Below are 72,089 nucleotides of genomic sequence, written 5' to 3'. Positions count from 1 at the left end.
AGCGTCACGTGCTATTCGGCGAGATTGTACAGTCAATAATCGGGGCTGATAAAATGCCTCACCGATTTAGTTAATTTTGAGCAATAATTTAAACTTCTCAACGAAAGGTTCGAGTGTTCTCAGAACCTATATTCGGAGATTTGGTTTCGTCGCGGAGCGGAATCGTTTGTCGATCTGCTCGCTGCGCGGACTCGCTATCGAGTCTCGAAGCTAAGAAGCGAACAGACATCCGCAGTCGCGGCCACGAGAGGGGTAAACACCACCTCGCGGCGCTATCCCTGCTCTTCAATGTCTATCTCTGCTTAATTTCAATATTCCTCTACCCTCTCTGTTTATGGATCTTCGACGATCGATCCCAAGTAAATATATTGGGTCGATCACGTGACTGAGAGCAACCAACACTCGCGTATGGTTTTTCTAACCTGTATCGTTCCGTGTCCGAACAACGCATCAGAGAGTCTCTGGAATGTCGCGTACACGAAAAACAATACCGTATGAGGAATTTATGGTTCTCAGTTATAATTCACGTTAACTTGAATATTTCTCTAAACGGTTTTCAAATCCGTCAATTAACGCGATATTTAAACACAGATGATTGCAAATAACAGTCCTAACACAAACCTAACCGGTGTTATCCACTAAAGTATTGATCGAATGCAGGTTTAATTGACTGCTTCAGTGTGTTACCGCATTACTACGTGATCCAAACCAGAAAACCCCAGGATCTGGCCAACAAGTATGCGAAAGATGCGACAGTATCAGCCAGATGATTGCAAATACCAGACCTAACACAAACCTAGCCGGTGTTATCCTCTAAAGTATTGATCGAATGCAGGTTTAATTGACTGTTTGAGTATGGTACCACATTACATCCTGATCCAAACCAGAAAACCCCAGGATCTGCCCAACAGGTATGCGAAAAATGCGAATGTATGAGCCAGATGAGGGCAAATTCCAGACAAAAACCAGACAAAACCGGTGTTATCCTCTAAAATATTGATCGAAACCAGGTTTAATTGACTATATCAGAGTTATCCAAACCAGAAGAAAACCCAGGATCTGGCCAAGAATTTTGTCAAATATGCGAACGTATGAGCCAGATGAGGGCAAATTGCCTATCTAAACGAGACCCAACCTGCGTTTTCCTTTAAAATTTTGATCGAGAGCTGGTTTAATTCACTGTTTCAGTTTGGTACGACGTTACTACGCGATCCAGACCAGAAGAAAACCCAGGATCTGGCCAACAAGTATGCGATTAATGCGAAAGTATGAGCCAGATGATTGCAAATACCAGACCTAACACAAACCTATCCGTTGTTATCCTCTAAAATATTGGTCCAATCCAAGTTTAATTAACAGTTTCAGTGTGGTACCATATTACTACGAGATCCAAACCGGAAAACCCCAGGATCTGGCCGACAAGTATGCGATTAATGCGAAAGTATGAGCCAGATGATTGCAAATACCAGACCTAACACAAACCTATCCGTTGTTATCCTCTGAAATATTGTCCGAATCCAGGTTGATTTGACTGTTTCAGTGTGGTACCACATTACTACGTGATCCAAACCAGAAAACCCCAGGATATGGCCAACAAGTATGCGATAAATGCGAAAGTATGAGCCAGATGAGGGCAAATCCCAGACATAACCCAGACCTAGCCAGTGTTATCCTCTAAGATATTGATCCAATACAAGTTTAATTGACAGTTTCAGTGTGGTACCACATTACTACGTGATCCAAACCAGAAGCAAACCCAGGATCTGGCCAACAAGTATGCGATTAATGCGAAAGTATGAGCCAGATGATTGCAAATACCAGACCTAACACAAACCTATCCGTTGTTATCCTCTGAAATATTGTCCGAATCCAGGTTGATTTGACTGTTTCAGTGTGGTACCACATTACTACGTGATCCAAACCAGAAAACCCCAGGATATGGCCAACAGGTATGCGAAAGATGCGAAAGTATGAGCCAGATGAGGGCAAATCCCAGACATAACCATGACCTAACCGGCGTTATCTTCTATAATATAGATCGAATCCAGGTTTAGTGGAATGCTTCAGTGTGGTACCACGTTCCTACGTGATCAAAACCAGAAAAAACCCAGGATCTGGCTAACAAGTATGCGAAAGATGCGATAGTATGAGCCTGATGAGGGCCAATCCCAGACATAACCCTAACCTAACCGGTGTTATCCTCTAAAATATACATGGAAACCAGGTTTAATTGACTGTTTCAGTGTGGTACGACATTACTACGTGATCCAAATCAGAGGAAAACCCAGGATCTGGCGAACAAGTTTGCGAATGATGCGAAAGTATGAGGCAGATGAGGGCAAATCCCAGACATAACCCAGACCTAACCGGTGTTATACTCTAAAATATTGGTCCAATCCAAGTTTAATTAACAGTTTCAGTGTGGTACCATATTACTACGTGATCCAAACCGGAAAACCCCAGGATCTGGTCGACAAGTTGCGATAAATGCGAAAGTATGTGCCAGATGGTTGCAAATACCAGACCTAACACAAACCTAACCGGTGTTATCCTTTAAAATATTGATCGAAGCCAGGTTTAATTGACTGTTTCAGTGTGGTACGACATTACTACGCGATCCAAACCAGAAGAAAACTCAGGATCTGGCCAACAAGTATGCGATAAATGCGAAAGTATGAGCCAGATGAGGGCAAATCCCTCTGGTTTCCCTCTAACATCTTCCTCCCCAGGTCGCCAATCGTGACCCTCTCCAGCCTGAGGGTGACCGCCAACTCCCTTCTCCTACTCTCCCATTTTCGGCACCCACAAATCGTGTGCTCCGCCGTATCTACCACCCCGCAGCCATACCAACATATACCACAGGCAGCCTTACCGATCCTATGCCTAAACTCATTAAAGCACCCATGACCGGTAAGTGCCTGGGTGAGGTGGTACGTAAGGGCTCCGTGTCCCCTTCCAACCCACTCACGTATGCTGGGGATCCATCCAAATGTGGTTTTTTCCCTGCATTTCTCCTGCCATTGTTGCTGCCAGGAGCGCAGGTGTATCTTCGCGTATTCTCTCCCTTTCCGCTTCAAGGTGCGGCCAATTTACATTTTGCCCCCCTCCCGGCCCCCTCCCGGCCTGTTCTGCTCTATCCAGGGCGTGCAATGCTGCTCTTTCCTTAATTTTCATCACAATTGGTGGAACCCCCGCAAGCACGTTAAGGGCGTCCAGGGACACGGTACGGTAAACCTTGACCACCCTGGCCAACCCCACCCTTTGTGCCCTTCTGAGGTTTTTTCTGTTCGCCTCGGTTTCGATGGCCACAGCCCATATGGGGGAGGCATATAGGAGAATCGACTCCAGCACCCGATAATAAAACATACTCTTCGCTTGCCCGGGCCCCCCGATATTAGGCATGATGCGAGCCAGAGCCGCCATGACTCGCACCGCCCTTGAGGCCACCAGTTCCACGTGCACGCGGAATCTGTAGCCTCTATCGAAAGTGACCCCCAGGTACTTAATCTGGGTGCTGGGTCTCACCTCCACCCCCGCGACTTGAATTTTGAGGTCCCCTATCCTTTTATTATTTAAGGAAAAAACCTCCGTCTTGGAGGGCGCCACCTCCAAGTCGTGCTCGGCGAGCCACTCCATGACGACCCTTACGGAGTGATTCGCACGCTCCTCGAGGGCTCCCACCGTACCCGCCGTAACCACCAGGGCAATGTCGTCGGCATATCCCACGATCCGACATCCCGGGGCCAGGACACACCTGAGGACGCCGTCATACGTCAGATTCCAAAGGGTGGGTCCCCAGACCGACCCCTGTGGCACCCCCATTTCGGCCTCGATGAAGTCGAGCCCTTCGTCGGTGTGGTACCACACCCTCCGGTTCTGGAAGTATCCCACCAGGATCCTAGTGAGATACGTCGGCATCCCGCGTGCAATTCCCGCCTCCAGGATGTGCCTCCACCTCAGGGAGTTGAAGGCGTTTTTTATGTCGAGGGCGACCAGGATACAAAACCTACGTTTTGCCCTCGCCTCCCTGGCCACCCCCGCCACCACTTCAAGGGCCTGGACCGTGTTTCGCCCCTTCCGGAAGCCGTACTGATCGTCCGAGAACCCGTTGGGTCCGATGGCGGCCATCAGTCTGTTTCTGAGAACCGATTCAAAGGTCTTAGCCCATACACTGAGGAGGCAGAGGGGCCGATACGCGGCCGGGGACCCAGGGTCCCGCCCCTGTTTACGTATCAGGACCAACCTCTGCTCCCTCAGCTTGGGGGGGACGTACCCTCTCAGCAGGCAGCTGTTGAAAAGGCACGCCACCCTCTCGGTCCTCTTCCGAATGATGACCGCCACCACCCTCCCCGGGACGTTGTCCATCCCCGGGGCCCGATCAACCCTGAGCCTCGAACTGGCCTCCAGTACCTCCCCGGGTTCAACCGGCCCAAAACCCTCGAGTGCCGCTTCCCACCCCGGGTCGAAGCTGCGGAGTGAAGACTCCCCCGTGGCTCTGGGGAACATGGCCTCCACGACCTCCCTCGCTTTCTCCGCGGACAGCAGGGGCGGGTCCGGACGGGGCTTGACGGTTTTCATCACCGCCCTATAGGGTTTCCCCCACACATCACCCTCGACCTGCCCACACAATGTTTTCCAAGCCGCAATCTCTTCTGAGGGCCTTCCTGGCCTCCCTGTAGCTTTCGCGAAGGGCCCCGGCCCATGTCCTATCACGCTTCAGGGCCCGCTGGTATAGCCTGTGCTTCCGATTGGCGAGTCGCCGAAGTTCTGCAATTTCCGGGGTCCACCATACTTTGGACCGCCGTGCTACGGGGGTCTGCCTGCGGGGTTCCATGCTAACCGAGCACGCCCCCTCGCAGGCATCCAGAAAGACCTCCATCTCCCCTTCGCTCCAGAAGGGCGCTTGGAGATCTACCGTGAGCCGGTCGAAGGCATCGAGGAGCCTTTCCACGTCGAGAGTGTTCACCCTCCATCCCCCTCTATTGTCGCGGGGGGGGCCATTGGTCCTCACCCCCCAGGTGTGCAGCAGGTACCTGTGGTCGGACGCCGAGTAGATGCCGAGCACCTCATTTCTGGTCACCCCACGGAAGGTCACCGGGTCGCACGCCAGGACATCAATCTTGGACGTACGGCCATTTCTCTCGAAGGTGTGTCCCCCAGAGGTCATGACCGGGATTAAGCCCATCCTGTCAAAAACCCCCTGCGGGGCCACACCCTTTCCCCTGACATCGAAGGCCCTGGACCCCCACGCGGGCGAGCTGGCGTTGAAATCTCCGCCAACAGCAGCCCTGCCCCAGCTGGCCCTTTCAAGTTCCAGCTCGTGGAGGGCGGCGTCCAGGTCCCTCGGTCTCAGTCTCGGTGTATAATAGCAGCTGCACACCATCATCCCTTCGATCCTGACGGCTGCGAAGCCGTTTCCCACGGTTTCGCTGTCGGTCAGGTGGCGCAGTCCATTTATACCCGTCACCCACACGGCCGCCGACCCCGTAGCGTCCCCGACCCAATCCGGGAGGATCCTGTACGGCTCCGAGACCAGTACAACATCCGCCCGAACCGCGTCGGCCGTCCGGTACAGCAGGTCCTGTGCCAGCCTGTACCTATTAAGGTTCACCTGTAGGACCGTGAAGGTGCCGGGTCACCCCTGACCCCTCGAAGGAAATCCCGATATACCGGACATGCCCCCGACCCCGGCGGGTGTCCGAGGCCTCCGGTCGGGACCCCCCTTCGTTTGCATAGTATGCAAAACGGTGGCGAGGTGCAAGTCCGCGCCACGTGACCCTCCTGGCCACACCTGTGGCACAGGTTAGCCCCTCCCCTCCCCAGCGGGCAGGAGGCCCTTACGTGGCCGAAGTCCAGGCAGCCGTAACACCGCTGTACCTTTGGTGCTACCCGTAGGCGACAGACGGTGAAGCCGATCCTGAGCCTCGGTCCTTTCGCAAAGTCTCCCCCCCGTGTCCATCTGAGGGGGGCATCAACAACCGCCAGCCTTCCTCCGCCAAAGGTGTTCCTGATGACCTTTATCCTGGCATCCCCTGCCCCCTGTGCCCCACAGTGGGCGGCCACCGCCGTCAGGATATCCTTCCCCTCCACGATCGGGTCGAGATCCCTAACCTCGATCTCAATCCTGGGGGTGAGTGCCCTGACCGTGTACTCCTCCCCCATTTCCCCTCTAATGGCCTCAGAGGTCGTGGCCGCACTTCCTTCCCCACTGAGTTCCAGAATAAGGTCCCCTGTACGTGTCCTCCGCACCTTCCGGACCTCATCCAGTTTTCCTCCCATTTTCCCAGCGAGTGATCGGAAGACCTCCGCGTAGGTCTTACTTGCAGCCTTTACCGTAATAGCCTCGTTTCGCGGGCCCTTGGAGGTTTTCGGGGCCTTACCCGCCCCGGATTCCTCCTTTCCCCTTCCATTGTCAATCGAGTCTCCTCCGATTTCCCTTCCTCCCGTGTCTTCCGTTTCCTTCTTCTTTCTTTCTTTTCTCTTCGACCTTCTCTGCACCTCCCAGCCATCAGTAGGCCCTTTGCGTGTGCTTCCCGCTCCACGGTCCTCCTCCTCCGTTAAGGGAAGGGGAGGGAAGGCATCTTCGTCTCCCGTATCCCCTTCCCCCCTTTTTCTTCCCCGTTCTCCCTTTTCTCTTATGAGTTTGTCCCCCGTCTCTACCATGCCCCCCATTGTCAGGAACCTTCTTCTAACCTTCCTTCCCCCGTCGGGGTTTCTTGCGTCAATGGGAGGGGTACCGCCCTTCCTTTTTGCAGTCTGGGTGGCCACGGGGCCCCCGTGTCCCGCGACAGACAGTGCCTCCCCCCCTCTTGTAGGTTCCGCGGTCTGTGTGGCCACATTTCTGCTGCCTGCATACCCCTCCGTCTGAGTGCCAACCCCCGATGTGGTCAGCCCGCCCTTTTCCCCTCTTCCTTTCCCCTCCTTGATGTAGCCAACGACCATGATTCCCAGGTTCCTTCTCGCGTTTCCGTTCCCTCTCATGTCTTTCAGTATTTCCGCGCATTTTGTGACCCTCTTCCTGCAGGAGGCATAGAAAAGTCCGGCGCTCTTGTCTGCTCCCAGAAAGTCCTCGATCCCCTTCAGTTCCTCCTCCAGCATTCCAATTTTTTCTTCCAGCTGACAGTCGACCCTCTGCATTTCGGCGAGCATGCTTTCGCGGTCAATAATCGCTCCCCCGTTCGCTTCTTTCTCGACTTTACGGGCTTCAGTTTCCCCGCCTTTGTGTGCCCCCCCCCTTACGCACTTCCTCGATAATTTCCCCCTCCTTGTTACCGACCTTGCCTCTTTTCCCCTTCTCGGCCTCCCCTTCTTCCCCCTTCGTTCCTCCTTTTAGGCACCCCCCAGTTCCCACCCCCTGGTCTTCGATGGGTTTCCTGTTCGGTGCCCTCTCTTTCCCCTCTCCGTGTAGCCCCCTTCCCGAAGTGTTCTCCTCGTCCCCGGAGTCTAAGGACACTACCTGGACCTCGTCCATCTCTGGTCCAGATCCTGGCGGCGTTCTCTTAATTCTGGGGGCCCGGGCGAATATGGTGACCTGCTCGTACCCATCGAGAGGTGCCAATATCGGGGACACGGGGCTCCTGGCCCTCTCCGGCTTACCCCCCATCTTATCGCTTCCTGTTCTGGGAACCACCCGCTCGGCACCCGGTGTCCGGAAAACTTCCATGTCCGTGTCGTCCTCCGAGTCAGTCCCAGCACAGGAACCGTGCCCCCCTACTGTATTTTTCCCCCCCTTTTTACTTTTATTTTCCATTCCCTTATCCTTTCCCCCTCCCGGTTGCAGTATCCTGTGCCCTGGCCCGGTGCCCACCAGGTGCACTGGGAAGTCGTATGATGACGACCTGTGGCGGCCTTCCCGCTCGCCAACCATCAGGCCGGGATCTGGGGGTCCGAAGTCCCCTGATCCGGTAACCGAAAGCCTTTTTTCCTTGTCCATGTCCATAGTCGTATTAATGGCCGAGAAGAAAACCAGTCGGGATGGCCGGGCCCCGACTGATTTACGAATGTGTATTTGAGTGTGTGTGTGAGTGTGTGTGTGTGTCCCCCTTCCACAGTCCCCCCTTGTGTTCCTGGATTATCTGAAACTATTGGTGTGCGTTTGTTCGTTTGTCCAGTGCATACTGCGTGTGCGTGTGTGTATTAGAGTGTATTTCTTTGGGGTGTGTGTAGAGTGCCTGGGGCTGGGGTTACTGCGTCTGCCTGTTGTGTGCGTTAGTGTGTGTTCATTGTCCTGTACTAGTCTGCCTTGTGTGTGTGTGTCCCCTTGTATGTGTGTGCCCCTCGTCGGGTTACTTTCCCTCCTTCCCCTTATCGTTGCAATACCCACAGCTTCATCTGAGACCCTATCGGGTCCCACATCGTTATGTGTGAGTTCAGTGAACCTGGGTCTTTCCCTCTTCAGTTACCTTGAGGGTCTAGGCTGCTGATGTTTCGACATGAATGAATTGGAATTGTGTTGTATTTGTATTTAAGGTAACTTGGCATGGCCGATAAGTGGCCCAGTAAGATGCAACAAAATGACCATACAGAAAATGAAATAAAATGTGGATGAATGAGGATAGATAAGGATAAAATATAATGTAGAGTGAAGAATGTGAAATAACAAGGGATAAAAGAGAAGTAGTAGAGTAGAGTGAAGAATGAGTATAGGCGTAAAGTAAGGTAAAACGTTGGATGAGTGGGGGTAAGGATTAGGATAAAATGAAAACGTGAAATAGTATGGGTGCATTAAACGTAGTATTGGGACTAGAGTGTGATCAAGTGTGGTGGTATTGAAGTGATGAGAGTGAGATAGAGGCTAAACATAAAATAAAGTAGATAAATGGAAAATGAAATAGATTGTAAATACGAAGTAGGGAAATAAACATCCTAGAATGAAAGATAACTAAAGTAAAATAAAATAGAATAAAGCAGAATAATATAGAATAGAAATAGTGCGAGGTGGAGTGTAACGAGTAACATAAAATATGATAAATTGCAATAAAATAGATAGGTAAACAGTCAGGTATTATTTCATTTCTTATATGTATGTGGGGTTTACTGTGCTTTGTCTGCAGCGCAGGCGCAGCGTCTTCGTGTGTCGTAGCTGCGCCCAGCCAGACGGTTTGGCTTTTCAACACACATTCCAAAATGGCGTCCGCTAGGTCCAGTGGCGCTGCCTATAAATAACAATTTAATCCTCGCACTATATGCAAACCGGTAAAATAACAGAGCGCTGCCATCTTGCCCCCCGCTGTCACCAGCCATTGGTCTCACCGCGCAGGTGCGATGAAGTGGCGCCCCAGAAGGGCCGAGCCGCCGCCGCGAAGCTCGCCCGCCCCTACACGCAGGCGCGGTGACGTAGCACCGCCCGTAGCGCCGGCGGCGCCCACGAGGGACTCACCGGCCCCACGCGCAGGCGCGATGACGTAGCACCCCGATAGCGCCAGAGGCTCCGCCGCGAAGCTCGCCCACCCCACGCGCAGGCCCGGCGACGCATCAACCGCCCCCAGCGCCGGCGGCGACCACGTGAAGCTCCCCGACCCCAGCGCGCAGTCGCGATGACGTAACACTAACCTGAGCGCCAGCGACGCCACCGCGAGGAACGCCAGCCCCCCGCGCACGCGCCGCGGCGCCCCGGTCGGCGCACGCACCTCGTTGATCTTGCGTCACTTCCGTCGGCCATGTGCTCGTTTAATCGGTCTGCCTTAAGGTGTAAAAATTCCCGTCATCGCGTCCCTGTCACCGCTCCAACACCTTCCAGGGGTTGCATCGCGGCCCAGAGGAACCGCGCCTCCCCCGTCGGTGTTAGTGTGGTTCCGTGATGGTGCTTTGTGTCACTGTGGATACCTCCTCGCCCTAGCCGGAAGAGGACGCAGAAGTGTCCCCCCCAGTGTTGGTGTAGGTGAAACACCCGTGCGCGAGTATTTAGTGTTCCCGAGTGAAAGCCCCCGTGTTCCTTTTCCTATAATCCAGTTGAAATCTAACTCCCAGTCGCGGCATCCCTCCTGTCGGGGGTAAGCCCGTGGGGGTCGTCCCCCCTCGAGGAGGGCTGTCAGTCTCCCGAAAATTGACTTAAAGCGGCTCAAGTCTTGTCGCTAACGCATGCGCGATGACGTCACATCGTCATCTGCGCATCCATGTGTCTTTCTCTTCGCCGCCATCTTACTTCCTCTATCCTACGGATTTCTATATTCCTCTTTGTTGTAACCCTAAGCGTTCTAGTCCCCCTTCCGGGTACTCACCGGTGCTGTCTATACTCCCCCTTTCCTCTCCGCTCGCCCTAGGCCGCCTGTCCTCGTCTCTCTTCCCGTGAATGGCTCTCCTAATCCAACTGTCACTTCCAACTGTCACTTTGACACCGCCATTTGTCACCTCACATATATTTTCCTTCGCTGCTCGCCCTTTACACGATGGAACCTCGCACTTTTTAACCCTTTATTCCTTCCCCTTGTACCTTACTCCCTGACCCCTCGTGGGACCCCTCCCCCCACTTTTTTCCCCCCCTAAAACCGCCCCCTGACTGGAGCGACGAGGACACACGACCGTTCGCTCCTACATCCACCTAACAATCCAGCAAATACCAGGCCTAACACAAACCTAACCGGTGTCATCCTCTAAAATATTGTTCGAATCCAGGTTCAATTGACTGTTTCAGTGTGGTACCACATTACTACGTGATCCAAACCAGTAAAACCCTAGGATCTGGTCAACAAGTATCCGATAAATGCGAAAGTATGAGCCAGATGATTGCAAATACCAGACATAACCCAGATCTAACCTGTGTTATCCTCCAAAATATTGTTCCAATCCAGGTTTAATTGACTGTTTCAGTGTGGTACCACATTACTACCTGATCCATACCAGAAGAAAATCCATGATCTTGCCAACAAGTATGCGATACATGAGAAAGTATGAGCCGGATGATTGCAAATACCAGTCCTAACACAAACATATCCGGTGTTATCCTCTAAAGTATTGACCGAATGCAGGTTTAATTGACTGCTTCAGTGTGGTACCGCATTACTACGTTATCCAAACCTGAAGAAAACCCAGGATCCAGCCAAGAATTATGAGAAAAGTGCGAACGTATGAGCCAGATGAGGGCAAATCGACTATCTAAACGAGACCCAACCGGTGTTATCCTTAAAAATATTGATCGGGGCCTGGTTTAATTGACTGTTTCAGTGTGGTACCACATTGCTACGTGTTCCAAGCCAGAACGAGCCCAGGATCAGGCCAACAAGTATGCGAAGAATGCGAAATTATGAGCCAGATGAGGGCAAATCCCAGACATAACCAAGACCTAACCGGTGTTATCCTTTAAAATATTGATCGAGGCCAGGTTTAATTGACAGTTTCAGTGTGGTACCACATTACTACGTGATCCAAACCAGAAAATACCAGGATCCGGCCAACAGGTATGCGAAAGATGCGATAGTATGAGCCAGATGAGAACAAATCCCAGACATAAGCCAGACCTAACCGGTGTTATCCTCTAAAATATAAATCGAAACCAGGTTTATTTGACTGTTTCAGTGTGGTACCACATTACTGCGTGATCCAAACCAGAAAACACCAGGATCTGGCCAACAGGTATGCGAAAGATGCGATAGTATGAGCCAGATGATGGCAAATCCCAGACATAACCCTGACCTAACCGGTGTTATCCTCTAAAATATAAATCGAAACCAGGTTTATTTGACTGTTTCAGTGTGGTACCACATTACTGCGTGACCTAAACGAGAAATAGCCCAGGATCTGGCCAACAGGTATGCGAAAGATGCGAAAGTATGAGCCAGATGACGGCAAATGCCAAACATAACCCTGACCTAACCGGTGTTATCCTCTAAAATATAAATCGAAACCAGGTTTATTTGACTGTTTCAGTGTGGTACCACATTACTGCGTGACCCAAACGAGAAATAGCCCAGGATCTGGCCAACAGGTATGCGAAAGATGCGAAAGTATGAGCCAGATGACGGCAAATGCCAGACATAACCCAGTCCCAACCGGTGTTATCCTCTAAAATATAGATCGAATCCAGGTTTAGTGGACTGTTTCAGTGTGGTACCACATTATTACGTGAACCAAACCAGAGGAAATCCCAGGATCTGGCGAACAAGTTTGCGATAAATGCGATAGTATGAGCCAGATGACGACAAATACCAGACATAACCCAGACCCAACCGGTGTTATCCTCTAAAATATACATCGAAACCAGGTTTAATTGACTGTTTCAGTGTGGTACGACAATACTACGTGATCCAAACCAGAGGAAAACCCAGGATATGGCGAACAAGTTTGCGAAGAATGCGAAAGAATGAGCCAGATGAGGACAAATCCCAGACATAAGCCAGCCCTAACCGGTGTTATACTTTAAAATATTGATCCAATCCAAGTTTAATTGACTGTTTCAGTGTGGTGCCACATTGCTACGTGATCCAAGCCAGAACGAGCCCAGGATCGGGCCAACAAGTATGCGAAGAATGAGAAATTATGAGCAAGATGAGGGCAAATCCCAGACATAACCAAGACCTAACCTGTGTTATCCTGTAAAATATAGATCCAATCCAGGTTTAATTGACCGTTTCAGGGTTATCCAAACCAGAAAAAGCCCAGGATCTGGCCAACAGGTATGCGATACATGAGAAAGTATGAGCCAGATGATTGCAAATACCAGTCCTAACACAAACCAAACCGGTGTTATCCTCTAAAGTATTGATCCAACCAAGGTTTAATGGACTGTTTCAGTGTGGTACCACATTACTACGTGACCCAAACTGGAAAAAGCCCAGGATCTGACCAACAAGTATGCGATAAAAGCAAAATTATGAGCCAGATGAGGGCAAATCCCAGGCATAACCCAGACCTTACCGGTGTTATCATCTAAAATATACATCGAAACCAGGTTTAAGTGACTGTTTCAGTGTGGTACGACATTACTACGTGAACCAAACCAAAGGAAAACCCAGGATCTGGCGAACAAGGTTACGAAAAAATGCGAAAGTATGAGCGAGATGGTGGCAAATTCCAGACCTAAAACAGACCTAACCGGTGTTATCCCCTAAAATATTGATCGAATACAGGCTTAATTGACTGTCTCAGTGTGGTACCATATTACTATGTGATGCAAGCCAGAAAAATCCAAGGATCTGGCCGACATGTATGCGAAAAATGCGACAGTATGAGCCAGATGATGGCAAATCCCAGACATAACCCAGACCTAACCGGAGTTATCCTCTAAAATATAGATCGAATCCAGGTTTAGTGGACTGTTTCAGTGTGGTACCACATTACGACTTGATCCAATCCAGAAAACCCCAGGATCTGACCAACAAGTATGCGATAAATGCGAAGTTATGAGCCTGATGAGGGCAAATCCCAGACATAACCAAGACCTAACCGGTGTTATCCTCTAAAATATAGATCAAATCCAGATTTAATTGACTGTTTTAGTGTGGTACGACATTACTACGTGAACCAAACCAAAGGAAAACCCAGGATCTGGCGAACAAGGTTACGAAAAAATGCGAAAGTATGAGCCAGATGATTGCAAATACCAGACCTAACACAAACCTAACCGGTGTCATCCTCTAAAATATTGTTCGAATCCAGGTTTAATTGACTGTTTCAGTGTGGTACCATATTACTACGCGCTACAAACCAGAAATAGCCCAGGATCTGGCCAACAGGTTTGCGAAAGATGCGAAAGTATGAGCGAGATGATGGCAAATTCCAGACATAACCCAGACCTAACCGGTGTTATCCTCTAAAATATAGATCGAATCCAGGTTTAGTGGACTGTTTCAGTGTGGTACCACATTACGACTTGATCCAATCCAGAAAACCCCAGGATCTGACCAACAAGTATGCGATAAATGCGAAATTATGAGCCTGATGAGGGCAAATCCCAGACATAACCAAGACCTAACCGGTGTTATCCTCTAAAATATAGATCAAATCCAGGTTTAATTGACTGTTTTAGTGTGGTACGACATTACTACGTGATCCAAACCAGAAGAAAAGTCAGGATCTGGCGAACAGGTATGCGAAAGATGCGATAGTATGAGCCAGATGTGGGCAAATTCCAGACATAACCCAGACCTAACCGGTGTTATCCTCTAAAATATTGATCCACTCCAAGTTTAATTGACTGTTTCAGTGTGGTACCACATTACAACGTGATACAAACTAGAAAAAGCCCAGGATCTGGCCGACATGTATGCGTAAAATGCGACAGTATGAGCCAGATGAGGGCAAATCCCAGACATAACCCAGACCTAACCGGTGTTATCCTCTAATATATAGATCGAATCCAGGTTTAGTGGACTGTTTCAGTGTGGTACCACATTACGACGTGATCCAATCCAGAAAACCCCAAGATCTGACCACCAAGTATGCGATAAATGCGGAATTATGAGCCTGATGAGGGCAAATCCCAGACATAACCAAGACCTAACCGGTGTTATCCTCTAAAATATAGATCAGATCCAGGTTTAATTGACTGTTTTATTGTGGTAGGACATTACTACGTGATGCAAGCCAGAAAAATCCAAGGATCTGGCCGACATGTATGCGGAAAATGCGACAGTATGAGCCAGATGAGGGCAAATCCCAGACATAACCCAGACCTAACCTGTGTTATCCTCTAAAATATTGATCCAACCAAGGTTTAATGGACTGTTTCAGTGTGGTACCACATTACTACGTGATCCACCCCAGAAGAAAAGGCAGGATCTGGCGAACAGGTATGCGAAAGATGCGATAGTATGAGCCAGATGTGGGCAAATTCCAGACATAACCCAGACCTAACCGGTGTTATCCTCTAAAATATAGATCAGATCCAGGTTTAATTGACTGTTTTAGTGTGGTACGACATCACTACGTGATCCAAACTGGAAAAAGCCCAGGATCTGACCAACATGTATGCGATAAAAGCGAAATTATGAGCCAGATGAGGGCAAATCCCAGGCATAACCCAGACCTTACCGGTGTTATCATCTAAAATATACATCGAAACCAGGTTTAATTGACTGTTTCAGTGTGGTACGACATTACTACGTGAGCCAAACCAAAGGAAAACCCAGGATCTGGCGAACAAGGTTACGAAAAAATGCGAAAGTATGAGCCAGATGATTGCAAATTCCAGACCTAACACAAACCTAACCGGTGTCATCCTCTAAAATATTGTTCGAATCCAGGTTTAATTGACTGTTTCAGTGTGGTACCATATTACTACGCCCTACAAACCAGAAATAGCCCAGGATCTGGCCAACAGGTTTGCGAAAGATGCGAAAGTATGAGCGAGATGATGGCAAATTCCAGACCTAACACAGACCTAACCGGTGTTATCCTCTAAAATATTGATCGAATACAGGCTTAATTGACTGTCTCAGTGTGGTACCATATTACTATGTGATGCAAGCCAGAAAAATCCAAGGATCTGGCCGACATGTATGCGAAAAATGCGACAGTATGAGCCAGATGAGGGCAAATCCCAGACATAACCCAGACCTAACCGGTGTTATCCTCTAAAATATAGATCGAATCCAGGTTTAGTGGACTGTTTCAGTGTGGTACCACATTACGACTTGATCCAATCCAGAAAACCCCAGGATCTGACCAACAAGTATGCGATAAATGCGAAATTATGAGCCTGATGAGGGCAAATCCCAAACATAACCAAGACCTAACCGGTGTTATCCTCTAAAATATAGATCAAATCCAGGTTTAATTGACAGTTTTAGTGTGGTACGACATTACTACGTGATCCAAACCAGAAGAAAAGGCAGGATCTGGCGAACGGGTATGCGAAAGATGCGATAGTATGAGCCAGATGTGGGCAAATTCCAGACATAACCCAGACCTAACCGGTGTTATCCTCTAAAATATTGATCCACTCCAAGATTAATTGACTGTTTCAGTGTGGTACCACATTACTACGTGATACAAACTAGAAAAAGCCCAGGATCTGGCCGACATGTATGCGTAAAATGCGACAGTATGAGCCAGATGAGGGCAAATCCCAGACATAACCCAGACCTAACCGGTGTTATCCTCTAATATATAGATCGAATCCAGGTTTAGTGGACTGTTTCAGTGTAGTACCACATTAAGACGTGATCCAATCCAGAAAACCCCAGGATCTGACCAACAAGTTTGCGATAAATGCGAAATTATGAGCCTGATTAGGGCAAATCCCAGACATAACCAAGACCTAACCGGTGTTATCCTCTAAAATATAGATCAGATCCAGGTTTAATTGACTGTTTTAGTGTGGTACGACATTACTACGTGATCCAAACCAGAAGAAAAGTCAGGATCTGGCGAGCAGGTATGCGAAAGATGCGATAGTATGAGCCAGATGAGGGCAAATTCCAGACATAATCCAGACCTAACCGGTGTTATCCTCTAAAATATTGATCCACTCCAAGTTTAATTGACTGTTTCAGTGTGGTACCACATTACTACGTGATACAAACTAGAAAAAGCCCAGGATCTGGCCAACAGGTATGCGAATGATGCGAAAGTATGAGCCAGATGAGGGCAAATCCCAGACATAACCCAGACCTAACAGGTGTTATCCTCTAAAATATAGATCGAATCCAGGTTTAGTGGACTGCTTCAGTGTGGTACCTCATTCCTACGTGATACAAACCAGAAATAACCCAGGATCTGGCTAATATGTATGCGAAAAAAGCGAATGTATGAGCCAAATGAGGGCAAATCGCCTATCTAAACGAGACCCAACCGGGGTTATCCTTAAAAATATTGATCGGGGCCTGGTTTAATTGACTGTTTCAGTGTGGTACCACATTACTACGTGATCCAAACCAGAAAATCCCAGGATCTGGTCAACAAGTATCCGATAAATGCGAAAGTATGTGCCAGATGATTGCAAATACCAGTCCTAACACAAACCTAACCGGTGTTATCCTCTAAAGTATTGATCGAATGCAGGTTTAATTGACTGCATCAGTGTGGTACCGCATTGCTACGTTATCCAAACCTGAAGAAACTCACGATCTGGTCAACAAGTATGCGAAAAATGCGAAAGTATGAGCCAGGTGAGGGCAACTCCCAGACATAAACCAGACCAAACCGGTGTTATCCTCTAAAATATAGATCGAAACCAGATTTAATTGACTATATCAGGGTTATCCAAACCAGAAGAAAACCCAGGATCTAGCCAAGAATTATGTGAAAAGTGCGAACGTATGAGCCAGATGAACGCAAATCGCCTATCTAAACGAGACCCAACCGGTGTAATCCTTAAAAATATTGATCGGGGCCTGGTTTAATTGACTGTTTCAGTGTGGTACCACATTGCTACGTGTTCCAAGCCAGAACGAGCCCAGGATCGGGCCAACAAGTATGCGATACATGAGAAAGTATGAGCCAGATGATTGCAAATACCAGTCCTAACACAAACCTAACCGGTGTCATCCTCTGGAATATATATCGAAACCAGGTTTAATTGACTGTTTCAGTGTGGTACCACATTGCTACGTGACCCAAACTGGAAAAAGCCCAGGATCTGACCAACAAGTATGCGATCAAAGCGAAATTATGAGCCAGATGAGGGCAAATCCCAGACATAACCAAGACCTAACCGGTGTTATCCTTTAGAGTATTGATTGAAACCAGGTTTAATTGACTGTTTCAGTGTGGTACCACACTACTACGTGACCCAAACCAGAAAACCCCAGGATTTGGCCAACAGGTATGCGAAAGATGCGAAAGTATGAGCCAGATTATTGCAAATACAGACCTAACACAAACTTAACCGTTGTTATCCTCTAAAATATTGTTCGAATCCAGGTTCAATTGACTGTTTCAGTGTGGTACCACATTACTACGTGATCCAAACCAGTAAAACCCTAGGATCAGGTCAACAAGTATCCGATAAATGCGAAAGTATGGGCCAGATGATTGCAAATACCAGACATAACCCAGACCTAACCTGTGTTATCCTCTAAAATATTGATCCAATCCAGGTTTAATTGACTGTTTCAGTGTGGTACCACATTACTACCTGATCCAAACCAGAAGAAAACCCAGGATCTTGCCAACAAGTATGCGATACATGAGAAAGTATGAGCCAGATGATTGCAAATACCAGTCCTAACACAAACCTAACCGGTGTTATCCTCTAAAGTATTGATCGAATGCAGGTTTAATTGACTGCTTCAGTGTGGTACCGCATTACTGCGTTATCCAAATCTGAAGAAACGATCTGGCCGACAAGTATGCGAAAAATGCGAAAGTATGAGCCAGGTGAGGGCAAATCCCAGACATAAACCAGACCAAGCCGGTGTTATCCTCTAAAGTATAGATCGAAACCAGGTTTAATTTACTATGTCAGGGTTATCCAAACCAGAAGAAAACCCAGGATCTAGCCAAGAATTATGAGAAAAGTGCGAACGTATGAGCCAGATGAGGGCAAATCGCCTATCTAAACGAGACCCAACCGGTGTTATCCTTAAAAATATTGATCGGGGCCTGGTTTAATTGACTGTTTCAGTGTGGTACCACATTGCAACGTGTTCCAAGCCAGAACGAGCCCAGGATCGGGCCAACAAGTGTGCGAAGAATGCGAAACTATGAGCCAGATGAGGGCAAATCCCAGACATAACCAAGACCTAACCGGTGATATCCTTTAAAATATGGATCGAGGCCAGGTTTAATTGACAGTTTCAGTGAGGTACCACATTACTACGTGATCCAAACCAGAAAACCCCCGGATCTGGCGAACAGGTATGCGAAAGATGCGATAGTATGAGCCAGATGATGGCAAATCCCAGACATAACCCTGACCTTACCGGTGTTATCATCTAAAATATATATCGAAACCAGGTTTAATTGACTGTTTCAGTGTGGTACCACATTACTACGTGATCCAATCCAGAAAACCCCAGGATCTGACCAACAAGTATGCGACAAATGCGACATGTGAGCCGGATCAGGGCAAATCCCAGACATAACCCAGACCTTACCGGTGTTATCATCTAAAATATATATCAAAACCAGGTTTAATTGACTGTTTCAGTGTGGTACCACATTACTACGTGACCCAAACTGGAAAAAGCCCAGGATCTGACCAACCAGTATCTGATAAATGCGAACGTATGAGCCAGATAATTGCAAATACCAGACATAACCCAGACCTAACCTGTGATATCCTCTAAAATATTGATCCAATCCAGGTTTAATTGACTGTTTCAGTGTGGTACCACATTACTACCTGATCCAAACCAGAAGAAAACCCAGGATCTGGCCAACAAGTATGCGATACATGAGAAAGTATGAGCCAGATGATTGCAAATACCAGTCCTAACACAAACCTAACCGGTATTATCCTCTAAAGTATTGATCGAATGCAGGTTTAATTGACTGCATCAGTGTGGTACCGCATTGCTACGTTATCCAAACCTGAAGAAACTCACGATCTTGTCAACAAGTATGCGAAAAATGCGAAAGTATGAGCCAGGTGAGGGCAAATCCCAGACATAAACCAGACCAAACCGGTGTTATCCTCTAAAGTATAGATCGAAACCAGGTTTAATTTACTATATCAGGGTTATCCAAACCAGAAGAAAACCCAGGATCTAGCCAAGAATTGTGAGAAAAGTGCGAACGTATGAGCCAGATGAGGGCTAATGCCAGACATAACCCGGACCCGACCGATGTTATCCTCTAAAATATACATCGAAACCAGGTTTAATTAACTGTTTCAGGGTTATCCGAACCAAAAAAGCCCAGGACCTGGCCAACAGGTATGCGAAAGATGCGATAGTATGAGCCAGATAAGGGCAAATCCCAGACATAACCCAGACCTAACCTGTGTTATCCTCTAAAATATTGATCCAACCAAGGTTTAATGGACTGTTTCAGTGTGGTACCACACTACTACGTGACCCAAACCAGAAAACCCCAGGATTTGGCCAACAGGTATGCGAAAGATGCGAAAGTATGAGCCAGATTATTGCAAATACAGACCTAACACAAACTTAACCGTTGTTATCCTCTAAAATATTGTTCGAATCCAGGTTCAATTGACTGTTTCAGTGTGATACCACATTACTACGTGATCCAAACTAGAAAAAGCCGAGGATCTGACCAACAAGTATGCGAAAAATGCGAAAATATGAGCTTGATGAGGGCAAATCCCAGACATATCCAAGACCTAACCGGTGCTATCCTCTAAAGTATTGATCGAGACCAGGTTTAGTTTACTGTTTCAGGGTTATCCGAACCAGAAAAAGCCAAGGATCTGGCCAATAGGTATGCGAAAGATGCGATAGTATGAGCCAGATGAGGGCAAATGCCAGACATAACCCATACCTAACCGGTGTTATCCTCTAAATTATAGATCGGAACCAGGTTTAATTGACAGTTTCAGTGTGGTACCACATTACTATGTGATCCAAACCAGAAAACCCCAGGATCTGTCCAACAGGTATGCGAAGGATGCGATAGTATGAGCCAGATGATGGCAAATCCCAGTCATAACCCAAACCTAACCGGTGTTATCCTCTAAAATATAAATCGAGACCAGGTTTAATTGACTGTTTCAGTGTGGTACCATATTACAGCGTGATTCAAACAAGAAATAGCCCAGGATCTGGCCAACTGGTATGCGAAAGATGCGAAAGTATGAGCCAGATGAGGGCAAATCCCAGACATAACCCAGACCTAACCGGTGTTATCCTCTAAAATATAGATCGAAACCAGGTTTAATTGACAGTTTCAGTGTGGTACCACATTACTACGTGATCCAAACCAGAAAACCCCAGGATCTGGCCGACAGGTATGCGAAAGATGCGATAGTATGTGCCAGATGCTGGCAAATCCCAGACATAACCCTGACCGAACCGGTGTTATCCTCTAAAATATAAATCGAAACCAGGTTTAATTGATTGTTTCAGTGTGGTACCACTTTACTGTGTGATCCAAACCATAAATAGCCCAGGATCTGGCCAACAGGTATGCGAAAGATTCGAAAGTATGAGCCAGATGAGGGCAAATGCCAGACATAACCCATACCAAAACGGTGTTATCCTCTAAAATATAGATCGAAACCAGGTTTAATTGACAGTTTCAGTGTGGTACCACATTACTACGTGATCCAAACCAGAAAACCCCAGGATCTGGCCAACTGGTATGCGAAAGATGCGAAAGTATGAGCCAGATGAGGGCAAATCCCAGACCTAACCCAGACCTAACCGGTGTTATCCTCTAAAATATAGATCGAATCCAGGTTTAGTGGACTGTTTCAGTGTGGTACCACATTACGACTTGATCCAATCCAGAAAACCCCAGGATCTGACCAACAAGTATGCGATAAATGCGAAATTATGAGCCTGATGAGGGCAAATCCCAAACATAACCAAGACCTAACCGGTGTTATCCTCTAAAATATAGATCAAATCCAGGTTTAATTGACAGTTTTAGTGTGGTACGACATTACTACGTGATCCAAACCAGAAGAAAAGGCAGGATCTGGCGAACAGGTATGCGAAAGATGCGATAGTATGAGCCAGATGTGGGCAAATTCCAGACATAACCCAGACCTAACCGGTGTTATCCTCTAAAATATTGATCCACTCCAAGATTAATTGACTGTTTCAGTGTGGTACCACATTACTACGTGATACAAACTAGAAAAAGCCCAGGATCTGGCCGACATGTATGCGTAAAATGCGACAGTATGAGCCAGATGAGGGCAAATCCCAGACATAACCCAAACCTAACCGGTGCTATCCTCTAATATATAGATCGAATCCAGGTTTAGTGGACTGTTTCAGTGTAGTACCACATTAAGACGTGATCCAATCCAGAAAACCCCAGGATCTGACCAACAAGTTTGCGATAAATGCGAAATTATGAGCCTGATGAGGGCAAATCCCAGACATAACCAAGACCTAACCGGTGTTATCCTCTAAAATATAGATCAGATCCAGGTTTAATTGACTGTTTTAGTGTGGTACGACATTACTACGTGATCCAAACCAGAAGAAAAGTCAGGATCTGGCGAGCAGGTATGCGAAAGATGCGATAGTATGAGCCAGATGAGGGCAAATTCCAGACATAATCCAGACCTAACCGGTGTTATCCTCTAAAATATTGATCCACTCCAAGTTTAATTGACTGTTTCAGTGTGGTACCACATTACTACGTGATACAAACTAGAAAAAGCCCAGGATCTGGCCAACAGGTATGCGAATGATGCGAAAGTATGAGCCAGATGAGGGCAAATCCCAGACATAACCCAGACCTAACAGGTGTTATCCTCTAAAATATAGATCGAATCCAGGTTTAGTGGACTGCTTCAGTGTGGTACCTCATTCCTACGTGATACAAACCAGAAATAACCCAGGATCTGGCTAATATGTATGCGAAAAAAGCGAATGTATGAGCCAAATGAGGGCAAATCGCCTATCTAAACGAGACCCAACCGGGGTTATCCTTAAAAATATTGATCGGGGCCTGGTTTAATTGACTGTTTCAGTGTGGTACCACATTACTACGTGATCCAAACCAGAAAATCCCAGGATCTGGTCAACAAGTATCCGATAAATGCGAAAGTATGTGCCAGATGATTGCAAATACCAGTCCTAACACAAACCTAACCGGTGTTATCCTCTAAAGTATTGATCGAATGCAGGTTTAATTGACTGCATCAGTGTGGTACCGCATTGCTACGTTATCCAAACCTGAAGAAACTCACGATCTGGTCAACAAGTATGCGAAAAATGCGAAAGTATGAGCCAGGTGAGGGCAACTCCCAGACATAAACCAGACCAAACTGGTGTTATCCTCTAAAATATAGATCGAAACCAGATTTAATTGACTATATCAGGGTTATCCAAACCAGAAGAAAACCCAGGATCTAGCCAAGAATTATGTGAAAAGTGCGAACGTATGAGCCAGATGAGGGCAAATCGCCTATCTAAACGAGACCCAACCGGTGTAATCCTTAAAAATATTGATCGGGGCCTGGTTTAATTGACTGTTTCAGTGTGGTACCACATTGCTACGTGTTCCAAGCATGAACGAGCCCAGGATCGGGCCAACAAGTATGCGATACATGAGAAAGTATGAGCCAGATGATTGCAAATACCAGTCCTAACACAAACCTAACCGGTGTTATCCTCTAAAGTATTGATCGAATGCAGGTTTAATTGACTGCTTCAGTGTGGTACCGCATTACTGCGTTATCCAAATCTGAAGAAACTCACGATCTGGCCGACAAGTATGCGAAAAATGCGAAAGTATGAGCCAGGTGAGGGCAAATCCCAGACATAAACCAAACCAAACCGGTGTTATCCTCTAAAGTATAGATCGAAACCAGGTTTAATTTACTATGTCAGGGTTATCCAAACCAGAAGAAAACCCAGGATCTAGCCAAGAATTATGAGAAAAGTGCGAACGTATGAGCCAGATGAGGGCAAATCGCCTATCTAAACGAGACCCAACCGGCGTTATCCTTAAAAATATTGATCGGGGCCTGGTTTAATTGACTGTTTCAGTGTGGTACCACATTGCAACGTGTTCCAAGCCAGAACGAGCCCAGGATCGGGCCAACAAGTGTGCGAAGAATGCGAAACTATGAGCCAGATGAGGGCAAATCCCAGACATAACCAAGACCTAACCGGTGATATCCTTTAAAATATGGATCGAGGCCAGGTTTAATTGACAGTTTCAGTGAGGTACCACATTACTACGTGATCCAAACCAGAAAACCCCCGGATCTGGCGAACAGGTATGCGAATGATGCGATAGTATGAGCCAGATGATGGCAAATCCCAGACATAACCATGACCTTACCGGTGTTATCATCTAAAATATATATCGAAACCAGGTTTAATTGACTGTTTCAGTGTGGTACCACATTACTACGTGATCCAATCCAGAAAACCCCAGGATCTGACCAACAAGTATGCGACAAATGCGACATGTGAGCCGGATCAGGGCAAATCCCAGACATAACCCAGACCTTACCGGTGTTATCATCTAAAATATATATCAAAACCAGGTTTAATTGACTGTTTCAGTGTGGTACCACATTACTACGTGACCCAAACTGGAAAAAGCCCAGGATCTGACCAACAAGTATGCGATAAAACCGAAATTATGAGCCAGATGAGGGCAAATCCCAGACATAACACAGACCTTACCGGTGTTATCATCTAAAATATACATCGAAACCTGGTTTAATTGACTGTTTCAGTGTGGTACGACAATACTACGTGAACCAAACCAATGGAAAACCCAGGAACTGGCGAACAAGGTTACGAAAAAATGCAAAAGTATGAGCCAGATGATTGCAAATACCAGACCTAACACAAACCTAACCGGTGTCATCCTCTAAAATATTGTTCGAATCCAGGTTTAATTGACTGTTTCAGTGTGGTACCACATTACTACGTGATCCAAACTAGAAAAAGCCCAGGATCTGGACAACAGGTATGCGAATGATGCGACAGTATGAGCCAGATGAGGGCAAATCCCAGACATAACCCAGACCTAACAGGTGGTATCCTCTAAAATATAGATCGAATCCAGGTTTAGTGGACTGCTCCAGTGTGGTACCTCATTCCTACGTGATACAAACCAGAAATAGCCCAGGATCTGGCCAACAGGTTTGCGAAAGATGCAAAAGTATGAGCGAAATGATGGCAAATTCCAGACCTAACCCAGACCTAACCGGTGTTATCCTCTAAAATATTCATCGAATCCAGGCTTGATTGACTGTCTCAGTGTGGTACCATATTACTATGTGGTGCAAGCCAGAAAAATCCAAGGATCTGGCCGACATGTATGCGAAAAATGCGACAGTATGAGCCAGATGAGGGTAAATCCCAGACATAACCCAGACCTAACCGGTGTTATCCTCTAAAATATTGATCCACTCCAAGTTTAATTGACTGTTTCAGTGTGGTACCACATTACTACGTGATACAAACTAGAAAAAGCTCAGGATCTGGCCAACAGGTATGCGAATGATGCGAAAGTATGATCCTGATGAGGGCAAATCCCAGACATAACCCAGACCTAACAGGTGTTATCCTCTAAAATATCGATCGAATCCAGGTTTAGTGGACTGCTTCAGTGTGGTACCTCATTCCTACTTGATACAAACCAGAAATAACCCAGGATCTGGCTAACAAGTATGCGAAAAAAGCGAATGTATGAGCCAGATGAGGGCAAATCGCCTATCTAAACGAGACCCACCCGGGGTTATCCTTAAAAATATTGATCGGGGCCTGGTTTAATTGACTGTTTCAGTGTGGTACCACATTACTACGTGATCCAAACCAGAAAATCCCAGGTTCTGGCCAACAGGTATGCGAAAGATGCGATAGTATGAGCCAGAAGATTGCAAATAACGGACATAACCCAGACCTAACCTGTGTTATCCTGTAAAATATAGATCCAATCCAGGTTTAATTGACCGTTTCACGGTTATCCATACCAGAAAAAGCCCAGGATCTGGCCAACAGGTATGCGATACATGAGAAAGTATGAGCCAGATGATTGCAAATACCAGTCCTAACACAAACCTAACCGGTGTTATCCTCTAAAGTATTGACCGAATGCAGGTTTAATTCACTGCTTCAGTGTGGTGCCGCATTACTACGTTATCCAAACCAGTAAAAGCCTAGGATCTGGTCAACCAGTATCCGATAAATGCGAACGTATGAGCCAGATAATTGCAAATACCAGACATAACCCAGACCTAACCTGTGATATCCTCTAAAATATTGATCCAATCCAGGTTTAATTGACTGTTTCAGTGTGGTACCACATTACTACCTGATCCAAACCAGAAGAAAACCCAGGATCTGGCCAACAAGTATGCGATACATGAGAAAGTATGAGCCAGATGATTGCAAATACCAGTCCTAACACAAACCTAACCGGTATTATCCTCTAAAGTATTGATCGAATGCAGGTTTAATTGACTGCATCAGTGTGGTACCGCATTGCTACGTTATCCAAACCTGAAGAAACTCACGATCTTGTCAACAAGTATGCGAAAAATGCGAAAGTATGAGCCAGGTGAGGGCAAATCCCAGACATAAACCAGACCAAACCGGTGTTATCCTCTAAAGTATAGATCGAAACCAGGTTTAATTTACTATATCAGGGTTATCCAAACCAGAAGAAAACCCAGGATCTAGCCAAGAATTGTGAGAAAAGTGCGAACGTATGAGCCAGATGAGGGCTAATGCCAGACATAACCCGGACCCGACCGATGTTATCCTCTAAAATATACATCGAAACCAGGTTTAATTAACTGTTTCAGGGTTATCCGAACCAAAAAAGCCCAGGACCTGGCCAACAGGTATGCGAAAGATGCGATAGTATGAGCCAGATAAGGGCAAATCCCAGACATATCCCAGACCTAACCGGTGTTATCCTCTAAAATATTGATCCAATCCAGGTTGAATTGACTGTTTCAGTGTGATACCACATTACTACGTGATCCAAACTAGAAAAAGCCGAGGATCTGACCAACAAGTATGCGAAAAATGCGAAAACATGAGCTTGATGAGGGCAAATCCCAGACATATCCAAGACCTAACCGGTGCTATCCTCTAAAGTATTGATCGAGACCAGGTTTAGTTTACTGTTTCAGGGTTATCCGAACCAGAAAAAGCCAAGGATCTGGCCAATAGGTATGCGAAAGATGCGATAGTATGAGCCAGATGAGGGCAAATGCCAGACATAACCCATACCTAACCGGTGTTATCCTCTAAATTATAGATCGAAACCAGGTTTAATTGACAGTTTCAGTGTGGTACCACATTACTATGTGATCCAAACCAGAAAACCCCAGGATCTGTCCAACAGGTATGCGAAGGATGCGATAGTATGAGCCAGATGAGGGCAAATCCCAGACATAACCAAGACCTAACCGGTGATATCCTTTAAAATATGGATCGAGGCCAGGTTTAATTGACAGTTTCAGTGAGGTACCACATTACTACGTGATCCAAACCAGAAAACCCCCGGATCTGGCGAACAGGTATGCGAAAGATGCGATAGTATGAGCCAGATGATGGCAAATCCCAGACATAACCCTGACCTTACCGGTGTTATCATCTAAAATATATATCGAAACCAGGTTTAATTGACTGTTTCAGTGTGGTACCACATTACTACGTGATCCAATCCAGAAAACCCCAGGATCTGACCAACAAGTATGCGACAAATGCGACATGTGAGCCGGATCAGGGCAAATCCCAGACATAACCCAGACCTTACCGGTGTTATCATCTAAAATATATATCAAAACCAGGTTTAATTGACTGTTTCAGTGTGGTACCACATTACTACGTGACCCAAACTGGAAAAAGCCCAGGATCTGACCAACAAGTATGCGATAAAACCGAAATTATGAGCCAGATGAGGGCAAATCCCAGACATAACACAGACCTTACCGGTGTTATCATCTAAAATATACATCGAAACCTGGTTTAATTGACTGTTTCAGTGTGGTACGACAATACTACGTGAACCAAACCAATGGAAAACCCAGGAACTGGCGAACAAGGTTACGAAAAAATGCAAAAGTATGAGCCAGATGATTGCAAATACCAGACCTAACACAAACCTAACCGGTGTCATCCTCTAAAATATTGTTCGAATCCAGGTTTAATTGACTGTTTCAGTGTGGTACCACATTACTACGTGATCCAAACTAGAAAAAGCCCAGGATCTGGACAACAGGTATGCGAATGATGCGACAGTATGAGCCAGATGAGGGCAAATCCCAGACATAACCCAGACCTAACAGGTGGTATCCTCTAAAATATAGATCGAATCCAGGTTTAGTGGACTGCTCCAGTGTGGTACCTCATTCCTACGTGATACAAACCAGAAATAGCCCAGGATCTGGCCAACAGGTTTGCGAAAGATGCAAAAGTATGAGCGAAATGATGGCAAATTCCAGACCTAACCCAGACCTAACCGGTGTTATCCTCTAAAATATTCATCGAATCCAGGCTTGATTGACTGTCTCAGTGTGGTACCATATTACTATGTGGTGCAAGCCAGAAAAATCCAAGGATCTGGCCGACATGTATGCGAAAAATGCGACAGTATGAGCCAGATGAGGGTAAATCCCAGACATAACCCAGACCTAACCGGTGTTATCCTCTAAAATATTGATCCACTCCAAGTTTAATTGACTGTTTCAGTGTGGTACCACATTACTACGTGATACAAACTAGAAAAAGCTCAGGATCTGGCCAACAGGTATGCGAATGATGCGAAAGTATGATCCTGATGAGGGCAAATCCCAGACATAACCCAGACCTAACAGGTGTTATCCTCTAAAATATCGATCGAATCCAGGTTTAGTGGACTGCTTCAGTGTGGTACCTCATTCCTACTTGATACAAACCAGAAATAACCCAGGATCTGGCTAACAAGTATGCGAAAAAAGCGAATGTATGAGCCAGATGAGGGCAAATCGCCTATCTAAACGAGACCCACCCGGGGTTATCCTTAAAAATATTGATCGGGGCCTGGTTTAATTGACTGTTTCAGTGTGGTACCACATTACTACGTGATCCAAACCAGAAAATCCCAGGTTCTGGCCAACAGGTATGCGAAAGATGCGATAGTATGAGCCAGAAGATTGCAAATAACGGACATAACCCAGACCTAACCTGTGTTATCCTGTAAAATATAGATCCAATCCAGGTTTAATTGACCGTTTCACGGTTATCCATACCAGAAAAAGCCCAGGATCTGGCCAACAGGTATGCGATACATGAGAAAGTATGAGCCAGATGATTGCAAATACCAGTCCTAACACAAACCTAACCGGTGTTATCCTCTAAAGTATTGACCGAATGCAGGTTTAATTCACTGCTTCAGTGTGGTGCCGCATTACTACGTTATCCAAACCAGTAAAAGCCTAGGATCTGGTCAACCAGTATCCGATAAATGCGAACGTATGAGCCAGATAATTGCAAATACCAGACATAACCCAGACCTAACCTGTGATATCCTCTAAAATATTGATCCAATCCAGGTTTAATTGACTGTTTCAGTGTGGTACCACATTACTACCTGATCCAAACCAGAAGAAAACCCAGGATCTGGCCAACAAGTATGCGATACATGAGAAAGTATGAGCCAGATGATTGCAAATACCAGTCCTAACACAAACCTAACCGGTATTATCCTCTAAAGTATTGATCGAATGCAGGTTTAATTGACTGCATCAGTGTGGTACCGCATTGCTACGTTATCCAAACCTGAAGAAACTCACGATCTTGTCAACAAGTATGCGAAAAATGCGAAAGTATGAGCCAGGTGAGGGCAAATCCCAGACATAAACCAGACCAAACCGGTGTTATCCTCTAAAGTATAGATCGAAACCAGGTTTAATTTACTATATCAGGGTTATCCAAACCAGAAGAAAACCCAGGATCTAGCCAAGAATTGTGAGAAAAGTGCGAACGTATGAGCCAGATGAGGGCTAATGCCAGACATAACCCGGACCCGACCGATGTTATCCTCTAAAATATACATCGAAACCAGGTTTAATTAACTGTTTCAGGGTTATCCGAACCAAAAAAGCCCAGGACCTGGCCAACAGGTATGCGAAAGATGCGATAGTATGAGCCAGATAAGGGCAAATCCCAGACATATCCCAGACCTAACCGGTGTTATCCTCTAAAATATTGATCCAATCCAGGTTGAATTGACTGTTTCAGTGTGATACCACATTACTACGTGATCCAAACTAGAAAAAGCCGAGGATCTGACCAACAAGTATGCGAAAAATGCGAAAACATGAGCTTGATGAGGGCAAATCCCAGACATATCCAAGGCCTAACCGGTGCTATCCTCTAAAGTATTGATCGAGACCAGGTTTAGTTTACTGTTTCAGGGTTATCCGAACCAGAAAAAGCCAAGGATCTGGCCAATAGGTATGCGAAAGATGCGATAGTATGAGCCAGATGAGGGCAAATGCCAGACATAACCCATACCTAACCGGTGTTATCCTCTAAATTATAGATCGAAACCAGGTTTAATTGACAGTTTCAGTGTGGTACCACATTACTATGTGATCCAAACCAGAAAACCCCAGGATCTGTCCAACAGGTATGCGAAGGATGCGATAGTATGAGCCAGATGATGGCAAATCCCAGTCATAACCCAAACCTAACCGGTGTTATCCTCTAAAATATAAATCGAGACCAGGTTTAATTGACTGTTTCAGTGTGGTACCATATTACAGCGTGATCCAAACAAGAAATAGCCCAGGATCTGGCCAACTGGTATGCGAAAGATGCGAAAGTATGAGCCAGATGAGGGCAAATCCCAGACATAACCCAGACCTAACCGGTGTTATCCTCTAAAATATAGATCGAAACCAGGTTTAATTGACAGTTTCAGTGTGGTACCACATTACTGTGTGATCCAAACCATAAATAGCCCAGGATCTGGCCAACAGGTATGCGAAAGATTCGAAAGTATGAGCCAGATGAGGGCAAATGCCAGACATAACCCATACCAAACCGGTGTTATCCTCTAAAATATAGATCGAAACCAGGTTTAATTGACAGTTTCAGTGTGGTACCACATTACTACGTGATCCAAACCAGAAAACCCCAGGATCTGGCCAACAGGTATGCGAAAGATGTGACAGTATGAGCCAGATGAGGGCAAATCCCAGACATAACCCAGACCTAACCGGTGTTATCCTCTAAAATATAGATCGAATCCAGGTTTATTGGACTGCTTCAGTGTGGTACCGCATTTGTACGTGACACAAACCAGAAAAAACCCAGGATCTGGCTAACAAATATGCGAAAGATGCGATAGTATGAGCCTGAAGAGGGCAAATCCCAGACATAACCCTGACCGAACCGGTGTTATCCTCTAAAATGTAAATCGAAGCCAGGTTTAATTGATTGTTTCAGTGTGGTACCACATCACTGCGTGATCCAAACCAGAAATAGCCCAGGATCTGGCCAACAGGTATGCGAAAGTTGCGGAAGTATGAGCCTGATGAGGGCAAATGCCAGACATAACCCGGACCCGACCGGTGTTATCCGCTAAAATATAGATCGAATCCAGGTTTAATGGACTGCTTCAGTGTGGTACCACATTTGTACGTGATCCAATCCAGAAAAAACCCAGGATCTGGCTAACAAATGTGCGAAAGATGCGATAGCATGAGCCAGATGAGGGCAAATGCCAGACATAACCCGGACCCGACCGGTGTTATCCTCTAAAATACAAATCGAAACCAGGCTTAATTGACAGTTTCAGTGTGGTACCATGTTACTATGTGATGTAAGCCAGAAAAAGCCAAGGATCTGGCCAACATGTATGCGAAAAATGCGACAGTTTGAGCCAGTTGAGGGCAAACCCAGACATAACCCAGACCTAACCGGTGTTGTCCGCTAAAATGTAGATCGAAACCAGGTTTAATTGACAGTTTCAGTGTGGTACCACATTCGTACGTGATCCAAACCAGAAAACCCCAGGATCTGGCCAACAGGTATGCGAAAGATGCGATAGTATGAGCCAGATGATGGCAAATCCCAGACATAACCCTGACCGAACCAGTGTTATCCTCTAAAATATAAATCGAAAGCAGGTTTAATTGATTGTTTCAGTGTGGTACCACATTACTGTGTGATCCAAACCAGAAATAGCCCTGGATTCGGCCAACAGGTATGCGAAAGATTCGAAAGTATGAGCCAGATGAGGGCAAATGCCAGACATAACCCTGACCGAACCGGTGTTATCCTCTAAAATATAAATCGAAACCAGGTTTAATTGATTGTTTCAGTGTGGTACCACATTACTGTGTGATCCAAACCAGAAATAGCCCAGGATCTGGCCAACAGGTATGCGAAAAATGCGAAAGTATGAGCCAGATAAGGGCAAATCCCAGACATAACCCAGACCTAACCGGTGTTATCCTTTAAAATATTAATCCAATCCAGGACTAATTGACTGTTTCAGTGTGGTACCACATGACTACGTGATCCAAATCAGAAAAAGAGCAGGATCTGGACAACAGGTATGCGAAACATGCGAAAGTATGAGCCAGATGATGGCAAATCCCAGACATAACCCTGACCTAACCGGTGTTATCCTCTAAAATATAAATCGAGACCAGGCTTAATTGACTGTTTCAGTGTGGTACCATATTACAGCGTGATCCAAACCAGAAATAGCCCAGGATCTGGCCAACTGGTATGCGAAAGATGCGAAAGTATGAGCCAGATGAGGGCAAATGCCAGACATAACCCGGACCCGACCGGTGTTATCCGCTAAAATATACATCGAATCCAGGTTTAGTGGACTGCTTCAGTGTGGTACCACATTACTGCGTGATCCAAACCAGAAATAGCCCAGGATCTGGTTAACAGGTATGCGAAAGATGCGAACGTATCAGCCAGATAGGGGCAAATCCCAGACAGAAACGAGTGTCAACAGGTGTTTTCCTCTAAAATATTGTTCGAATCGAGGTTTCATTGACTGTTTCACTGTGGTAGCACATTACTACGTCATCCAAACCAGAAAAAACCCAGGATCTGGCCAACAGGTATGCGAAAAATGCGACAGTGTGAGACAGATGAGGGCAAATCCCAGACATAACCCAGACCTAACCGGTGATGTCCGCTAAAATATAAATCGAAGCCAGGTTTAATTGATTGTTTCAGTTTGGTACCACATTACTGCGTGATCCAAACCAGAAATAGCTCAGGATCTGGCCAACAGGTATGCGAAAGTTGCGAAAGTATGAGCCAGATGAGGGCAAATGCCAGACATAACCCGGACCCGACCGGTGTTATCCTCTAAAGTATTGATCGAATGCAGGTTTACTTGACTGCATCAGTGTGGTACGACATTACTACGTGATTCAAACCAGAGGAAAACCCAGGATCTGGCGACCAAGTTTGCGATAAATGCGAAAGTATGAGCCAGATGAGGGCAAATGCCAGACATAAGCCAGACCTAACCGGTGTTATCCTATAAAATATAGATCGAAACCAAGTTTAATTGACAGTTTCAGTGTGGTACCACACTACTACGTGATCCAAACCAGAAAACCCCAGGATCTGGCCAACAGGTATGCGAAAGATGCGATAGTATGAGCCAGATGATGGCAAATCCCAGACATAACCCTGACCTAACCGGTGTTATCCTCTAAAATATAATTCCAGACCAGGTTTAATTGACTGTTTCAGTGTGGTCCCATATTGCAGCCTGATCCAAACCAGAAATAGCCCAGGATCTGGCCAACAGGTTTGCGAAAGTTGGGAAAGTATGAGCTAGATGAGAGCAAATGCCAGACGTAACCCTGACCCAACCGGTGTTATCCTCTAAAATATAGATCGAAACCAGATTTAATTTTCTGTTTCAGTGTGGTACCACATTAATACGTTATACAAACCAGAAGAAAACCCAGGATCTGGCCACAAAGTATGCGAAAAATGCGAACGTATGAGCCAGATAATGGCAAATCCCAGACCTAAACAAGACACAACCGGTGTCATCGTTTAAAATATTGATCGGGGCCTGGTTTAATTGACTGCTTCAGTGTGGTACCACACTACTACGTCATCCAAACCAGAAAAAGCCCAGGATCTGGCCAACAAGTATGCGAAAAATGCGAACGTATGAGCCAGATGAAGGCAAATCCCAGATCTAAACAAGACACAACCGATGTCATCGTTTAAAATATTGATCGGGGCCTGTTTAATTCACAGTTTCAGTGCGGCATCACATTACTACGTGATCCAAACCAGAAAAAGCCCAGTATCTGGCTAACAGGTATGCCAAAAAACCGAAAGTATAAGGCAGATGGGGACACATACCAGACCTAACTGGTGCTATCCTTTAAAATATTGATCGAAACCACGGTTAATTGACTGTTTTAGAGTGGTACCACCTTACGACGTGATCCAAACCAGAAGAAAACTCAGGATCTGGCCAACTGGTATGCGAAAGATGCGACAGCATGAGCCAGATGAGGTCAAATCCCAGACATAACCCAGACCTAACCGGTGTTATCCTCTAAAATATAGATCGAACCAGGTTCAATTGACTGTTTTAGTGTGGTACCACATTTCTACGTGGTTCAACCCAGAAGAAAACCCAGGATCTGGCCAACAGGTATGCGAAAGTTGCGAAAGTATGAGCCTGGTGAGGGCAAATTCCAGACCTAACCCAGACCTAACCGGTGTTATCCTCTAAAATATTAATCCAATCCAGGACTAATTGACTGTTTCAGTGTGGTACCACATTACTACGTGATACAAACTAGAAAAAGCCCAGGATCTGGCCAACAGGTATGCGAATGATGCGAAAGTATGAGCCAGATGAGGGCAAATCCCAGACATAACCCAGACCTAACAGGTGTTATCCTCTAAAATATAGATCGAATCCAGGTTTAGTGGACTGCTTCAGTGTGGTACCTCATTCCTACGTGATACAAACCAGAAATAACCCAGGATCTGGCTAATATGTATGCGAAAAAAGCGAATGTATGAGCCAGATGAGGGCAAATCGCCTATCTAAACGAGACCCAACCGGGGTTATCCTTAAAAATATTGATCGGGGCCTGGTTTAGTTGACTGTTTCAGTGTGGTACCACATTACTACGTGATCCAAACCAGAAAATCCCAGGATGTGGCCAACAGGAATGCGAAAGATGCGATAGTATGAGCCAGAAGATTGCAAATACCAGACATAACCCAGACCTAACCTGTGTTATCCTGTAAAATATAGATCCAATCCAGGTTTAATTGACCGTTTCAGGGTTATCCAAACCACAAAAAGCCCAGGATCTGGCCAACAGGTATGCGATACATGAGAAAGTATGAGCCAGATGATTGCAAATACCAGTCCTAACACAAACCTAACCGGTGATATACTCTAAAGTATTGATCGAATGCAGGTTTAATTCACTGCTTCAGTGTGGTGCCGCATTACTACGTTATCCAAACCTTAAGAAACTCACGATCTGGCCAACCAGTATGCGAAAAATGCGAAAGTATGAGCCAGATGGTTGCAAATCCCAGACATAACCAAGACCTAACCGATGTTATCCTTTAAAATATTGATCGAGGCCAGGTTTAATTGACTGTTTTAGTGTGGTACCACGTTACTACTTGATCCGAACCAGTAAAACCCCAGGATCTGGCCAACAGGTATGCGAAAGATGCGAAAGTATAAGACAGATTATTGCAAATACCAGACCTAACACAAACCTAACCGTTGTTAACCTCTAAAATATTGTTCGAATCCAGGTTCAATTGACTGTTTCAGTGTGGTACCACATTACTACGTGATCCAAACCAGTAAAAGCCTAGGATCTGGTCAACAAGTATCCGATAAATGCGAAAGTATGTGCCAGATGATTGCAAATACCAGTCCTAACACAAACCTAACCGGTGTTATCCTCTAAAGTATTGATCGAATGCAGGTTTAATTGACTGCATCAGTGTGGTACCGCATTGCTACGTTATCCAAACCTGAAGAAACTCACGATCTGGTCAACAAGTATGCGAAAAATGCGAAAGTATGAGCCAGGTGAGGGCAACTCCCAGACATAAACCAGACCAAACCGGTGTTATCCTCTAAAATATAGATCGAAACCAGATTTATTTGACTATATCAGGGTTATCCAAACCAGAAGAAAACCCAGGATCTAGCCAAGAATTATGTGAAAAGTGCGAACGGATGAGCCAGATGAGGGCAAATCGCCTATCTAAACGAGACCCAACCGGTGTTATCCTTAAAAATATTGATCGGGGCCTGGTTTAATTGACTGTTTCAGTGTGGTACCACATTGCTACGTGTTCCAAGCCAGAACGAGCCCAGGATCGGGCCAACAAGTATGCGATACATGAGAAATTATGAGCCAGATGATTGCAAATACCAGTCCTAACACAAACCTAACCGGTGTCATCCTCTGGAATATATATCGAAACCAGGTTTAATTGACTTTTTCAGTGTGGTACCACATTGCTACGTGACCCAAACTGGAAAAAGCCCAGGATCTGACCAACAAGTATGCGATAAATGCGAAAGTATGAGCCAGATGATTGCAAATACCAGACATAGCCCAGACCTAACCTGTGTTATCCTCTAAAATATTGATCGAATACAGGCTTAATTGACTGTCTCAGTGTGGTACCATATTACTATGTGATGCAAGCCAGAAAAATCCAAGGATCTGGCCGACATGTATGCGAAACATGCGAAAGTATGAGCCAGATGAGGGCAAATCCCAGACATAACCCAGACCTAACCGGTCGTATCCTCTAAAATATAGATCGAATCCAGGTTTATTGGACTGCTTCAATGTGGTACCACATTTGTACGTGACCCAAACCTGAAAAAACCCAGGATCTGGCTAACAAATATGCGAAAGATGCGATAGTATGAGCCTGAAGAGGGCAAATCCCAGACATAACCCTGACCGAACCGGTGTTATCCTCTAAAATGTAAATCGAAGCCAGGTTTATTTGATTGTTTCAGTGTGGTACCACATCACTGCGTGATCCAAACCAGAAATAGCCCAGGATCTGGCCAACAGGTATGCGAAAGTTGCGAAAGTATGAGCCAGATGAGGGCAAATGCCAGACATAACCCGGACCCGACCGGTGTTATCCGCTAAAATATAGATCGAATCCAGGTTTAGTGGACTGTTTCAGTGTGGTACCACATTACTACGTGACCCAAACCAGTAAAACCCTAGGATCTGGTCAACAAGTATCCGATAAATGCGAAAGTATGAGCCAGATGATTGCAAATACCAGACATAGCCCAGACCTAACCTGTGTTATCCTCTAAAATATTGATCCAATCCAGGTTTAATTGACTGTTTCAGTGTGGTACCACATTACTACCTGATCCAAACCAGAAGAAAACCCAGGATCTGGCCAACAAGTATGCGATACATGAGAAAGTATGAGCCAGATGATTGCAAATACCAGTCCTAACACAAACCTAACCGGTGTTATCCTCTAAAGTATTGATCGAATGCATGTTTAATTGACTGCATCAGTGTGGTACCGCATTGCTACGTTATCCAAACCTGAAGAAACTCACGATCTGGTCATCAAGTATGCGAAAAATGCGAAAGTATGAGCCAGGTGAGGGCAAATCCCAGATATAAACCAGACCAAAACGGAGTTATCCTCTAAAATATTGATCGAATACAGGCTTAATTGACTGTCTCAGTGTGGTTCCATATTACTATGTGATGCAAGCCAGAAAAATCCAAGGATCTGGCCGACATGTATGCGAGAAATGCGACAGTATGAGCCAGATGAGGGCAAATCCCAGACATAACCCAGACCTAACCTGTGTTATCCTCTAAAATATTGATCCAACCAAGGTTTAATGGACTGTATCAGTGTGGTACCACATTACTACGTGACCCAAACTGGAAAAAGCCCAGGATCTGACCAACATGTATGCGATAAAAGCGAAATTATGAGCCAGATGAGGGCAAATCCCAGGCATAACCCAGACCTTACCGGTGTTATCATCTAAAATATACATCGAAACCAGGTTTAATTGACTGTTTCAGTGTGGTACGACATTACTACGTGAACCAAACCAAAGGAAAACCCAGGATCTGGCGAACAAGGTTAAAAAAAAATGCGAAAGTATGAGCCAGATGATTGCAAATACCAGACCTAACACAATCCTAACCGGTGTCATCCTCTAAAATATTGTTCGAATCCAGGTTTAATTGACTGTTTCAGTGTGGTACCATATTACTACGCCCTACAAACCAGAAACAGCCCAGGATCTGGCCAACAGGTTTGCGAAAGATGCGAAAGTATGAGCGAGATGATGGCAAATTCCAGACCTAACACAGACCTAACCGGTGTTATCCTCTAAAATATTGATCGAATACAGGCTTAATTGACTGTCTCAGTGTGGTACCATATTACTATGTGATGCAAGCCAGAAAAATCCAAGGATCTGGCCGACATGTATGCGAAAAATGCGACAGTATGAGCCAGATGAGGGCAAATCCCAGACATAACCCAGACCTAACCGGTGTTATCCTCTAAAATATAGATCGAATCCAGGTTTAGTGGACTGTTTCAGTGTGGTACCACATTACGACTTGATCCAATCCAGAAAACCCCAGGATCTGACCAACAAGTATGCGATAAATGCGAAATTATGAGCCTGATGAGGGCAAATCCCAGACATAACCAAGACCTAACCGGTGTTATCCTCTAAAATATAGATCAAATCCAGGTTTAATTGACTGTTTTAGTGTGGTACGACATTACTACGTTATCCAAACCAGAAGAAAAGGCAGGATCTGGCGAACAGGTATGCGAAAGATGCGATAGTATGAGCCAGATGATTGCAAATACCAGTCCTAACACAAACCTAACCGGTATTATCCTCTAAAGTATTGATCGAATGCAGGTTTAATTGACTGCATCAGTGTGGTACCGCATTGCTACGTTATCCAAACCTGAAGAAACTCACGATCTTGTCAACAAGTATGCGAAAAATGCGAAAGTATGAGCCAGGTGAGGGCAAATCCCAGACATAAACCAGACCAAACCGGTGTTATCCTCTAAAATATAGATCGTAACCAGATTTAATTGACTATATCAGGGTTATCCAAACCAGAAGAAAACCCAGGATCTAGCCAAGAATTATGTGAAAAGTGCGAGCGTATGAGCCAGATGAGGGCAAATCGCCTATCTAAACGAGACCCAACCGGTGTTATCCTCTAAAATATAAATCGAAGCCAGGTTTAATTGATTGTTTCAGTTTGGTACCACATTACTGCGTGATCCATACCAGAAATAGCCCAGGATCTGGCCGACATGTATGCGTAAAATGCGACAGTATGAGCCAGATGAGGGCAAATCCCAGACATAACCCAGACCTAACCGGTGTTATCCTCTAATATATAGATCGAATCCAGGTTTAGTGGACTGGTTCAGTGTGGTAACACATTACGACGTGATCCAATCCAGAAAACCCCAGGATCTGACCAACAAGTTTGCGATAAATGCGAAATTATGAGCCTGATGAGGGCAAATCCCAGACATAACCAAGACCTAAACGGTGTTATCCTCTAAAATATAGATCAGATCCAGGTTTAATTGACTGTTTTAGTGTGGTACGACATTACTACGTGATCCAAACCAGAAGAAAAGTCAGGATCTGGCGAGCAGGTATGCGAAAGATGCGATAGTATGAGCCAGATGAGGGCAAATTCCAGACATAACCCAGATCTAACCGGTGTTATCCTCTAAAATATTGATCCACTCCAAGTTTAATTGACTGTTTCAGTGTGGTACCACATTACTACGTGATACAAACTAGAAAAAGCCCAGGATCTGGCCAACAGGTATGCGAATGATGCGAAAGTATGAGCCAGATGAGGGCAAATCCCAGACATAACCCAGACCTAACAGGTGTTATCCTCTAAAATATAGATCGAATCCAGGTTTAGTGGACTGCTTCAGTGTGGTACCTCATTCCTACGTGATACAAACCAGAAATAACCCAGGATCTGGCTAACAAGTATGCGAAAAAAGCGAATGTATGAGCCAGATGAGGGCAAATCGCCTATCTAAACGAGACCCAACCGGGGTTACCCTTAAAAATATTGATCGGGGCCTGGTTTAATTGACTGTTTCAGTGTGGTACCACATTACTACGTGATCCAAACCAGAAAATCCCAGGATGTGGCCAACAGGAATGCGAAAGATGCGATAGTATGTGCCAGAAGATTGCAAATACCAGACATAACCCAGACCTAACCTGTGTTATCCTGTAAAATATAGATCCAATCCAGGTTTAACTGACCGTTTCAGGGTTATCCAAACCACAAAAAGCCCAGGATCTGGCCAACAGGTATGCGATACATGAGAAAGTATGAGCCAGATGATTGCAAATACCAGTCCTAACACAAACCTAACCGGTGTTATACTCTAAAGTATTGATCGAATGCAGGTTTAATTCACTGCTTCAGTGTGGTGCCGCATTACTACGTTATCCAAACCTTAAGAAACTCACGATCTGGCCAACCAGTATGCGAAAAATGCGAAAGTATGAGCCAGATGGTTGCAAATCCCAGACATAACCAAGACCTAACCGATGTTATCCTTTAAAATATTGATCGAGGCCAGGTTTAATTGACTGTTTTAGTGTGGTACCACGTTACTACTTGATCCGAACCAGTAAAACCCCACGATCTGGCCAACAGGTATGCGAAAGATGCGAAAGTATAAGCCAGATTATTGCAAATACCAGACCTAACACAAACCTAACCGTTGATAACCTCTAAAATATTGTTCGAATCCAGGTTCAATTGACTGTTTCAGTGTGGTACCACATTACTACGTGATCCAAACAAGAAAATCCCAGGATGTGGCCAACAGGAATGCGAAAGATGCGATAGTATGTGCCAGAAGATTGCAAATACCAGACATAACCCAGACCTAACCTGTGTTATCCTCTAAAATATTGATCCAATTCAGGTTTAATTGACTGTTTCAGTGTGGTACCACATTACTACCTGATCCAAACCAGAAGAAAACCCAGGATCTAGCCAAGAATTATGAGAAAAGTGCGAACGTATGAGCCAGATGAGGGCAAATCGCCTATCTAAACGAGACCCAACCGGTGTTATCCTTAAAAATATTGATCGGGGCCTGGTTTAATTGACTGTTTCAGTGTGGTACCATATTGCAACGTGTTCCAAGCCAGAACGAGACCAGGATCGGGCCAACAAGTATGCGATACATGAAAAAGTATGAGCCAGGTGATTGCAAATACCAGTCCTAACACAAACCTAACCGGTGTTATCCTCTAAAGTATTGATCGAATGCAGGTTTAATTGACTGCTTCAGTGTGGTACCGCATTACTGCGTTATCCAAATCTGAAGAAACTCACGATCTGGCCGACAAGTATGCGAAAAATGCGAAAGTATGAGCCAGGTGAGGGCAAATCCCAGACATAAACCAGACCAAACCGGTGTTATCCTCTAAAGTATAGATCGAAACCAGGTTTAATTTACTATATCAGGGTTATCCAAACCAGAAGAAAACCCTGGATCTAGCCAAGAATTATGAGAAAAGTGCGAACGTATGAGCCAGATGAGGGCAAATCGCCTATCTAAAGGAGACCCAACCGGTGTTATCCTTAAAAATATTGATCGGGGCCTGGTTTAATTGACTGTTTCAGTGTGGTACCACATTGCAACGTGTTCCAAGCCAGAACGAGCCCAGGATCGGGCCAACAAGTGTGCGAAGAATGCGAAACTATGAGCCAGATGAGGGCAAATCCCAGACATAACCAAGACCTAACCGGTGATATCCTTTAAAATATGGATCGAGGCCAGGTTTAATTGACAGTTTCAGTGAGGTACCACATTACTACGTGATCCAAACCAGAAAACCCCCGGATCTGGCGAACAGGTATGCGAAAGATGCGATAGTATGAGCCTGATGATGGCAAATCCCAGACATAACCCTGACCTTACCGGTGTTATCATCTAAAATATATATCGAAACCAGGTTTAATTGACTGTTTCAGTGTGGTACCACATTACTACGTGATCCAATCCGGAAAACCCCAGGATCTGACCAACAAGTATGCGACAAATGCGACATGTGAGCCGGATCAGGGCAAATCCCAGACATAACCCAGACCTTACCGGTGTTATCATCTAAAATATACATCGAAACCTGGTTTAATTGACTGTTTCAGTGTGGTACGACAATACTACGTGAACCAAACCAAAGGAAAACACAGGATCTGGCGAACAAGGTTACGAAAAAATGCAAAAGTATGAGCCAGATGATTGCAAATACCAGACCTAACACAAACCTAACCGGTGTCATCCTCTAAAATATTGTTCGAATCCAGGTTTAATTGACTGTTTCAGTGTGGTACCACATTACTACGTGATCCAAACTAGAAAAAGCCCAGGATCTGGACAACAGGTATGCGAATGATGCGAAAGTATGAGCCAGATGAGGGCAAATCCCAGACATAACCCAGACCTAACAGGTGGTATCCTCTAAAATATAGATCGAAACCAGGTTTAGTGGACTGCTCCAGTGTGGTACCTCATTCCTACGTGATACAAACCAGAAATAGCCCAGGATCTGGCCAACAGGTTTGCGAAAGATGCGAAAGTATGAGCGAGATGAAGGCAAATTCCAGACCTAACCCAGACCTAACCGGTGTTATCCTCTAAAATATTCATCGAATCCAGGCTTGATTGACTGTCTCAGTGTGGTACCATATTACTATGTGGTGCAAGCCAGAAAAATCCAAGGATCTGGCCGACATGTATGCGAAAAATGCGACAGTATGAGCCAGATGAGGGTAAATCCCAGACATAAACCAGACCTAACCGGTGTTATCCTCTAAAATATTGATCCACTCCAAGTTTAATTGACTGTTTCAGTGTGGTACCACATTACTACGTGATACAAACTAGAAAAAGCCCAGGATCTGGCCAACAGGTATGCGAATGATGCGAAAGTATGAGCCTGATGAGGGCAAATCCCAGATATAACCCAGACCTAACAGGTGTTATCCTCTAAAATATAGATCGAATCCAGGTTTAGTGGACTGCTTCAGTGTGGTACCTCATTCCTACTTGATACAAACCAGAAATAACCCAGGATCTGGCTAACAAGTATGCGAAAAAAGCGAATGTATGAGCCAGATGAGGGCAAATCGCCTATCTAAACGAGACCCAACCGGGGTTATCCTTAAAAATATTGATCGGGGCCTGGTTTAATTGACTGTTTCAGTGTGGTACCACATTACTACGTGATCCAAACCAGAAAAAGCCCAGGATCTGGCCAACAGGTATGCGATACATGAGAAAGTATGAGCCAGATGATTGCAAATACCAGTCCTAACACAAACCTAACCGGTGTTACCCTCTAAAGTATTGAACGAATGCAGGTTTAATTCACTGCTTCAGTGTGGTGCCGCATTACTACGTTATCCAAGCCAGTAAAAGCCTAGGATCTGGTCAACAAGTATCCGATAAATGCGAACGTATAAGCCAGATAATTGCAAATACCAGACATAACCCAGACCTAACCTGTGTTATCCTCTAAAATATTGATCCAATCCAGGTTTAATTGACTGTTTCAGTGTGGTACCACATTACTACCTGATCCAAACCAGAAGAAAACCCAGGATCTGGCCAACAAGTATGCGATACATGAGAAAGTATGAGCCAGATGATTGCAAATACCAGTCCTAACACAAACCTAACCGGTATTATCCTCTAAAGTATTGATCGAATGCAGGTTTAATTGACTGCATCAGTGTGGTACCGCATTGCTACGTTATCCAAACCTGAAGAAACACACGATCTTGTCAACAAGTATGCGAAAAATGCGAAAGTATGAGCCAGGTGAGGGCAAATCCCAGACATAAACCAGACCAAACCGGTGTTATCCTCTAAAATATAGATCGTAACCAGATTTAATTGACTATATCAGGGTTATCCAAACCAGAAGAAAACCCAGGATCTAGCCAAGAATTATGTGAAAAGTGCGAGCGTATGAGCCAGATGAGGGCAAATCGCCTATCTAAACGAGACCCAACCGGTGTTATCCTCTAAAATATAAATCGAAGCCAGGTTTAATTGATTGTTTCAGTTTGGTACCACATTACTGCGTGATCCATACCAGAAATAGCCCAGGATCTGGCCAACAGGTATGCGAAAGATGCGAAAGTATGAGCCAGATGAGAGCAAATCCCAGACATAACCCAGACCTAACCGGTGTTATCCTCTAAAATATAGATCGAAACCAGGTTTAATTGACAGTTTCAGTGTGGTACCACATTACTACGTGATCCAAACCAGAAAACCGCAGGATCTGGCCAACAGGTATGCGAAAGATGTGACAGTATGAGCCAGATGAGGGAAAATTCCAGACATAACCCAGACCTAACCGGTGTAATCCTCTAAAATATAGATCGAATCCAGGTTTATTGGACTGCTTCAGTGTGGTACAACATTTGTACGTGACACAAACCAGAAAAAAACCAGGATCTGGCTAACAAATATGCGAAAGATGCGATAGTATGGGCCTGAAGAGGGCAAATCCCAGACATAACCCTGACCGAACCGGTGTTATCCTCTAAAATGTAAATCGAAGCCAGGTTTAATTGATTGTTTCAGTGTGGTACCACATCACTGCGTGATCCAAACCAGAAATAGCTCAGGATCTGGCCAACAGGTATGCGAAAGTTGCGGAAGTATGAGCCTGATGAGGGCAAATGCCAGACATAACCCGGACCCGACCGGTGTTATCCGCTAAAATATAGATCGAATCCAGGTTTAATGGACTGCTTCAGTGTGGTACCACATTTGTACGTGATCCAATCCAGAAAAAACCGAGGATCTGGCTAACAAATGTGCGAAAGATGCGATAGCATGAGCCAGATGAGGGCAAATGCCAGACATAACCCGGACCCGACCGGTGTTATCCTCTAAAATATAAATCGAAACCAGGCTTCATTGACAGTTTCAGTGTGGTACCATGTTACTATGTGATGTAAGCCAGAAAAAGCCAAGGATCTGGCCAACATGTATGCGAAAAATGCGACAGTGTGAGCCAGTTGAGGGCAGACCCAGACATAACCCAGACCTAACCGGTGTTGTCCGCTAAAATGTAGATCGAAACCAGGATTAATTGACAGTTTCAGTGTGGTACCACATTCCTACGTGATCCAAACCAGAAAACCCCAGGATCTGGCCAACAGGTATGCGAAGGATGCGATAGTATGAGCCAGGTGATGACAAATCCCAGACATAACCCTGACCGAACCGGTGTTATCCTCTAAAATATAAATCGAAGCCAGGTTTAATTGATTGTTTCAGTGTGGTACCACATTACTCCGTGATCCAAACCAGAAATAGCCCAGGATCTGGCCAACAGGTATGCGAAAGTTGCGAAAGTATGAGCCAGATAAGGGCAAATGCCAGACATAACCCGGACCCGACCGGTGCTATCCTCTAAAATATAGATCGAAACCAGGTTTAATTGACAGTTTCAGTGTGGTACCACATTACTACGTGATCCAAACCAGAATACCCCAGGATTTGGCCAACCGGTATGCGCAAGATGCGATAGTATGAGCCAGATGATGGCAAATCCCAGACATAACCCTGACCTAACCGGTGTTATCCTCTAAAATATAAATCCACACCAGGCTTAATTGACTGTTTCAGCGTGGTACCATATTACAGCGTGATCCAAACCAGAAATAGCCCAGGATCTGGCCAACAGGTATGCAAAAGATGCGAAAGTATGAGCCAGATAAGGGCAAATCCCAGACATAACCCAGACCTAACCGGTGTTATCCTCTAAAATATTAATCCAATCCAGGACTAATTGACTGTTTCAGTGTGGTACCACATGACTACGTGATCCAAATCAGAAAAAGAGCAGGATCTGGACCACAGGTATGCGAAACATGCGAAAGTATGAGCCAGATGATGGCAAATCCCAGACATAACCCTGACCTAACCGGTGTTATCCTCTAAAATATAAATCCAGACCAGGCTTAATTGACTGTTTCAGTGTGGTACCATATTACAGCGTGATCCGAACCAGAAATAGCCCAGGATCTGGCCAACAGGTATGCGAAAGTTGCGAAAGTATGAGCCAGATGAGGGCAAATGCCAGACATAACCCGGACCCGACCGGTGTTATCCGCTAAAATATAGATCGAATCCAGGTTTAGTGGACTGCTTCAGTGTGGTATCACATTAGTACGTGATCCAAACCATAAAAAACCCAGGATCTGGCCAACACGTATGCGAAAAATGCGACAGTGTGAGACAGATGAGGGCAAATCCCAGACATAACCCAGACCTAACCGGTGATGTCCGCTAAAATATAGATCGCAACCAGGTTTAATTGACAGTTTCAGTGTGGTACCACATTCCTACGTGATCCAAACCAGAAAACCCCAGGATCTGGCCAACACGTATGTTGAAGATGCGATAGTATGAGCCAGATGATGACAAATCCCAGACATAACCCTGACCGAACCGGTGTTATCCTCTAAAATATAAATCGAAGCCCGGTTTAATTGATTGTTTCAGTTTGGTACCACATTACTGCGTGATCCAAACCAGAAATAGCTCAGGATCTGGCCAACAGGTATGCGAAAGTTGCGAAAGTATGAGCCAGATGAGGGCAAATGCCAGACATAACCCGGACCCGACCGGTGTTATCCTCTAAAGTATTGATCGAATGCAGGTTTACTTGACTGCATCAGTGTGGTACGACATTACTACGTGATTCAAACCAGAGGAAAACCCAGGATCTGGCGACCAAGTTTGCGATAAATGCGAAAGTATGAGCCAGATGAGGGCAAATGCCAGACATAAGCCAGACCTAACCGGTGTTATCCTCTAAAATATAGATCGAAACCAAGTTTAATTGACAGTTTCAGTGTGGTACCACACTACTACGTGATCCAAACCAGAAAGCCCCAGGATCTGGCCAACAGGTATGCGAAAGATGCGATAGTATGAGCCAGATGATGGCAAATCCCAGACATAACCCTGACCTAACCGGTGTTATCCTCTAAAATATAATTCCAGACCAGGTTTAATTGACTGTTTCAGTGTGGTACCATATTGCAGCCTGATCCAAACCAGAAATAGCCCAGGATCTGGCCAACAGGTTTGCGAAAGTTGGGAAAGTATGAGCTAGATGAGAGCAAATGCCAGACATAACCCTGACCCAACCGGTGTTATCCTCTAAAATATAGATCGAAACCAGATTTAATTTTCTGTTTCAGTGTGGTACCACATTAATACGTTATACAAACCAGAAGAAAACCCAGGATCGGGCCACAAAGTATGCGAAAAATGCGAACGTATGAGCCAGATGAAGGCAAATCCCAGATCTAAACAAGACACAACCGGTGTCATTGTTTAAAATATTGATCGGGGCCTGTTTAATTCACAGTTTCAGTGCGGCATCACATTACTACGTGATCCAAACCAGAAAAAGCCCAGTATCTGGCCAACAGGTATGCCAAAAAACCGAAAGTATAAGGCAGATGGGGACACATACCAGACCTAACTGGTGCTATCCTTTAAAATATTGATCGAAACCACGTTTAATTGACTGTTTTAGAGTGGTACCACCTTACTACGTGATTCAACCCAGAAGAAAACTCAGGATCTGGCCAACTGGTATGCGAAAGATGCGACAGCATGAGCCAGATGAGGTCAAATCCCAGACATAACCCAGACCTAACCGGTGTTATCCTCTAAAATATAGATCGAACCAGGTTTAGTTGACTGTTTTAGTGTGGTACCACATTTCTACGTGATTCAACCCAGAAGAAAACCCAGGATCTGGCCAACAGGTATGCGAAAGTTGTGAAAGTATGAGCCTGATGAGGGCAAATTCCAGACCTAACCCAGACCTAACCGGTGTTATCCTCTAAAATATTAATCCAATCCAGGACTAATTGACTGTTTCAGTGTGGTACCACATGACTACGTGATCCAAATCAGAAAAAGAGCAGGATCTGGACAACAGGTATGCGAAACATGCGAAAGTATGAGCCAGATGAGGGCAAATCCCAGACATAACCCAGACCTAACCGGTCGTATCCTCTAAAATATAGATCGAATCCAGGTTTATTGGACTGCTTCAGTGTGGTACCACATTTGTACGTGACCCAAACCAGAAAAAACCCAGGATCTGGCTAACAAATATGCGAAAGTTGTGAAAGTATGAGCCTGATGAGGGCAAATTCCAGACCTAACCCAGACCTAACCGGTGTTATCCTCTAAAATATAAATCGAAACCAGGTTTAATTGATTGTTTCAGTGTGGTACCACATTACTGTGTGATCCAAACAAGAAATAGCCCAGGATCTGGCCAACAGGTATGCGAAAGATTCGAAAGTTTGAGCCAGATGAGGGCAAATGCCAGACATAACCCGGACCCGACCGTTGTTATCCTCTAAAATATAAATCGAAACCAGGCTTAATTGACTGTTTCAGTGTGGTACCATGTTACTATGTGATGTAAGCCAGAAAAAGCCAAGGATCTGGCCAACATGTATGCGAAAAATTCGACAGTGTGAGCCAGATGAGGGCAAATCCCAGACATAACCCAGACCTAACCGGTGTTATCCTCTAAAATATAAATCCAGACCAGGTTTAATTGACTGTTTCAGTGTGGTACCATATTACAGCGTGATCCAAACCAGAAATAGCCCAGGATCTGGCCAACAGGTATGCGAAAGATGCGACAGTGTGAGACAGATGAGGGCAAATCCCAGACATAACCCAGACCTAACCGGTGATGTCCGCTAAAATATAGATCGAAACCAGGTTTAATTGACAGTTTCAGTGTGGTACCACATTCCTACGTGATCCAAACCAAAAAACCCCAGGATCTGGCCAACAGGTATGCGAAAGATGCGATAGTATGAGCCAGATGATGACAAATCCCAGACATAACCCTGACCGAACCGGTGTTATCCTCTAAAATATAAATCGAAGCCAGGTTTAATTGATTGTTTCAGTTTTGTACCACATTACTGTGTGATCCAAACCAGAAATAGCCCAGGATCTGGCGACCAAGTTTGCGATAAATGCGAAAGTATGAGCCAGATGAGGGCAAATGCCAGACATAAGCCAGACCTAACCGGTGTTATCCTCTAAAATGTAGATCGAAACCAGGTTTAATTGACAGTTTCAGTGTGGTACCACATTTCTACGTGACCCAAACCAGAAAAAGTCCAGGATCTGGCCAAAAAGTAAGCGAAAGTGCGAAAGTTTGAGCCAGGGGAGGGCATATCCCCGACATAAACGAGACCCAGCAGGTGTTATCCTTTAAAATATTGATCGAGGCCAGGTTTAATTGAATGTTTCAGTGTGGTACCACATTACTACGTGATCCAAACCAGAAAAAACCCAGGATCTGGCCAACAGGTATGCGAAAGTTGCGAAAGTATGAGCCTGATGAGGGCAAATTCCAGACCTAACCCAGACCTAACCGGTGTTATCCTCTAAAATATTAATCCAATCCAGGGCTAATTGACTGTTTCAGTGTGGTACCACATGACTACGTGATCCAAATCAGAAAAAGAGCAGGATCTGACCAACAGGTATGCGAAACATGCGAAAGTATGAGCCAGATGAGGGCAAATACCAGACCTACCCCAGACCTAACCGGTATTATCCTCAAAAAAATTGTTCGAATCCAGGTTTTACTCACTGTTTCAGTGTGGTATCACATTACTGCGTGATGCAAACCAGAAAAAGCCCACGATCTGGCCAACAAGTATGCGAAGAATGCGAAAGTATGGGCAAGATGATTGGAAATACCAGATCTAACACAAACCTAACCGGTGTTATCCGCTAAAATATTGATCGAATCCAAGTTTAATTGTCTGTTTGTGTGTGATACCACATTACTACGTGATCCAAACCTGAAAAAGCCCAGGATCAGGCGAACAGGTATGCGAAGAATTCGAAAGTATGAGACAGATGAGGGTACATTTCAGACGTAACCCAGACCTAACCGGTGTTATCCTGCAAAATATTGATCGAATTCAGGTTTAATCGACTGTTTCAGTGTGGCACCACATTGCTACGTGATTCAAACCTGAAAAAGCACTGGATCTGGCCAACAAGTATGCGAAAATGCGAAAGTATGAGCCAGATGAGGGCAAATCCCAGACCTTACCCAGACCTAACCGGTGTTATCCTCTAAAATCTTGATCGGATCCAGGTTCAACTCACTGTTTCTGTGTGGTATCATATTACTACGTGATCCAAACCAGAAAAAAAACCCAGGATCTTGCCAAGAAGTATGCGAAAAATGCGAAAGTATGAGCCAGATGATGGCAAATACCAGACCTAACCTAGACCTATCCGGTGTTACACTCTAAAATGTTGATCGAGACCAGGTGGAATTGCCTGTTCACAGTGTGGTACCACATTACTACGTGATCCAAATCAGGAGAAGCCCAGGATCTGGCCAACAGGTATGCGAAAGATGCGATAGTATGAGCCAGATGATGGCAAATCCCAGACATGACCCTGACCGAACCGGTGATGTCCTCTAAAATATAAATCGAAACCAGGTTTAATTGACAGTTTCAGTGTGGTACCACATTCCTACGTGATCCAAACAAGAAAACCCCAGGATCTGGCCAACAGGTATGCGAAAGATGCGTTAGTATGAGCCAGATGATGACAAATCCCAGACATAAGCCTGACAGAACCGGTGTTGTCCGCTAAAATATAGATCGAAAACAGGTTTAATTGACAGTTTCAGTGTGGTACCACATTCCTACGTGATCCAAACCAGAAAACCCCAGGATCTGGCCAACAGGTATGCGAAAGATGCGATAGTATGAGCCAGATGATGGCAAATCCCAGACATAACCCTGACCGAACCGGTGTTATCCTCTAAAATATAAATCGAAACCAGGTTTAATTGATTGTTTCAGTGTGGTACCACATTACTGTGTGATCCAAACCAGAAATAGCCCAGGATCTGGTCAACAGGTATGCTTAAGATTCGAAGGTATGAGCCAGATGAGGGCAAATGCCAGACATAACCCGGACCCGACCGTTGTTATCCTCTAAAATATAAATCGAAACCAGGCTTAATTGACTGTTTCAGTGTGGTACCATGTTACTATGTGATGTAAGCCAGAAAAAGCCAAGGATCTGGCCAACATGTATGCGAAAAATGCGACAGTGTGAGCCAGATGAGGGCAAATGCCAGACATAACCCGGACCCGACCGGTGTTATCCTCTAAAGTATTGATCGAATGCAGGTTTAATTGACTGCATCAGTGTGGTACGACATTACTACGTGATTCAAACCAGAAATAGCCCAGGATCTGGCCAACAGATATGCGAAAGATGCGATAGTATGAGCCAGATGAGGGCAAATGCCAGACATAACCCGGACCCGACTGTTGTTATCCTCTAAAATATAAATCGAAACCAGGCTTAATTGACTGTTTCAGTGTGGTACCATGTTACTATGTGATGTCAGCCAGAAAAAGCCAAGGATCTGGCTAACAGGTATGCGAAAGATGCGATAGTATGAGCCAGATGAGGGCAAATCCCAGACATAACCCTGACCGAACCGGTGTTATCCTCTAAAATATAAATCGAAACCAGGTTTAATTGATTGTTTCAGTGTGGTACCACATTACTGTGTGATCCAAACCAGAAATAGCCCAGGATCTGGCCAACAGGTATGCGAAAGATGCGATAGTATGAGCCAGATGATGACAAATCCCAGACATAACCCTGACCGAACCGGTGTTGTCCTCTAAAATGTAAATCGAAGCCAGGTTTAATTGATTGTTTCAGTGTGGTACCACATCACTGCGTGATCCAAACCAGAAATAGCCCAGGATCTGGCCAACAGGTATGCGAAAGATGCGATAGTATGAGCCTGGTGATGACAAATCCCAGACATAACCCTGACCGAACCGGTGTTATCCTCTAAAATGTAAATCGAAGCCAGGTTTAATTGATTGTTTCAGTGTGGTACCACATTACTCCGTGATCCAAACCAGAAATAGCCCAGGATCTGGCCAACAGGTATGCGAAAGTTGCGAAAGTATGAGCCAGATGAGGGCAAATGCCAGACATAACCCGGACCCGACCGGTGTTATCCTCTAAAGTATTGATCGAATGCAGGTTTAATTGACTGCATCAGTGTGGTACGACATTACTACGTGATTCAAACCAGAGGAAAACCCAGGATCTGGCGACCAAGTTTGCGATAAATGCGAAAGTATGAGCCAGATGAGGGCAAATCCCAGACATAAGGCAGACCTAACCGGTGTTATCCTCTAAAATATAGATCGAAACCAGGTTTAATTGACTGTTTCAGTGAGGTACCACAATTGTACGTGATCCAAACCAGGAAAAACCCAGGATCTGGCTAGCAAGTATGCGCAAGATGCGATAGTATGAGCCAGATGATGGCAAATCCCAGACATAACCCTGACCTAACCGGTGTTATCCTCTAAAATATAAATCCAGACCAGGTTTAATTGACTGTTTCAGTGTGGTACCATATTACAGCGTGATCCAAACCAGAAATAGCCCAGGATCTGGCCAACAGGTATGCGAAAGATGCGAAAGTGTGAGCCAGATAAGGGCAAATCCCAGACATAACCCAGACCTAACCGGTGTTATCCTCTAAAATATAGATCGAAACCATGTTCAATTGACAGTTTCAGTGTGGTACCTCATTACTACGTGATCCAAACCAGAAAACCCCAGGATCTGGCCAACAGGTATGCGAAAGATGCGATGGTATGAGCCAGATGATGGCAAATCCCAGACATAGCCCTGACCTAACCGGTGTTATCCTCTAAAGTATTGATCGAGACCAGGTTTAGTTGACTGATTCAGGGTTATCCAAACCAGAAAAAGCCAAGGATCTGGCCAACAGGTATGCGAAAGATGCGATAGTATGTGTCAGATGATGGCAAATCCCAGTCATAACCCAGACCTAACCGGTGTTATACTCTAAAATATAAATCGAGCCCAGGTTTAATTGACTGTTTCAGTGTGGTACCATATTACAGCGTGATCCATACCAGAAATAGCCCAGGATCTGGCCAACTGGTATGCGAAAGATGCGAAAGCATGAGCCAGATGAGGGCAAATGCCAGACATAACCCAGACCCGACCGGTGTTATCCGCTAAAATATAGATCGAATCCAGGTTTAGTGAACTGCTTCAGTGTGGTATCACATTAGTACGTGATCCAAACCATAAAAAGCCCAGGATCTGGTTAACAGGTATGTGAAAGATGCGAACGTATGAGCCAGATAGGGGCAAATCCCAGACAGAAACGAGTGTCAACAGGTGTTTTCCTCTAAAATATTGTTCGAATCGAGGTTTCATTGACAGTTTCAGTGTGGTACCACATTACTACGTGATCCAAGCCAGAAAACCCCAGGATTTGGCCAACAGGTATGCGCAAGATGCGATAGTATGAGCCAGATGATGACAAATCCCAAACATAACCCTGACCGTACCGGTGTTATCCTCTAAAATGTAAATCGAAGCCAGGTTTAATTGATTGTTTCAGTGTGGTACCACATCACTGCGTGATCCAAACCAGAAATAGCCCAGGATCTGGCCAACAGGTATGCGAAAGATGCGATAGTATGAGCCAGGTGATGACAAATCCCAGACATAACCCTGACGGAACCGGTGTTATCCTCTAAAATATAGATCGAAACCAGATTTAATTTTCTGTTTCAGTGTGGTACCACATTAATACGTTATACAAACCAGAAGAAAACCCAGGATCTAGCCAAGAAGTATGAGAAAAAAGCGAACGTATGAGCCAGATGAGGGCAAATCGCAGACGTAACACAGACCAAACCGGTGTTATCCTCTAAAATATATATCGAAACCAGGTTTAATTGACTGTTTCAGTGTGGTATCACATTAGTACGTGATCCAAACCAGAAAAAGCCCAGGAAGTGGCCAACAGGTATGCGAAAGATGCGATAGTATGAGCCAGATGATGGGAAATCCCAGACATAACCCTGACCTAACCGGTGTTATCCTCTAAAGTATTGATCGAATGCAGGTTTAATTGAGTGCATCAGTGTGGTACGACATTACTACGTGATTCAAACCAGAAAAAAACCTAGGATCTGGCGACCAAGTTTGCGATAAATGCGAAAGTATGAGCCAGATGAGGGCAAATGCCAGACATAAGCCAGACCTAATCGGTGTTATCCTCTAAAATATAGATCGAAACCAGGTTTAATTGACAGTTTCAGTGTGGTACCACATTACTACGTGATCCAAACCAGAAAACCCCAGGATCAGGCCAACAGGTATGCGAAAGATGCGAAAGTATGAGCCTGATGAGGGCAAATCCCAGATATAACCCAGACCTAACAGGTGTTATCCTCTAAAATATAGATCGAATCCAGGTTTATTGGACTGCTTCAGTGTGGTACAACATTTGTACGTGACACAAACCAGAAAAAAACCAGGATCTGGCTAACAAATATGCGAAAGATGCGATAGTATGGGCCTGAAGAGGGCAAATCCCAGATATAACCCAGACCTAACAGGTGTTATCCTCTAAAATATAGATCGAATCCAGGTTTAGTGGACTGCTTCAGTGTGGTACCTCATTCCTACTTGATACAAACCAGAAATAACCCAGGATCTGGCTAACAAGTATGCGAAAAAAGCGAATGTATGAGCCAGATGAGGGCAAATCGCCTATCTAAACGAGACCCAACCGGGGTTATCCTTAAAAATATTGATCGGGGCCTGGTTTAATTGACTGTTTCAGTGTGGTACCACATTACTACGTGATCCAAACCAGAAAAAGCCCAGGATCTGGCCAACAGGTATGCGATACATGAGAAAGTATGAGCCAGATGATTGCAAATACCAGTCCTAACACAAACCTAACCGGTGTTACCCTCTAAAGTATTGAACGAATGCAGGTTTAATTCACTGCTTCAGTGTGGTGCCGCATTACTACGTTATCCAAGCCAGTAAAAGCCTAGGATCTGGTCAACAAGTATCCGATAAATGCGAACGTATAAGCCAGATAATTGCAAATACCAGACATAACCCAGACCTAACCTGTGTTATCCTCTAAAATATTGATCCAATCCAGGTTTAATTGACTGTTTCAGTGTGGTACCACATTACTACCTGATCCAAACCAGAAGAAAACCCAGGATCTGGCCAACAAGTATGCGATACATGAGAAAGTATGAGCCAGATGATTGCAAATACCAGTCCTAACACAAACCTAACCGGTATTATCCTCTAAAGTATTGATCGAATGCAGGTTTAATTGACTGCATCAGTGTGGTACCGCATTGCTACGTTATCCAAACCTGAAGAAACTCACGATCTTGTCAACAAGTATGCGAAAAATGCGAAAGTATGAGCCAGGTGAGGGCAAATCCCAGACATAAACCAGACCAAACCGGTGTTATCCTCTAAAATATAGATCGTAACCAGATTTAATTGACTATATCAGGGTTATCCAAACCAGAAGAAAACCCAGGATCTAGCCAAGAATTATGTGAAAAGTGCGAGCGTATGAGCCAGATGAGGGCAAATCGCCTATCTAAACGAGACCCAACCGGTGTTATCCTCTAAAATATAAATCGAAGCCAGGTTTAATTGAATGTTTCAGTTTGGTACCACATTACTGCGTGATCCATACCAGAAATAGCCCAGGATCTGGCCAACAGGTATGCGAAAGATGCGAAAGTATGAGCCAGATGAGAGCAAATCCCAGACATAACCCAGACCTAACCGGTGTTATCCTCTAAAATATAGATCGAAACCAGGTTTAATTGACAGTTTCAGTGTGGTACCACATTACTACGTGATCCAAACCAGAAAACCGCAGGATCTGGCCAACAGGTATGCGAAAGATGTGACAGTATGAGCCAGATGAGGGAAAATTCCAGACATAACCCAGACCTAACCGGTGTAATCCTCTAAAATATAGATCGAATCCAGGTTTATTGGACTGCTTCAGTGTGGTACAACATTTGTACGTGACACAAACCAGAAAAAAACCAGGATCTGGCTAACAAATATGCGAAAGATGCGATAGTATGGGCCTGAAGAGGGCAAATCCCAGACATAACCCTGACCGAACCGGTGTTATCCTCTAAAATGTAAATCGAAGCCAGGTTTAATTGATTGTTTCAGTGTGGTACCACATCACTGCGTGATCCAAACCAGAAATAGCTCAGGATCTGGCCAACAGGTATGCGAAAGTTGCGGAAGTATGAGCCTGATGAGGGCAAATGCCAGACATAACCCGGACCCGACCGGTGTTATCCGCTAAAATATAGATCGAATCCAGGTTTAATGGACTGCTTCAGTGTGGTACCACATTTGTACGTGACCCAATCCAGAAAAAACCGAGGATCTGGCTAACAAATGTGCGAAAGATGCGATAGCATGAGCCAGATGAGGGCAAATGCCAGACATAACCCGGACCCGACCGGTGTTATCCTCTAAAATATAAATCGAAACCAGGCTTCATTGACAGTTTCAGTGTGGTACCATGTTACTATGTGATGTAAGCCAGAAAAAGCCAAGGATCTGGCCAACATGTATGCGAAAAATGCGACAGTGTGAGCCAGTTGAGGGCAGACCCAGACATAACCCAGACCTAACCGGTGTTGTCCGCTAAAATGTAGATCGAAACCAGGATTAATTGACAGTTTCAGTGTGGTACCACATTCCTACGTGATCCAAACCAGAAAACCCCAGGATCTGGCCAACAGGTATGCGAAGGATGCGATAGTATGAGCCAGGTGATGACAAATCCCAGACATAACCCTGACCGAACCGGTGTTATCCTCTAAAATATAAATCGAAGCCAGGTTTAATTGATTGTTTCAGTGTGGTACCACATTACTCCGTGATCCAAACCAGAAATAGCCCAGGATCTGGCCAACAGGTATGCGAAAGTTGCGAAAGTATGAGCCAGATAAGGGCAAATGCCAGACATAACCCGGACCCGACCGGTGCTATCCTCTAAAATATAGATCGAAACCAGGTTTAATTGACAGTTTCAGTGTGGTACCACATTACTACGTGATCCAAACCAGAATACCCCAGGATTTGGCCAACCGGTATGCGCAAGATGCGATAGTATGAGCCAGATGATGGCAAATCCCAGACATAACCCTGACCTAACCGGTGTTATCCTCTAAAATATAAATCCAGACCAGGCTTAATTGACTGTTTCAGCGTGGTACCATATTACAGCGTGATCCAAACCAGAAATAGCCCAGGATCTGGCCAACAGGTATGCAAAAGATGCGAAAGTATGAGCCAGATAAGGGCAAATCCCAGACATAACCCAGACCTAACCGGTGTTATCCTCTAAAATATTAATCCAATCCAGGACTAATTGACTGTTTCAGTGTGGTACCACATGACTACGTGATCCAAATCAGAAAAAGAGCAGGATCTGGACCACAGGTATGCGAAACATGCGAAAGTATGAGCCAGATGATGGCAAATCCCAGACATAACCCTGACCTAACCGGTGTTATCCTCTAAAATATAAATCCAGACCAGGCTTAATTGACTGTTTCAGTGTGGTACCATATTACAGCGTGATCCGAACCAGAAATAGCCCAGGATCTGGCCAACAGGTATGCGAAAGTTGCGAAAGTATGAGCCAGATGAGGGCAAATGCCAGACATAACCCGGACCCGACCGGTGTTATCCGCTAAAATATAGATCGAATCCAGGTTTAGTGGACTGCTTCAGTGTGGTATCACATTAGTACGTGATCCAAACGATAAAAAACCCAGGATCTGGCCAACACGTATGCGAAAAATGCGACAGTGTGAGACAGATGAGGGCAAATCCCAGACATAACCCAGACCTAACCGGTGATGTCCGCTAAAATATAGATCGCAACCAGGTTTAATTGACAGTTTCAGTGTGGTACCACATTCCTACGTGATCCAAACCAGAAAACCCCAGGATCTGGCCAACAGGTATGTTGAAGATGCGATAGTATGAGCCAGATGATGACAAATCCCAGACATCACCCTGACCGAACCGGTGTTATCCTCTAAAATATAAATCGAAGCCCGGTTTAATTGATTGTTTCAGTTTGGTACCACATTACTGCGTGATCCAAACCAGAAATAGCTCAGGATCTGGCCAACAGGTATGCGAAAGTTGCGAAAGTATGAGCCAGATGAGGGCAAATGCCAGACATAACCCGGACCCGACCGGTGTTATCCTCTAAAGTATTGATCGAATGCAGGTTTACTTGACTGCATCAGTGTGGTACGACATTACTACGTGATTCAAACCAGAGGAAAACCCAGGATCTGGCGACCAAGTTTGCGATAAATGCGAAAGTATGAGCCAGATGAGGGCAAATGCCAGACATAAGCCAGACCTAACCGGTGTTATCCTCTAAAATATAGATCGAAACCAAGTTTAATTGACAGTTTCAGTGTGGTACCACACTACTACGTGATCCAAACCAGAAAGCCCCAGGATCTGGCCAACAGGTATGCGAAAGATGCGATAGTATGAGCCAGATGATGGCAAATCCCAGACATAACCCTGACCTAACCGGTGTTATCCTCTAAAATATAATTCCAGACCAGGTTTAATTGACTGTTTCAGTGTGGTACCATATTGCAGCCTGATCCAAACCAGAAATAGCCCAGGATCTGGCCAACAGGTTTGCGAAAGTTGGGAAAGTATGAGCTAGATGAGAGCAAATGCCAGACATAACCCTGACCCAACCGGTGTTATCCTCTAAAATATAGATCGAAACCAGATTTAATTTTCTGTTTCAGTGTGGTACCACATTAATACGTTATACAAACCAGAAGAAAACCCAGGATCGGGCCACAAAGTATGCGAAAAATGCGAACGTATGAGCCAGATGAAGGCAAATCCCAGATCTAAACAAGACACAACCGGTGTCATTGTTTAAAATATTGATCGGGGCCTGTTTAATTCACAGTTTCAGTGCGGCATCACATTACTACGTGATCCAAACCAGAAAAAGCCCAGTATCTGGCCAACAGGTATGCCAAAAAACCGAAAGTATAAGGCAGATGGGGACACATACCAGACCTAACTGGTGCTATCCTTTAAAATATTGATCGAAACCACGTTTAATTGTCTGTTTTAGAGTGGTACCACCTTACTACGTGATCCAAACCAGAAGAAAACTCAGGATCTGGCCAACTGGTATGCGAAAGATGCGACAGCATGAGCCAGATGAGGTCAAATCCCAGACATAACCCAGACCTAACCGGTGTTATCCTCTAAAATATAGATCGAACCAGGTTTAGTTGACTGTTTTAGTGTGGTACCACATTTCTACGTGATTCAACCCAGAAGAAAACCCAGGATCTGGCCAACAGGTATGCGAAAGTTGTGAAAGTATGAGCCTGATGAGGGCAAATTCCAGACCTAACCCAGACCTAACCGGTGTTATCCTCTAAAATATTAATCCAATCCAGGACTAATTGACTGTTTCAGTGTGGTACCACATGACTACGTGATCCAAATCAGAAAAAGAGCAGGATCTGGACAACAGGTATGCGAAACATGCGAAAGTATGAGCCAGATGAGGGCAAATCCCAGACATAACCCAGACCTAACCGGTCGTATCCTCTAAAATATAGATCGAATCCAGGTTTATTGGACTGCTTCAGTGTGGTACCACATTTGTACGTGACCCAAACCAGAAAAAACCCAGGATCTGGCTAACAAATATGCGAAAGATGCGATAGTATGAGCCTGAAGAGTGCAAATCCCAGACATAACGCTGACCGAACCGGTGTTATCCTCTAAAATGTAAATCGAAGCCAGGTTTATTTGATTGTTTCAGTGTGGTACCACATCACTGCGTGATCCAAACCAGAAATAGCCCAGGATCTGGCCAACAGGTATGCGAAAGTTGCGAAAGTATCAGCCAGATGAGGGCAAATGCCAGACATAACCCGGACCTGACCGGTGTTATCCGCTAATATATAGATCGAATCCAGGTTTAGTGGACTGCTTCAGTGCGGTACCACATTTATACGTGATCCAAACCAGAAAAAACCCAGGATCTGGCTAACAAATGTGCGAAAGGTGCGATAGTATGAGCCAGATGAGGGCAAATACCAGACATAACCCTGACCCGACCGGTGTTATCCTCTAAAATATAAATCGAAACCAGGTTTAATTGATTGTTTCAGTGTGGTACCACATTACTGTGTGATCCAAACCAGAAATAGCCCAGGATCTGGCCAACAGGTATGCGAAAGATTCGAAAGTTTGAGCCAGATGAGGGCAAATGCCAGACATAACCCGGACCCGACCGTTGTTATCCTCTAAAATATAAATCGAAACCAGGCTTAATTGACTGTTTCAGTGTGGTACCATGTTACTATGTGATGTAAGCCAGAAAAAGCCAAGGATCTGGCCAACATGTATGCGAAAAATTCGACAGTGTGAGCCAGATGAGGGCAAATCCCAGACATAACCCAGACCTAACCGGTGTTATCCTCTAAAATATAAATCCAGACCAGGTTTAATTGACTGTTTCAGTGTGGTACCATATTACAGCGTGATCCAAACCAGAAATAGCCCAGGATCTGGCCAACAGGTATGCGAAAGATGCGACAGTGTGAGACAGATGAGGGCAAATCCCAGACATAACCCAGACCTAACCGGTGATGTCCGCTAAAATATAGATCGAAACCAGGTTTAATTGACAGTTTCAGTGTGGTACCACATTCCTACGTGATCCAAACCAAAAAACCCCAGGATCTGGCCAACAGGTATGCGAAAGATGCGATAGTATGAGCCAGATGATGACAAATCCCAGACATAACCCTGACCGAACCGGTGTTATCCTCTAAAATATAAATCGAAGCCAGGTTTAATTGACAGTTTCAGTGTGGTACCACATGACTACGTGATCCAAATCAGAAAAAGAGCAGGATCTGACCAACAGGTATGCGAAACATGCGAAAGTATGAGCCAGATGAGGGCAAATACCAGACCTACCCCAGACCTAACCGGTATTATCCTCAAAAAAATTGTTCGAATCCAGGTTTTACTCACTGTTTCAGTGTGGTATCACATTACTGCGTGATGCAAACCAGAAAAAGCCCACGATCTGGCCAACAAGTATGCGAAGAATGCGAAAGTATGGGCAAGATGATTGGAAATACCAGATCTAACACAAACCTAACCGGTGTTATCCGCTAAAATATTGATCGAATCCAAGTTTAATTGTCTGTTTGTGTGTGATACCACATTACTACGTGATCCAAACCTGAAAAAGCCCAGGATCAGGCGAACAGGTATGCGAAGAATTCGAAAGTATGAGACAGATGAGGGTACATTTCAGACGTAACCCAGACCTAACCGGTGTTATCCTGCAAAATATTGATCGAATTCAGGTTTAATCGACTGTTTCAGTGTGGCACCACATTGCTACGTGATTCAAACCTGAAAAAGCACTGGATCTGGCCAACAAGTATGCGAAAATGCGAAAGTATGAGCCAGATGAGGGCAAATCCCAGACCTTACCCAGACCTAACCGGTGTTATCCTCTAAAATCTTGATCGGATCCAGGTTCAACTCACTGTTTCTGTGTGGTATCATATTACTACGTGATCCAAACCAGAAAAAAAACCCAGGATCTTGCCAAGAAGTATGCGAAAAATGCGAAAGTATGAGCCAGATGATGGCAAATACCAGACCTAACCTAGACCTATCCGGTGTTACACTCTAAAATGTTGATCGAGACCAGGTGGAATTGCCTGTTCACAGTGTGGTACCACATTACTACGTGATCCAAATCAGGAGAAGCCCAGGATCTGGCCAACAGGTATGCGAAAGATGCGATAGTATGAGCCAGATGATGGCAAATCCCAGACATGACCCTGACCGAACCGGTGATGTCCTCTAAAATATAAATCGAAACCAGGTTTAATTGACAGTTTCAGTGTGGTACCACATTCCTACGTGATCCAAACAAGAAAACCCCAGGATCTGGCCAACAGGTATGCGAAAGATGCGTTAGTATGAGCCAGATGATGACAAATCCCAGACATAAGCCTGACAGAACCGGTGTTGTCCGCTAAAATATAGATCGAAAACAGGTTTAATTGACAGTTTCAGTGTGGTACCACATTCCTACGTGATCCAAACCAGAAAACCCCAGGATCTGGCCAACAGGTATGCGAAAGATGCGATAGTATGAGCCAGATGATGGCAAATCCCAGACATAACCCTGACCGAACCGGTGTTATCCTCTAAAATATAAATCGAAACCAGGTTTAATTGATTGTTTCAGTGTGGTACCACATTACTGTGTGATCCAAACCAGAAATAGCCCAGGATCTGGTCAACAGGTATGCTTAAGATTCGAAGGTATGAGCCAGATGAGGGCAAATGCCAGACATAACCCGGACCCGACCGTTGTTATCCTCTAAAATATAAATCGAAACCAGGCTTAATTGACTGTTTCAGTGTGGTACCATGTTACTATGTGATGTAAGCCAGAAAAAGCCAAGGATCTGGCCAACATGTATGCGAAAAATGCGACAGTGTGAGCCAGATGAGGGCAAATGCCAGACATAACCCGGACCCGACCGGTGTTATCCTCTAAAGTATTGATCGAATGCAGGTTTAATTGACTGCATCAGTGTGGTACGACATTACTACGTGATTCAAACCAGAAATAGCCCAGGATCTGGCCAACAGATATGCGAAAGATGCGATAGTATGAGCCAGATGAGGGCAAATGCCAGACATAACCCGGACCCGACTGTTGTTATCCTCTAAAATATAAATCGAAACCAGGCTTAATTGACTGTTTCAGTGTGGTACCATGTTACTATGTGATGTCAGCCAGAAAAAGCCAAGGATCTGGCTAACAGGTATGCGAAAGATGCGATAGTATGAGCCAGATGAGGGCAAATCCCAGACATAACCCTGACCGAACCGGTGTTATCCTCTAAAATATAAATCGAAACCAGGTTTAATTGATTGTTTCAGTGTGGTACCACATTACTGTGTGATCCAAACCAGAAATAGCCCAGGATCTGGCCAACAGGTATGCGAAAGATGCGATAGTATGAGCCAGATGATGACAAATCCCAGACATAACCCTGACCGAACCGGTGTTGTCCTCTAAAATGTAAATCGAAGCCAGGTTTAATTGATTGTTTCAGTGTGGTACCACATCACTGCGTGATCCAAACCAGAAATAGCCCAGGATCTGGCCAACAGGTATGCGAAAGATGCGATAGTATGAGCCAGGTGATGACAAATCCCAGACATAACCCTGACCGAACCGGTGTTATCCTATAAAATGTAAATCGAAGCCAGGTTTAATTGATTGTTTCAGTGTGGTACCACATTACTCCGTGATCCAAACCAGAAATAGCCCAGGATCTGGCCAACAGGTATGCGAAAGTTGCGAAAGTATGAGCCAGATGAGGGCAAATGCCAGACATAACCCGGACCCGACCGGTGTTATCCTCTAAAGTATTGATCGAATGCAGGTTTAATTGACTGCATCAGTGTGGTACGACATTACTACGTGATTCAAACCAGAGGAAAACCCAGGATCTGGCGACCAAGTTTGCGATAAATGCGAAAGTATGAGCCAGATGAGGGCAAATCCCAGACATAAGGCAGACCTAACCGGTGTTATCCTCTAAAATATAGATCGAAACCAGGTTTAATTGACTGTTTCAGTGAGGTACCACAATTGTACGTGATCTAAACCAGGAAAAACCCAGGATCTGGCTAGCAAGTATGCGCAAGATGCGATAGTATGAGCCAGATGATGGCAAATCCCAGACATAACCCTGACCTAACCGGTGTTATCCTCTAAAATATAAATCCAGACCAGGTTTAATTGACTGTTTCAGTGTGGTACCATATTACAGCGTGATCCAAACCAGAAATAGCCCAGGATCTGGCCAACAGGTATGCGAAAGATGCGAAAGTATGAGCCAGATAAGGGCAAATCCCAGACATAACCCAGACCTAACCGGTGTTATCCTCTAAAATATAGATCGAAACCATGTTCAATTGACAGTTTCAGTGTGGTACCTCATTACTACGTGATCCAAACCAGAAAACCCCAGGATCTGGCCAACAGGTATGCGAAAGATGCGATGGTATGAGCCAGATGATGGCAAATCCCAGACATAGCCCTGACCTAACCGGTGTTATCCTCTAAAGTATTGATCGAGACCAGGTTTAGTTGACTGATTCAGGGTTATCCAAACCAGAAAAAGCCAAGGATCTGGCCAACAGGTATGCGAAAGATGCGATAGTATGTGTCAGATGATGGCAAATCCCAGTCATAACCCAGACCTAACCGGTGTTATACTCTAAAATATAAATCGAGCCCAGGTTTAATTGACTGTTTCAGTGTGGTACCATATTACAGCGTGATCCATACCAGAAATAGCCCAGGATCTGGCCAACTGGTATGCGAAAGATGCGAAAGCATGAGCCAGATGAGGGCAAATGCCAGACATAACCCAGACCCGACCGGTGTTATCCGCTAAAATATAGATCGAATCCAGGTTTAGTGAACTGCTTCAGTGTGGTATCACATTAGTACGTGATCCAAACCATAAAAAGCCCAGGATCTGGTTAACAGGTATGCGAAAGATGCGAACGTATGAGCCAGATAGGGGCAAATCCCAGACAGAAACGAGTGTCAACAGGTGTTTTCCTCTAAAATATTGTTCGAATCGAGGTTTCATTGACAGTTTCAGTGTGGTACCACATTACTACGTGATCCAAGCCAGAAAACCCCAGGATTTGGCCAACAGGTATGCGCAAGATGCGATAGTATGAGCCAGATGATGAGAAATCCCAAACATAACCCTGACCGTACCGGTGTTATCCTCTAAAATGTAAATCGAAGCCAGGTTTAATTGATTGTTTCAGTGTGGTACCACATCACTGCGTGATCCAAACCAGAAATAGCCCAGGATCTGGCCAACAGGTATGCGAAAGATGCGATAGTATGAGCCAGGTGATGACAAATCCCAGACATAACCCTGACGGAACCGGTGTTATCCTCTAAAATATAGATCGAAACCAGATTTAATTTTCTGTTTCAGTGTGGTACCACATTAATACGTTATACAAACCAGAAGAAAACCCAGGATCTAGCCAAGAAGTATGAGAAAACAGCGAACGTATGAGCCAGATGAGGGCAAATCGCAGACGTAACACAGACCAAACCGGTGTTATCCTCTAAAATATATATCGAAACCAGGTTTAATTGACTGTTTCAGTGTGGTATCACATTAGTACGTGATCCAAACCAGAAAAAGCCCAGGAAGTGGCCAACAGGTATGCGAAAGATGCGATAGTATGAGCCAGATGATGGGAAATCCCAGACATAACCCTGACCTAACCGGTGTTATCCTCTAAAGTATTGATCGAATGCAGGTTTAATTGAGTGCATCAGTGTGGTACGACATTACTACGTGATTCAAACCAGAAAAAAACCTAGGATCTGGCGACCAAGTTTGCGATAAATGCGAAAGTATGAGCCAGATGAGGGCAAATGCCAGACATAAGCCAGACCTAATCGGTGTTATCCTCTAAAATATAGATCGAAACCAGGTTTAATTGACAGTTTCAGTGTGGTACCACATTACTACGTGATCCAAACCAGAAAACCCCAGGATCAGGCCAACAGGTATGCGAAAGATGCGATAGTAGTAGCCAGGTGATTGCAAATCCCAGACATAACCCTGATCTAACCGGTGTTATCCTCTAAAATATAAATCGAGACCAGGTTTAATTGACTGTTTCAGTGTGGTACCATATTACAGCGTGATCCAAACCAGAAATTGCCCAGGATCTGGCCAACAGGTATGCGAATGATGCGAAAGTATGAGCCAGATGACGGCAAATCCCAGACAGAACCCAGACCTAACCGGTGTTATCCTCTAAAATATAGATCGAAACCAGGTTTAATTGACAGTTTCAGTGTGGTACCACATTCCTACGTGATCCAAACCAGAAAACACCTGGATTTGGCCAACAGGTATGCGCAAGATGCGATAGTATGAGCCAGATGATGGCAAATCCCAGACATAACCCTGACCTAACCGGTGTTATCCTCTAAAGTATTGATCGAGACCAGGTTTAGTTGACTGTTTCAGGGTTATCCAAACCAGAAAAAGCCAAGGATCTGGACAACAGGTATGCGAAAGATACGATAGTATGTGTCAGATGATGGCAAATCCCAGTCATAACCCAGACCTAACCGGTGTTATCCTCTAAATTATAAATCGAGACCAGGTTTAATTGACTGTTTCAGTGTGGTACCATATTACAGCGTGATCCAAACCAGAAATAGCCCAGGATCTGGCCAACTGGTATGCGAAAGATGCGAAAGTATGAGCCAGATGATGGCAAATCCCAGACATAACCCAGACCTAACCGGTGTTATCCTCTAAAATATAGATCGAAACCAGGTTTAATTGACAGTTTCAGTGTGGTACCACATTACTACGTGATCCAAACCAGAAAACTCCAGGATCTGGCCAACAGGTATGCGAAAGATGCGATAGTATGAGCCAGATGATGGCAAATCCCAGACATAACCCTGACCGAACCGGTGTTATCCTCTAAAATATAAATCGAAACCAGGTTTAATTGACTGTTTCAGTGTGGTAGCACATCACTGCGTGATCCAAACCAGAAAACCCCAGGATCTGGCCAACAGGTATGCGAAAGATGCGATAGTATGAGCCAGCTGAGGGCAAATGCCAGACATAACCCTGACCTAACCGGTGTTATCCGCTAAAATATACGTCGAGACCAGGTTTAGTGGATTGTTTCAGTGTGGTACGTCATTACTACCTGATCCAAACCAGAAAAAACCCAGGATCTGGCTAACACGTATGCGAAAGATGCGATAGTATGAGCCTGATGAAGGCAAATCCCAGACATAAACCTGACCTAACCGGTGTTTTCCTCTAAAAAATACATCGAAACGATGTTTAATTGACTGTTTCGGTGTGGTACGTCATTACTACCTGATCCAAACCAGAGGAAAACCCAGGATGTGGCGAACAATTTTGCGATAAATGCGAAAGTATGAGCCAGATGAGGGCAAATCCCAGACATAAGCCAGACCTAACCGGTGTTATCATCTAAAATATAGATCGAAACCAGGTTTAATTGACAGCTTCAGTGTGGTACCACATTATTACGTGATCCAAACCAGAAGTCCCCAGGATCTGGCCAACAGGTATGCGAAAGATTCGATAGTATGAGCCGGATGATGGCAAATCCGGGACATAACCCTGTCCTAACCGGTGTTATCCTCTAAAAAATACATCGAAACCATGTTTAATTGACTGTTTCAGTGTGGTACGTCATTACTATCTGATCCAAACCAGAGGAAAACCCAGGATGTGGCGAACAATTTTGCGATAAATGCGAAAGTATGAGCCAGATGAGGGCAAATCCCAGACATAAGCCAGACCTAACCGGTGTTATCCTCTAAAATGTTGATCCAATCCAATTTTAATTGACTGTTTCAGTGTGGTATCACATTAGTACATGATCCAAACCATAAAAAGCCCAGGATCTGGTCAACAGGTATGCGAAAGATGCGAACGTATGAGCCAGATGGTGGCAAATCCCAGACATGAGCCAGACCTAACCGGTGTTATCCTCTAAAATATAAATCGAAACCAGGTTTAATTGATTGTTTCAGTGTGGTACCACATTACTGCGTGATCCAAACCAGAAATAGCCCAGGATCTGGCCAACAGGTATGCGAAAGATGCGAAAGTATGAGCCAGCTGAGGGCAAATGCCAGACATAACCCAGAACCAACCGGTGTTATCCTCTAAAATATAGATCGAAACCAGATTTAGTTTTCTGTTCAGTGTGGTACCACATTACTACGTGATCCAAACCAGAGGAAAACCCAGGATCTGGCGAACAAGTTTGCGATAAATGCGAAAGTATGAGCCAGATGAGGGCAAATCCCAGACATAAGCCAGACCTAACCGGTGCTATCCTCTAAAATATAGATCGAATCCAGGTTTAATTGACTGTTTCAGTGTGGTACTACATTACTACGTGATCCAAACTAGAAAAACCCCAAGATCTGGCCAACAGGTATGCGAATGATGCGAAGGTATGAGCCAGATGAGGTCAACTCACAGATATAACCCAGACCTAACCGGTGTTATCCTCTAAAATATAAATCGAAACCAGGTTTAATTGACTGTTTCAGTGTGGTACCACATTAATACGTTATACAAACCAGAAGAAAACCCAGGATCTAGCCAAGATGTATGAGAAAAAAGCGAACGTATGAGCCAGATGAGGGCAAATCGCAGACGTAACACAGACCAATCCGGTGTTATCCTCTAAAATATAAATCCAGACCAGGTTTAATTGACTGTTTCAGTGTGGTACCATATTGCAGCCTGAACCAAACCAGAAATAGCCCAGGATCTGGCCAACAGGTTAGCGAAAGTTGGGAAAGTATGAGCTAGATGAGAGCAAATGCCAGACATAACCCTGACCCAACCGGTGTTATCCTCTAAAATATAGATCGAAACCAGATTTAATTTTCTGTTTCAGTGTGGTACCACATTAATACGTTATACAAACCAGAAGAAAACCCAGGATCTAGCCAAGAAGTATGAGAAAAAAGCGAACGTATGAGCCAGATGAGGGCAAATCGCAGACGTAACACAGACCAAACCGGTGTTATCCTCTAAAATATATATCGAAACCAGGTTTAATTGACTGTTTCAGTGTGGTATCACATTAGTACGTGATCCAAACCAGAAAAAGCCCAGGAAGTGGCCAACAGGTATGCGAAAGATGCGATAGTATGAGCCAGATGATGGCAAATCCCAGACATAACCCTGACCTAACCGGTGCTATCCTCTAAAGTATTGATCGAATGCAGGTTTAATTGAGTGCATCAGTGTGGTACGACATTACTACGTGATTCAAACCAGAAAAAAACCTAGGATCTGGCGACCAAGTTTGCGATAAATGCGAAAGTATGAGCCAGATGAGGGCAAATGCCAGACATAAGCCAGACCTAATCGGTGTTATCCTCTAAAATATAGATCGAAACCAGGTTTAATTGACAGTTTCAGTGTGGTACCATGTTACTATGTGATGTAAGCCAGAAAAAGCCAAGGATCTGGCCAACATGTATGCGAAAAATGCGACAGTGTGAGCCAGTTGAGTGCAAATCCCAGACATGGCCCAGACCTAACCGGTGTTGTCCGCTAAAATGTAGATCGAAACCAGGTTTAATTGACAGTTTCAGTGTGGTACCACATTACTACGTGATCCAAACCAGAAAACCCCAGGATCAGGCCAACAGGTATGCGAAAGATGCGATAGTAGTAGCCAGGTGATGGCAAATCCCAGACATAACCCTGATCTAACCGGTGTTATCCTCTAAAATATAAATCGAGACCAGGTTTAATTGACTGTTTCAGTGTGGTACCATATTACAGCGTGATCCAAACCAGAAATAGCCCAGGATCTGGCCAACAGGTATGCGAATGATGCGAAAGTATGAGCCAGATGACGGCAAATCCCAGACATAACCCAGACCTAACCGGTGTTATCCTCTAAAATATAGATCGAAACCAGGTTTAATTGACAGTTTCATTGTGGTACCACATTACTACGTGAGCCAAACCAGAGAACCCCAGGATCTGGCCAACTGGTATGCCAAAGATGCGATAGTATGAGCCAGATGATGGCAAATCCCAGACATAACCCTGACCTAACCGGTGTTATCCTCTAAAGTATTGATCGAGACCAGGTTTAGTTGACTGTTTCAGGGTTATCCAAACCAGAAAAAGCCAAGGATCTGGACAACAGGTATGCGAAAGATACGATAGTATGTGTCAGATGATGGCAAATCCCAGTCATAACCCAGACCTAACCGGTGTTATCCTCTAAAATATAAATCGAGACCAGGTTTAATTGACTGTTTCAGTGTGGTACCATATTACAGCGTGATCCAAACCAGAAAACTCCAGGATCTGGCCAACAGGTATGCGAAAGATGCGATAGTATGAGCCAGATGATGGCAAATCCCAGACATAACCCTGACCGAACCGGTGTTATCCTCTAAAATATAAATCGAAACCAGGTTTAATTGACTGTTTCAGTGTGGTACCACATTACTGCGTGATCCAAACCAGAAAACCCCAGGATCTGGCCAACAGGTATGCGAAAGATGCGATAGTATGAGTCAGATGATGGGAAATCCCAGACATAACCCTGACCTAACCGGTGTTATCCGCTAAAATATACGTCGAGACCAGGTTTAGTGGATTGTTTCAGTGTGGTACGTCATTACTACCTGATCCAAACCAGAGGAAAACCCAGGATGTGGCGAACAATTTTGCGATAAATGCGAAAGTATGAGCCAGATGAGGGCAAATCCCAGACATAAGCCAGACCTAACCGGTGTTATCATCTAAAATATAGATCGAAACCAGGTTTAATTGACAGCTTCAGTGTGGTACAACATTATTACGTGATCCAAACCAGAAGTCCCCAGGATCTGGCCAACAGGTATGCGAATGATGCGATAGTATGAGCCGGATGATGGCAAATCCGGGACATAACCCTGTCCTAACCGGTGTTATCCTCTAAAAAATACATCGAAACCATGTTTAATTGACTGTTTCGGTGTGGTACGTCATTACTATCTGATCCAAACCAGAGGAAAACCCAGGATGTGGCGAACAATTTTGCGATAAATGCGAAAGTATGAGCCAGATGAGTGCAAATCCCAGACATAAGCCAGACCTAACCGGTGTTATCCTCTAAAATGTTGATCCAATCCAATTTTAATTGACTGTTTCAGTGTGGTATCACATTAGTACATGATCCAAACCATAAAAAGCCCAGGATCTGGTCAACAGGTATGCGAAAGATGCGAACGTATGAGCCAGATGCTGGCAAATCCCAGACATGAGCCAGACCTACCGGTGTTATCCTCTAAAATATAAATCGAAACCAGGTTTAATTGATTGTTTCAGTGTGGTACCACATTACTGCGTGATCCAAACCAGAAATAGCCCAGGATCTGGCCAACAGGTATGCGAAAGATGCGAAAGTATGAGCCAGCTGAGGGCAAATGCCAGACATAACCCAGACCCAACCGGTGTTATCCTCTAAAATATAGATCGAAACCAGATTTAGTTTTCTGTTCAGTGTGGTACCACATTACTACGTGATCCAAACCAGAGGAAAACCCAGGATCTGGCGAACAAGTTTGCGATAAATGCGAAAGTATGAGCCAGATGAGGGCAAATCCCAGACATAAGCCAGACCTAACCGGTGCTATCCTCTAAAATATAGATCGAATCCAGGTTTAATTGACTGTTTCAGTGTGGTACTACATTACTACGTGATCCAAACTAGAAAAACCCCAAGATCTGGCCAACAGGTATGCGAATGATGCGAAGGTATGAGCCAGATGAGGGCAACTCACAGATATAACCCAGACCTAACCGGTGTTATCCTCTAAAATATAAATCGAAACCAGGTTTAGATGACTGTTTCAGTGTGGTACCACTTTACTGCGTGATCCAAACCAGAAATATCCCAGGATCTGGCCAAGAGTTATGCGAAAGATGCGATAGTATGAGCCAGATGATGGGAAATCCCAGACATAACCCTTACCTAACCGGTGTTATCCGCTAAAATATACGTCGAGACCAGGATTAAATGACTGTATCAGGATAACCGGCGTTATCCTCTAAAATATTTATCCAATCCAAGTTTAGTTGACAGTTTCAGTGTGGTACCACATTACTACGTGATCCAATCTAGAAAAAGCCCAGGATCTGGCCAACAGGTATGCGAATGATGCGAAGATATGAGCCAGATGGGGGCAAATCCCAGACATAACCCTGACCGAACCGGTGTTATCCTCTAAAATATAAATCGAAGCCAGGTTTAATTGATTGTTTCAGTGTGGTACCACATTACTGCGTGATCCAAACCAGAAATAGCCCAGGATCTGGCCAACAGGTATGCGAAAGATGCGAAAGTATGAGCCAGCTGAGGGCAAATGCCAGACATAACCCAGACCCAACCGGTGTTATCCTCTAAAATATAGATCGAAACCAGATTTAGTTTTCTGTTCGGTGTGGTACCACATTACTACGTGATCCAAACCAGAGGAAAACCCAGGATCTGGCGAACAAGTTTGCGATAAATGCGAAAGTATGAGCCAGATGAGGGCAAATCCCAGACATAAGCCAGACCTAACCGGTGCTATCCTCTAAAATATAGATCGAGTCCAGGTTTAATTGACTGTTTCAGTGTGGTACTACATTACTACGTGATCCAAACTAGAAAAACCCCAGGATCTGGCCAACAGGTATGCGATAAATGCGAAAGTATGAGCCAGATGAGGTCAACTCACAGATATAACCCAGACCTAACCGGTGTTATCCTCTAAAATATAAATCGAAACCA

Source organism: Colletes latitarsis, chromosome 8, assembly GCF_051014445.1.
Source record: "Colletes latitarsis isolate SP2378_abdomen chromosome 8, iyColLati1, whole genome shotgun sequence".
Lineage (NCBI taxonomy): Eukaryota > Metazoa > Arthropoda > Insecta > Hymenoptera > Colletidae > Colletes > Colletes latitarsis.
Note: the sequence above shows the minus strand (reverse complement) of the source record.